This window comes from Ylistrum balloti, unplaced genomic scaffold, assembly GCF_031769215.1.
Source record: "Ylistrum balloti isolate Yb309-2 unplaced genomic scaffold, AGI_CSIRO_Ybal_v1 Utg370092, whole genome shotgun sequence".
Lineage (NCBI taxonomy): Eukaryota > Metazoa > Mollusca > Bivalvia > Pectinida > Pectinidae > Ylistrum > Ylistrum balloti.
The window spans coordinates 296,406-368,494 of NW_026782123.1; the positions used below are offsets into that span (position 1 = coordinate 296,406).

Here is a 72,089-nt window from a genome sequence, read left to right on the forward strand (position 1 = left end):
CTAACAATCAGCTCACAGGGACAGATGGACTACAGAAGTTGACAGAATAACAACAGGGACTACAGAAGTTGTAACAATCAGCTCACAGGGACAGATGGACTACAGAAGTTGTAACAATCAGCTCACAGGGACAGATGGACTACAGAAGTTGTAACAATCAACAGGGACAGATGGACTACAGAAGTTGTAACAATCAGCTAACAGGGACAGATGGACTACAGAAGTTGTAACAATCAGCTCACAGGGACAGATGGACTACAGAAGTTGTAACAATCAGCTAACAGGGACAGATGGACTACAGAAGTTGTAACAATCAGATCACAGGGACAGATGGACTACAGAAGTTGTAACAATCAGCTCACAGGGACAGATGGACTACAGAAGTTGTAACAATCAGATGACAGGGACAGATGGACTACAGAAGTTGTAACAATCAGCTCACAGGGACAGAGGGACTACAGAAGATCACAGGGACAGATGGACTACAGAAGTTGTAACAATCAGCTCACAGGGACAGATGGACTACAGAAGTTGTAACAATCAGCTCACAGGGACAGAGGGACTACAGAAGTTGTAACAATCAGCTCACAGGGACAGAGGGACTACAGAAGTTGTAACAATCAGCTCACAGGGACAGATGGACAGAAGTTGTAACAATACAGAAGTTGAAGTTGTAACAATCAGCTCACAGGGACAGATGGACTACAGAAGTTGTAACAATCAGCTCACAGGGACAGATGGACTACAGAAGTTGTAACAATCAGCTCACAGGGACAGATGGACTACAGAAGTTGTAACAATCAGCTCACAGGGACAGATGGACTACAGAAGTTGTAACAATCAGCTCACAGGGACAGAGGGACTACAGAAGTTGTAACAATCAGCTCACAGGGACAGATGGACTACAGAAGTTGTAACAATCAGCTCACAGGGACAGATGGATACAGAAGTTGTAACAATCAGCTCACAGGGACAGATGGACTACAGAAGTTGTAACAATCAGCTCACAGGGACAGATGGACTACAGAAGTTGTAACAATCAGCTCACAGGGACAGAGGGACTACAGAAGTTGTAACAATCAGCTCACAGGGACAGATGGACTACAGAAGTTGTAACAATCAGCTCACAGGGACAGAGGGACTACAGAAGTTGTAACAATCAGCTCACAGGGACAGATGGACTACAGAAGTTGTAACAATCAGCTCACAGGGACAGATGGACTACAGAAGTTGTAACAATCAGCTCACAGGGACAGATGGACTACAGAAGTTGTAACAATCAGCTAACAGGGACAGATGGACTACAGAAGTTGTAACAATCAGATGACAGGGACAGATGGACTACAGAAGTTGTAACAATCAGATGACAGGGACAGATGGATACAGAAGTTGTAACAATCAGCTCACAGGGACAGAGGGACTACAGAAGTTGTAACAATCAGCTCACAGGGACAGATGGACTACAGAAGTTGTAACAATCAGCTCACAGGGACAGATGGACTACAGAAGTTGTAACAATCAGCTCACAGGGACAGAGGGACAGAAGTTGGACAGATGGATACAGAAGTTGTAACAATCAGAAGTTCACAGGGACAGATGGACTACAGAAGTTGTAACAATCAGCTAACAGGGACAGATGGATACAGAAGTTGTAACAATCAGCTAACAGGGACAGATGGACTACAGAAGTTGTAACAATCAGATGACAGGGACAGATGGACTACAGAAGTTGTAACAATCAGCTCACAGGGACAGATGGACTACAGAAGTTGTAACAATCAGCTAACAGGGACAGATGGACTACAGAAGTTGTAACAATCAGCTCACAGGGACAGATGGACTACAGAAGTTGTAACAATCAGCTCACAGGGACAGATGGACTACAGAAGTTGTAACAATCAGCTCACAGGGACAGATGGACTACAGAAGTTGTAACAATCAGCTCACAGGGACAGATGGACTACAGAAGTTGTAACAATCAGCTCACAGGGACAGATGGACTACAGAAGTTGTAACAATCAGCTCACAGGGACAGATGGACTACAGAAGTTGTAACAATCAGCTCACAGGGACAGATGGATACAGAAGTTGTAACAATCAGCTCACAGGGACAGATGGACTACAGAAGTTGTAACAATCAGCTCACAGGGACAGATGGACTACAGAAGTTGTAACAATCAGCTCACAGGGACAGATGGACTACAGAAGTTGTAACAATCAGCTAACAGGGACAGATGGACTACAGAAGTTGTAACAATCATCTAACAGGGTCAGATGGACTACAGAAGTTGTAACAACAGAGGGACAGATGGATACAGAAGTTGTAACAATCAGCAGAAGTTGTAACAATCAGGGACAGATGGACTACAGAAGTTGTAACAATCAGCTAACAGGGACAGAGGGACTACAGAAGTTGTAACAATCAGCTAACAGGGACAGATGGACTACAGAAGTTGTAACAATCAGCTCACAGGGACAGAGGGACTACAGAAGTTGTAACAATCAGCTAACAGGGACAGATGGACTACAGAAGTTGTAACAATCAGCTCATAGTGACAGATGGACTACAGAAGTTGTAACAATCAGCTCATAGTGACAGATGGATACAGAAGTTGTAACAATCAGCTCACAGGGACAGATGGATACAGAAGTTGTAACAATCAGCTCACAGGGACAGATGGACTACAGAAGTTGTAACAATCAGCTCATAGTGACAGATGGACTACAGAAGTTGTAACAATCAGCTCACAGGGACAGATGGATACAGAAGTTGTAACAATCAGCTCACAGGGACAGATGGACTACAGAAGTTGTAACAATCAGCTAACTGGGACAGAGGGACTACAGAAGTTGTAACAATCAGCTAACTGGGACAGATGGATACAGAAGTTGTAACAATCAGCTCACAGGGACAGATGGATACAGAAGTTGTAACAATCAGCTCACAGGGACAGATGGATACAGAAGTTGTAACAATCAGCTCACAGGGACAGATGGACTACAGAAGTTGTAACAATCAGCTAACAGGGACAGATGGACTACAGAAGTTGTAACAATCAGCTAACTGGGACAGAGGGACTACAGAAGTTGTAACAATCAATCAGCTCACAGGGACAGAGGGACTACAGAAGTTGTAACAATCAGCTCACAGGGACAGAGGGACTACAGAAGTTGTAACAATCAGCTCACAGGGACAGATGGACTACAGAAGTTGTAACAATCAGCTCACAGGGACAGATGGACTACAGAAGTTGTAACAATCAGCTCACAGGGACAGATGGATACAGAAGTTGTAACAATCAGCTCACAGGGACAGAGGGATACAGAAGTTGTAACAATCAGCTCACAGGGACAGATGGATACAGAAGTTGTAACAATCAGCTAACAGGGACAGATGGATACAGAAGTTGTAACAATCAGCTAACTGGGACAGATGGACTACAGAAGTTGTAACAATCAGATGACAGGGACAGAGGGACTACAGAAGTTGTAACAATCAGCTCACAGGGACAGAGGGACTACAGAAGTTGTAACAATCAGATGACAGGGACAGATGGATACAGAAGTTGTAACAATCAGCTCACAGGGACAGAGGGACTACAGAAGTTGTAACAATCAGCTAACTGGGACAGATGGATACAGAAGTTGTAACAATCAGCTGACAGGGACAGATGGACTATGGAAGTTGCAATATTTAACACACAGATAATTCATGCTAAATATAGAAAATAAGAAAACACAAATCGGTACAACAGTTTCAAAACATGGACAATTTTACTTTGCTGAATTACATCTTGAGAAAATCTTGTAATCTACAATAATTAAATATACTGCCTCTAACAGTTCCATACATAAGATTATTACACATCCATTCATTACTTATCTATAGTTACTTGCCTATCTCTTCTCTTCTTGAAATAATGGCATTCATACATGCATAATGGCCATATACACTATGAGTCAATTTGTGCCATTAATTGTCAACAATAAAAGACAATGACTATCATTTTATTGTTTGAAAGCTATCAAAACAGATATTCTGATATTTTAAATAAACTACCTTTAATAATGAATATTCTGGCAGGAATTTTATACTTGATGTTAATCCTTCATTTTTATAGTTCTCTTACAGTTTTTTGTTGTATTACAATAGTTCCAGAATAAAGGTGGCACATTCAGGCACTTTAGAAGGTTCTGATTTTGTGAGATGAGGTTCAACAAGGTTCTTGATATCAAGAGATCGTGCAAGAGCTTGTGCTGTTTCGTCTGCCTTGATAAGAGTACCTAAGCACACGAGGAGCCTGAAAACTGCTTCAGAATCAATGTTATTTTCTAAGACACTGGCCATAGCCAATAAACACTGGGACTTTCCCTCTTCATCAAGTTTATCTTGAAGGAACACAGCATAATTCAGGAGTAGAGTGGACAAAGCAATCTGCACGTGTTTGTTGGGTGAAAGTCGACATTCTAAGGCTGCTGTTATGATTCTTTCCCTATTTTGCATTGCTAGCGTTTCACCGAAGTGCTGTCTAAACATGTTACATAGAGTCCTTAAAGTAAGCATCTGGTTGTTTGCCGTGTTGTTTTTTGATAAATACATTAGTCTACTGTCCACGAAATGAACATTTGTACAAAGTCTTTCGCTCATGAAAGGGTCTTTGATGGCAATTCTTAGAACATCCAACGCAGGAAACACAGCCTCTGTAAATGAGAAATGGTAGACATTAAAGAGACTTTTCATCCTGATTCTTATTGTTTGAACATGTGATAACTGGAAATTCAAGGCACTTTAGCGTCTGGTTAATACTGCAAATGCCCTACTTCTTTCTACTGATTAATCCCTAACATCAATAGATACAATATTTAGCAAACTTTTGGAAGCAAAACTAAACATTTACAATATCCATATTACAGTCACATTGTTCTGACAGCAAGTACAAAAGTGATGATGGTGTATAGTTATACCACAAAAATTACCTGAAGATTCAAAGCAGTAATATAAGGAACAAGAGAACAGATACAAAGTGAAAATGCCACTGAGAAAGCACAATTTCTCATCACTACAATAAAGAGTACAAAGTTTCAACAAAATCGGTTGAAAACTGTAAACAAACAAACAAGGGCAGTAACTCTTCTAAATATGATCACTCAAGCTGATGCTGAGGAAAACACAAAGTCATGTAATGGTGATTAAGTTTACCAGGTTTGACAGTATTAAAAGTTACCAACAGATTGATAGATATGTCACACATCCAGTAAATATTTTTGTTGTGCAATAAAGACTAAAGGAGATTTGCAAACAATACTTGGTCTACTACCATAGCAATAGCGGGCATAACCACAATATAAGTAAGCATATCAAATACTATGGGTAAAAATGATTGTCCACCTGATGTCATCTAATACTCACCGTGGGGCCAAGTTAGTATCTTCATCATGGTTGTGAGGTGGTCAGCATTGGCAGATTTCCCCTGTATTAAGTCAGCCAGTTCCTCTAGCTTCTCGTTTGGCAGCTGACAACTCTTTTCTACCTTTGAAGAGTTGAGCTCCTTTAACTTTCCTACCAACAGGTAACACAGATCAGAATTACTAATAAATATGGTATAAATCACAGGATATTAATTCAACGATAAACAAGAGGTCAAAGAGGCCTGTATTTCTCATCTGATCTGAAGCTTACCAAGAGACAACGTTATATGAAGAATTGATTCTGGTAACACTCATGTTAATCCCAAACATCATTACAGAGTAGGTATATATTGTAGGTGACATACTGAAACTGGGGGATGTGATAACTCATTTGGTAAAGTGTTGGCTAAGGTAACCACAGATGAAGATGTGAGAACAGAAGGAGATGGTGTTGCCCCTCTTTATGGCTCAGGAAAGTCAGAGCCTTGGTCTTTCAAAGACAAAAGTTTCCAGCTGGCCGTACAATTTGCCATTTTAAAAAATAAAACTAAGATGGCCACCTAACTGACATTTTGTTTTACCAAAACCTTTGACATGTGTAACGGGAGATCAAGAGTTATCAAGACAAACTGTTAAGTGTCTATATAACATGACTGAATTTCTATTACAATCAGTTTAACCAAAAAGGAAACGAAATAAGAAAGTGATCTGTCTCTGGAAGTGGTGATACATGTAATAAGAATCAAAATAGATGAAGGATGACTGACTACTGACTCAGGGGTATCGCAGCAGGTCATCTGATAATGGTGGGCTAAAAAATGAGAAATTAAGTGTCTGCCAAGTCTAATTTTCTCACCAATAATCTGGGCTGGATTGGAAGTATCGAATGTGACGTAGGATTTCTGAGGGAAGTAAGTGTTCGTGACTCCAGTTGTCTGAGTGGCAGGCTGGTAACTTCCAGAACCTAGAAACAGTAAAACTGATTCATTTACAACCACACCAGAGTAAGATTACCTATATAATATATACTTTTACGTTAAACATTATTCACAAGTTTTTCAAACTTGAATTAACCAGAAAAAAAAATACTGCTCAAAGCTTCCACCTCATAATAGATAATATGCAATTTGATTTATAACTCGATATTCTATTACAAAAGACAAAAAAAAAGAGAAAAAAGTATCTGTCAATGCCCCCGCTTCAATGCAAGTAAGCATCCTTGTGAAGTGAATTCACATAAGCTATGACCATTTGATCTTCATCAATGAATATCCAAATATAAGGTGTAGAACTTATGAGACTATACTACAGAACAAAAACTCAATCTGTTGAGAGTTCTAATCACGTGACACTGATTTGAAATGGGATGGAAGAGACAGAAATTAGTAATATTTCAAGTATACAAGTCTCTTCCCATACACATAGATGGACAGACTGCTGACAAAGGGCAGTTTATACAGTCTGCTACTGTCATTTAAACTGATACAGGCTCCTAGTCAGTGATGAACCTCCATACCATCCTTACCAGTAAACTGATACAGGCTCCTAGTCAGTGATGAACCTCCGTACCATCCTTACTCACCAGTAAACTGATACAGGCTCCTAGTCAGTGATGAACCTCCATACCATCCTTACTCACCAGTAAACTGATACAGGCTCCTAGTTAGTGATAAACCTCCATACCATCCTTACTCACCAGTAAACTGATACAGGCCCCTAGTCAGTGATGAACCTCCATACCATCCTTACTCACCAGTAAACTGATACAGGCTCCTAGTCAGTGATGAACCTCCATACCATCCTTACTCACCAGTAAACTGATACAGGCTCCTAGTTAGTGATGAACCTCCATACCATCCTTACTCACCAGTAAACTGATACAGGCTCCTAGTCAGTGATGAACCTCCATACCATCCTTACTCACCAGTAAACTGATACAGGCTCCTAGTCAGTGATAAACCTCCATACCATCCTTACTCACCAGTAAACTGATACAGGCTCCTAGTCAGTGATGAACCTCCATACCATCCTTACTCACCAGTAAACTGATACAGGCTCCTAGTTAGTGATGAACCTCCATACCATCCTTACTCACCAGTAAACTGATACATACAGGCTCCTAGTCAGTGATGAACCTCCATACCATCCTTACTCACCAGTAAACTGATACAGGCTCCTAGTCAGTGATAAACCTCCATACCATCCTTACTCACCAGTAAACTGATACAGGCCTCTAGTCAGTGATGAACCTCCATACCATCCTTACTCACCAGTAAACTGATACAGGCCCCTAGTCAGTGATAAACCTCCATACAATCCTTACTCACCAGTAAACTGATACAGGCCCCTAGTCAGTGATGAACCTCCATACCATCCTTACCAGTAAACTGATACAGGCTCCTAGTCAGTGATAAACCTCCATACCATCCTTACTCACCAGTAAACTGATACAGGCCCCTAGTCAGTGATAAACCTCCATACAATCCTTACTCACCAGTAAACTGATACAGGCCCCTAGTCAGTGATGAACCTCCATACCATCCTTACCAGTAAACTGATACAGGCCCCTAGTCAGTGATAAACCTCCACACCATCCTTACTCACCAGTAAAAGGATCTGCTCCATAGGATACTGGCTGTGGCTGGCTGTTCTGTTTACCTCCCACTGTTGGGGCTCCAGGTATATAACGTCCCCCTCCTTCAATGCAGCACAGTTATATATGATTATTGTATAATTAAAACATATTATGGTATGTTCATAATACAAACAAGGGAAATTGTCAGTGTAATTCAGTATCAAACTTGATAGACACCAGAGAATTAGTCATGGTGACAGTGTCAGGGTTGGCTGGTGAATTGACAGCATCTTTATAAAATCCAGTTTCTCAGCACTGCCTTAACCTGAATTGTAAATTCTTAAGGATATCTGATATGTGAATTACTAATGAGTTGTTCAATAAGTGATTTAAGTATTAATTAATAATAACAGTTTGGTTAAGGTTTCACTTATACTTTTAAGGAAACAGATCTTAATGAAAAATGTTCATGAAATTAAAGTAAAATGTTGATATGTCTTGTTATTGTAAAAATCACTGATTCTTCCGACCACATTTGTTAAAACTGTTGAGGGTTTGTTTTGGACCTGCACCTGTGAAAGGATCAGACACCTGGGGAGCAGTCTGATCAAATGTCACTCCTTCGGTGTTCTCAGTAATGAAGTTTGCCACCTGATCCAAGAACAACTGACTGAGGTTGTTTTTTTCTAGGAAGCGTTGGGCAGCAAACCAAGGGTCCTCTGTCTTGTTGTAAGGCAGTTTAAGGGGTGGCTTTCCTTCTTCTATGTCTACACTAAACACAAAGTCATACTCCTGTTCAAAACAGAAAAATAACAAAACACAGTAGGACACTGCCATGGAAACATCTCTGGGATAAGACCTATATCTCATTATTGCTGTAAAATGTTGAAAATTAGCCACAGTTTATAAACCTTTTTAGTAATAATGACATGGTTTCAAATTGCAAGGTTTACCAGTTTGAGAAATATTGAAATTCAACTTTAGAGCCAGGTGTCCTGCGTGGCTATAATATTGTTGAAAATTAATAGATCACATGTATACATTGAGCTTTCACCAATTAATTGTCCTTAGTTTAATACTAACCTTGTACAGAACTATTTATCAATGATCACCTTACCCTCAGCCTATTTATCACTGACCTTGCCCTCAGAACTATTTATCAATGACCTTGCCCTCAAAACTATTTATCAATGACCTTGCCCTCAGAACTATTTATCAATGACCTTGCCCATTGACTATTTATTATTGACATTGCCCTTGGAGAGTTTAATACTGACCTTGCCCTCAGAACTATTTATCAATGACCTTGCCCTTGGACTATTTATTATTGACATTGCCCTTGGAGAGTTTAATAGTGACCTTGCCCTCAGAACTATTTATCAATGACCTTGCCCTTTGACTATTTATTATTGTCATTGCCCTTGGACTATTTATTACTGACCTTGCCCTTGAAGAGTTAATACTGACCTTGCCCTTGGACTATTTATTACTGACCTTGCCCTTGGAGAGTTAAATACTGACCTTGCCCTTGGACTATTTATTACTGACATTGCTCTTGGACAGTTTATACTGACCTTGCCTTCATAAAGTGTTTTCCCTGATGATTTCTGAGTCCCACCGCTGGATCCCACTACATCTCCAATCTTGGTCCATTTGGTCGCAGCTGCCTCCCAGTGATAGATCTCAACTTTATCACCTTTTTTTACCATCTTTGTCTGACCATCTTTGTTTCCTAGATAACACAACACAAAAGGAATTAGCAGACAGCATTACTTGAAATGTTTGTTTTGTTTACATCCTTAAAAACTGTTTTTGCAAATTTGATCACTGTAATCTTGTATGTGTATCACTAAAAAAAGACTTTGTAGTATCATTTACTACTCTACACTGAGAGATTTTTAAGCAGAGGTTGTTTACAGGAGTGCTGATTGATAACAGGGATATGAACAGACAGACTGACAATGGACACCAAGGCAGAGGTTAATTTGGCCGTTTGGGCCATGTGACCTCAAAATTGTTCTGAAAGTAAGGTGTTGGTTTAGGGTTAAGCCTATACCTACCAGGATTAAGGAGAGCTTCTGGGCCTGGTAAGTCTCGTTTCTGAATTTCCCCGATCTGAGTGGGTACTTCAGCTGATGCCACTTCAGCCTCAAATGCTTTCTGCAGGTCAGTGGAGGCAGTCTTCTCAGGATGTGTTGTAAACACTCTGACGAACCCATCACTGAAAGCACGACAGGATATTAACTATCACTACATCTACAGAATCGGTATGAAGGTGGATCCTTACACTGAAAAAAGTACTAAACAACATGTACCATAGGCCTGTTGTTTGTTGAACAACACCCATACGCTGTACTAATATACTAAGGTACAAGCCTAACATAGAGTACAAATCTTCCTTAGAGTGACACAGACCCCATTATATGCATAAGGCATTATCCATGGGTATTATTCAACAAACAACAGGTCCATGGGCCTTAACAGTCATTTAACTACAAAGACTTTCAGCAGAGGGAAGGGTTATTTTTTTACTAGTTTAAAATATGTTTTTCGAGATTGTGGCCATAGTGGCTATCTTGGATTTCAAACATACCCGAAAAATAACAATGCTTTGTTAGGACCATCTCAGGATAATTTCATGCAAATTTAAGCTCAATCTCACTGGTGAAACTTGAGACGAAGTTTGAAATAGGTGTTGCACAGGAAAACCATGATTGCACAATCATGTTACAAAATGGCCTCCCTGGCTGCGGTATCGAAGTTTTAACAAGGTCGAATAATAACAACACTTTGTTGGCTACCTCTCCTAAAAATTCCTACCAATTTTAGCTCAATAGCACCAGTGGAAGTGGAGAAGAAGTTAAAATATGTTTTTCAAGATGGCAGCCATATTGGATTTCAGACACACCCGAAAAATAACAGCACTTTGTCAGGACCATCTCAGAATCATTTCATGCAAGCTCACTCCTACTGGTGGAACTTGAGAGGAAGTTTGAAATAGGTGTTGCACAGGAAAACCATGATTGCACAATCATGTTACAAAATGGCCTCCCTGGCTGCGGTATCGAAGTTTTAACAAGGTCGAATAATAACAACACTTTGTTGGCTACCTCTCCTAAAAATTCCTACCAATTTTAGCTCAATAGCACCAGTGGAAGTGGAGAAGAAGTTAAAATATGTTTTTCAAGATGGCAGCCATATTGGATTTCAGACACACCCGAAAAATAACAGCACTTTGTCAGGACCATCTCAGAATCATTTCATGCAAGCTCACTCCTACTGGTGGAACTTGAGAGGAAGTTTGAAATAGGTGTTACACAGGAAAACCATTATTGCGCAATCATGTTACAAAATGGCCTCCATGACTGCCATATTGTGTCTCACGTAATTTTTAAATGTCATCTAAAAACACCTACATATATGTCTCTCTTAAACTTTGGTATAACTGTTAAGAGAAAAGTTGGACACCTACCTTGAACCCGATACAATGTCTCCATTAGCAAGAACACAAACAGACCAGACAGACATAGAAGGATGAGCAATGGTCTGGACTACCTGACCTCCCTGCCACACCCGCACTGTGCGGTCTTCTCCACTGCTCACAAAGTCTTCACCATTTGGCAGTACACTTAAGCTGTACACAAAGTTCTCATGACCATAGTACACACCGATACAATCCCCGGTGATAGACCAATGACGTATTGTTGCATCATTAGAACAAGACAGGAATTCTGGCTTCTTCAGCACGGCTATATCCCTAACACAGTCTTCATGTCCTGGAAATCATTTAAAATATAGACCCTACAGGGCAGGGAAGAATGATTCCTCGAGATACATATGTTATTCAGAATTATGCCTTAAAATTCAATTTTCAATATCTTTTTATCATTTTAACATGATACGACACACCATTTAGTATAGTGATACATAAACAAAAAAACTACCTCCTGAATGTCATGTTGTCAATGATTCCTCATGTCCTCTCAATTGTAAGCAAATCTTATGTTTCAATCCAGGTCTGTTTTATAGTCAGAATTAAACATCACTAACATAAAATGTATCACAGTGGAAATAAGAGGCCCATGTAGAAATAGTGATGATAATCTTTAATTGCCAAATCTAAGATGGCCACCTGTCAGCCATTTAGTTTTTCTGATAAGTCCTAAATTTAATGGTACAACTAGGGACAAAGGAAACCCATACGTGAAATTTGAGAAAAACCTATGTTACAGTTCTACAGAAAAAGGGATATCAATCTTTCATAATCAAAATCCAAGATGGCCACCTTTCAGCTATTTTGTTTTTTTTACCTGTCAAGAGTTTTCACACCTAAATCTAGAAACTGATTAGATAATATACAGACCATACCTGTCAGTCTTTTCACCTTAATCTAGAAACTGTTTATATAATATACAGACCATACCTGTCAGAGTCTTCTCACACTTGCCAGCCTTCCATATTTTGATACTTTTATCAGCTGACCCAGTCAGCATATATCCCTGTTCTGGGAGGATGGCTACAGCCCATACTGCAGACTCATGACCTGAAATGGTTTCTACATAGTTCAACCATGATCAACAACACACAATATAAACAAATGATAATCATGCTTATTTACTTTCAATTTAATTTATGGTACGGGCTATTTCACTAAAACATTTCCTTGGCCCCAGGACTCCAAAATAAACCACTTATATCTGTTGTTCCATTTCTTGCCTATAATTACTGAGACAAAAGTATCAATGAAATTGATGAATGTTCTACGAAAACTATTTTATTAGACACAACATTTTCACAAAGGGCCATTATTCTGTAAATAAAGGGTTGCATGACCTGAATTTGATACACTGCACATTGTCTTAATATGACCAATGTATACATCAAGTTTCATGATCCTAGTTTTAATGCAAGCAAAGCTTTGCTCATGACACAAGATTTTAACAAAGGGCAATAACTCTGTAACTGAGGGGTCATGGACCCTAAATTTGCTACACTGCACCTTGTTTTTGTTTGACTGATGTATACATCATGCTTCAATAACCTAGTTTAAATGACGACAAAGAAATGCTTTGGTCACAAAATTTTACCAGCATGCATTAACTGTGTATTTAAGGGGTTTTAGGGCTTAACATTGGTATACAGCACATTGTCTTTGTTTTAGCAATGTATACACCAAGTTTCAGTACCTTGCTTAAATAAAAGCAACGTTAAGTTTTGCTCTAGACACAAAATCTAAATGAAGGGTAATTACTCTGTAATTAAGGGGTTGCTGGCCCTGAATTTGGTCAATTGAACATTATCTTAGTATGATCAATGTATCACCAAGTTTCATGATCCTTGCTCCCTGTGAGCAAAGCTACACTCTAAACACAAAAGGACAGACAGATGAAAGGACAAGGCAGTGACCATAAGCTCCCCCGCAAATTTTAGGGGAGCATAAAAATAATCAATTTAATTCTATGGGTTGGTACCTTCAACGAAAGCTGGGGTGGAACAATGTTTTACTGGAAAAGTCGTAAGAAATACTAGTACCAAATATTGATAATATGGACCTTTACTGGCAAAAAGGTTTGATTCAACCAATGTGTTAGGATTAAATCATTAATTTTGTAGGGAGTTGTTTTTGTTAATTTGTCAGCACTCTGAATCCCTAAATTTATATGTACATAAAATGATAAGCAGATAAAATTTGAAACAGATTACAGTACTAGTGGATTCCATGAACAAAATTTTACAGAGAAATCAAGTGCCAACAAATATGTACCTGGTATAACCTTGAAGTTTCAGCCATATGAAAATAGATGATTTTACAGTACAAAAATGTATCGTAATCAACTAATGACCTAGTACATTAAATCAATGTTTAAAAATGTGACCAGTTATTTTTATCTTAATCTTATTATCATTAGTCAAGCTGTTTTAATTTTACCTTCTAAGGTCATGACACATTTTTTATTCAGCCAAACTTTCGCAGTTTTATCCCAAGAGCCACTCAGCAAGGTTCCAAACTTTCCAGAAGCCAATGAACAAACTGTTTAAAAAAAGTTGCTCAATTTAGTAACAGATGATTACCACATAGCACCAACAGTTCTGTTTTTGACAATTTGGACGCATTTTTACAGTAATTTTACATTTTCTTTTACTTTCTAACATAAATGAAGAAATAATAAAAGCACAGTATACTGACTTCAATTTCAAAACATTCCCAAATGTTTTAATTTTTATTGAATTAAACAATCATTATAGCAACATTTTCCTTAATAACTCATACTAGATTACTTAAACAGAAGGGCCCACAGACCTGTAATTCTCACCTGACTTTATCAGACTCATGATCACAAAAATGTTTATATTCAGTTTGATATACCTTATTGGATACAAGGTTCTGTGTCTGATCCTCCTAAAATGCTTTAGGCTTATAATGACCTTAAGTTGGACAAAATCCTCTCCTCAATACAGCAGAAAGGGTCTTAAAACATTTTTGTCCAGTACCCCTAACTGGGCCCCAATCTTCAGGCTCTGCTTCACCAGATTCCAAAGTGATTTTTTGAATATAAATATTGGGGTTCTGGTTTCATAATCTCACTAAAATTTTGAAGATCAATTTATCTCTTCGTAATGGGACTAAAAATCATCTGATGATGCTTAAAAACTGAGTCCCGAACAACAATTACCTGTATTAGAGTGTCCAGTTAGTTTATAAACTGGTTCAGGAGAATCCAGAGTGAATGCGAGTATAGTTGAATCATTGCTTCCTGTTAATATCAGACCATGGGAGTAGGTGCCATCTGGTGGCAGGTAACAAACTGATGAAATAAAGTTGGTGTGTCCGCTCATCACATGGGCTTCTCGGAAACCTGGGTCAGACCTGGAATATAAAATTAAGAGTGAAGTAACCCATATCACACATCATTTTTACTACAATTAATCTTGGATATTACATGCAAGATCTTTCACTGATGTTTTCAGTACATTTGATAGAAAATTTATTCAGGGAAAAATCAATATGTTATTAGCTGGCTAAATGAAAATAAGAGGTCCTAAGGGCCTCTATCATTCACCTGCTCCGCAGCTGAAAGAGTTGAACTGGAAGAGTCTGGTTTTTGGCAAACTCATTTTATAGCCCTTTCACGTTTGGCCATACTGATTTGCATCTGTTGCAAAAAAGTCAAGAGGCCCCACACAGGGGGCTTCAGCTTTCATGTATGATTGATCACATGAACTTCTGTTATTGGAACTATTAAACTTGTACAAAATAGAATTTGTTTCTTTTAAACAACAAAATAAAAAAAATAAAAAAAAAAACATTATTCTTTATCTATCTGTTACATATTGATTATACAACACAAATATCAGAAAATAAAGTGCAATAAATAGGCAAAGTAATCCTCTGGATTTTGATGGGGTTTGGTAGATTTATTTCAAATCAAATAGAAACTAACAACACTTGTATTGCAGAGATTTTTTTTTTATTTTCCCGGAAAAAAGAAAGTTCAAACAAATGCAAAAAACATCTTACAAGGTTCAAAACTAGTGAAATGATTGAGTGCATTCAGTGTCTTGCACTTGTATTACACCAAATAATCAGAAGCATATATCATTCTACAAATGTGAGTGGCTCTGACTACATTCCTTATATTGTACCTGTAAAGGGGCCATGTGACCAAACTGGTAATGACCAGTTTGATGGTTACTCCAAAACTGGTCATAATGCAAGGACAATATTTTGTAAAAAAAAATCTTTTTAATGTAACACAATGGAAAAAAAAAATCTTTTTTTTCCCAGTTAAACAACTTTTAATACATTTGTCAACATCATTTTACACTTTCATCCTGATTCAATTATCATAATAGATGGAAATTGAAATTACAACTTAATCCCCTCTGATTGTCACATTTGTATGCACACAACATATCTAATTAGCTGAAAATATAGCCAAGGCATTAATAAGTAGCAAGGATTTTACAGGCATGTGAAAGCAAAGATTAAGATATTGTATAACTGTGTCCTCTGAGATCTGTCTTTAGTTATTGCATAAGGAACTATCTGAGATTTTTAGGACAAGAAATAAAAGCATGATAAATTAACATACTGACATGTATATCTATCTTTGTGGTGAACAATATGTTTTTCTTAAAATCTTCACTTTTTCGTTAGTGATTTAGCAAAGCATTTTTGCAGGTATACTGACAAAAATGAAATTATATAGAACTTATAAAAATGAAACTTATGATATGAAGTAATCGAATGCATTGTCTCTGGTAAAGAAATGTCTTCTCATTATCACTAACTTCATCTAAGGTTGTGCTTTTATTTTGTTCATTTCTAACCCCGAGAACCTTTGTATTCCTGTCCCAAATTTTCAACAGTCCACTTAAGAATATACCATCAACACAGGATACATTGTCGATTGCATGTGCTTTACCATGGAAAATATAGTTAGTATCACTAGCAGTTCACTTTTAACAAAATAATACCTCAACAATTTTATTGTTGATGATACATTTTAAACAGTTTTTAAAATAATAACTTTATTAAAATAAAACAGAGATGTATGAAGCAAGCAACAGTTAGAGTTTTAATCAACATCAGGTTTGACAAAGCACTGCGCATGTAAATTGTAATCCAAAAATTACTGCAGGATAAGCTAGAGAATGGTATGGCCATAAGCTTGACAGCTGATGGGGGCGGTAATGCTTGCCCTAAGGGGTTAGGCCTATCAGAAGTGGTTCACACCTCCTTTGTGTACACACGTGCCCCAGTGTCTGGATTGAGGGCGCTTGCCATGACCATAATTTGCAATACCAATCATTGGGAATGTAACTCAATAAAATAGTGTGACAATTTTTCACTATTGCATGTGTAAACTAAAGATTTTGTGAAAAAGAAGTTCTTGCTCAGGTCATTGTCTTCAGGCGGGTATAAATTTTCGAGTGTGACCTGCAAAAATCAGGTGACTTGACAGTTATGTCATATACATGCCGTCAAGTAAATGTCCCTGTTGATTTTTTTTTTCGTGATCATGATTTGTTTGTAAGCGTTATGATGTTTATGAGTGTCAGAAAACATCAAATTTCTATGATGAAACAAAACCTCAGTATGAAACATTTGTGAATTCATTTGATCAAAATTTGTTGATATCTAATGTTGTAATGGATGTTTTCTGCGTGTTTACATTTGCCAGAAGACCTTATGATTGGCTAAGGCATTTTAGAACCAGACCTGGACGACAATCTCCGAAGAGCAGCGGATTCCTGGCTGTTAACATTGGCGACCAATCGAGTTAAAACCAGTTTTAGTAGAATGTTATGGCCCGGTATTCATATTTCATACTGAACTATTACACTGGAATTTTCAAACGATCTATCGATTCCATTCTAGAAATCTTCGTTCAGTATAGGCAGTTAATGGCAATGGGGTCAGGTCTGGGAACGACTCCTATCTGGGACATTTTCATCCCATCCAAAATACCCTCGTCATATTCATGTCTAGTCATAACAGAGATAACAACAAATGTTTACAACACATTATATACCGATGACAACCTACTCGTTAGGCACCCAAATTTTCGCTGTTACATCTCGGGATCCGGAGAGTATAGATCCCTGTGGCAGAAGGGCTGGTGCAACCGCACGTATATCTTTTTGATGACCCGCCAGACTACATCTAAGTTTATAGTGCGCAGCCATTTTTGTTGTGTTGCTGCATGAAGATAGGACCGGAACTAGTTGTGATTAGTCAAAATTTAAATCGGGTATATTTATACACGATAATGACAACAATGAATGTAACGTACAAGTTTTATTGTAATGATTATTGATTAACGATTAAACACCTGGTTTGTTTTGCGGCTTGATTTTTTTAAAACTTATAGTGCCGGCGTCAATCTGTCATTTTCCCGCCAAAATTTGAACATGCTCATTTGGTAAATGATCCCCCATCTCCAGTAGGACTTCCCTCCTCTTGCGGAGACATGACTAGTTAGTGTTAAGTAACGTATTCATAGATCATATAATATCAATCCAAAGTAAATGTTGGCAGTAACTGACAATTTGAAGTGGGTAGGCTACATTGCTACGCATACACCATATAATGACAGTTCTATTTTAACATTTGTATCCCGTTTTATGGCGTAAACAGGTATTTGTACACAAATAAGTGTGCCATGGGAATTCCCACTTTCACCAGGGACGTATTATACGTCCCTGCTTTCATGAACTGAAATATTTCCCAGTCGGTTCCAAAAGAGACGTATATATCACATATATATACGTCTCTGGTTCCAAATATGCAAATATCAAGATTAAAACCCTTTGTTCATCCAAATATCACATATTTTAAACATCCGCAACTCTTACAAGTTTTGAGAATTTTCCATCTTCATCGTTCAGATTTATGATACAGAACTGGTAATAAAAGTCTTTGTGGTCAGTTTTAGTTACGGCGAGCATATTTTCGGCCACCAACCTTATCTCTATACCGTCGTACTGACATAGTCTAACGAAGGGCAATAACTCTGGGCGATCAGAACACTACGGACAGAACTCTTTCACGGTCCCATCAGCTGTCAACCTAGTCGCTATACCTGACAGAGTGAAAACGAAGGGCAGTAACTCTGGGAGCTCAGTACCGGACTGTGTCGGAAACAGCAGGGCGCAATCGAGAATTACGGCCTCTACCAGGCTGTAATTAGTAGAACCCCAAGCAGAAGCATTTCTCTGACCAGGATTTAACCAGACGACACCTTTTCAAGCTCATTCACGAACAAAGTTCTAACCTGAAATATCACGGTTCTGTTACAGGTAATCTAGGACTGTCACTAAGCTAGAAAGTACATATGAACAGGGCGAGTTTCTAGCCTAGTAGAAATCTCATTTTACTCGCTGTAGTCACACGCACCTGTATCCGGAACGTGAACAACTCGAACAAAAATCCAAGTTAAGTAAAGTTTAAGTCGGTACATCTATACATAACAATATACACAAACCTAAGGCTTTTGTTCGTTGTTACATATATATGTACCGACTTAAAATAAGATTTACTTTTAAATAGTCCCCTACTACAGTATACATCATGTGTCGATGACCACTCCAAAGTAAAAAGCTAGAGGAGAATAAGGCAGCCATACGGCGGTAATGTGTTCCTAGTCCGAATTATTCTGATGTTCTGTCGTTTTTAATACATTGGCTTGGAGTCGGAATAACTCTAAGTTTGTATCCGGAGCCGTGAAGGGTTCTATTCTCCCTGTTATATCATCTAACATTATTTACCTAAACCCCATTCACTTTTGTGCTGACAGGCCTGATAAGCCACTTCTTGACCTTCGATAGTGAATTTCATTTTCGTAACAAAAATAATACCAATAAATTTAAAATGAACTATCACAAAACTTGCATGAATCAATTATAAATTATTCAGCTTTTTAATGCCACCTATTTGAAGATTTTTTTTTCATAGTTTGGGCTGAAAGCGGTATACAATATAGAGTTCAGTTGTAAATGGCTGAACCTGCATTTTGTTTTTCAAAATATGGTAAACCTCTGGTGGATAGCTTGAGCAAGTGATTTTTTCAATAAAAACGATCATTTTCTGTCTAGTGATAATGTGAATCCTTTCTAGTCTTGTTTTACTTACAATCAGATTTTTTCAAACATATCGCAAGGCAGTGTGTGTAACTATTGATAAAGTCATTGATGTTGCATTAATCCCTCCATGTGGTCACAAATATTCACATGGACATTTAATACTGTGGGTAGTAGGCCGTAAATGACCATTGTAAGCAATTGATAGTGCTAAGTCATACACATACATGTCACTTAATTAGCATTGATTTTGTGCGATTTCTTTCACATCTTTCTGTAATACTGCTCTTGGCAGCTGACACAATATAAGGCCCCTATACGGACCACAGAATGCCAGCATCTGTATTGTTAAAGAACGTCATTTAAATTCACATTTTGTTCAGATAATCATATTAAGACTCCCAAGAATTGCATGAATCAAGCATTAACCTGTAGTCATATTAAGTCTCAATCCACACTTGGAATGCTGATATGTCAATGCTTACTTCCGACAATACACAAGCAAACATGTTTTTCATGGGCTACATTTAACATGTTGTGATTTCTCAACAGACGAGTAACATGTATTACAGTGCAGTTAGTGTTTCAGAAGACAAATAATTTTATAATCAACTTTTTTCCCCCAAAAAATGCCACTACTAACAGGCACTTTTTTTTTTGACATGCATAATTTTGTATCGATCGAACAGTTTCAAGGATATTTATTTAATTTTGTTTGAACTGACAGAAAGTTTACGTACGATATCAAAAGAAGACAAAAGTTACTTGTCTCAATAAATGGCACAGTCATTTGGAAAATCATCAAGCTTTATACTACTGCTTATTTTTGAAAAGATTAGTGATGGACTTTTTGAGAAAATTGGATTATGTGCACAACACGGCTAGATAACTTAATTTCTTCGCTATAGCCTCACAAAGATAAAGGCAGTTTGTCCATTTACCAGTCCACAAAAAAGCTAATCTTCTGAAAAGTTTCTCCCTATACAGTAAGGTAAACAAGCTATCAGTATAGCACTCTCCTTTGGTGAACAAGTCAGTGCACTATAAGGTTGAGTAAAATACAATTGTTTACACCCAATCATAGTATTGTATAGCATTAGAAATGCTAACGATAGCGAGTAACCTTTGTACCATAGCAGGTTGTAAATTCTGATAAAACAGCTGGTCCAGAACTCTCAGAAACATGTTTATAAACTAATATTCCCTCCAGTTTCAATAAAGAGACAGAGTTGAAAAAAAATCCTGTACTTGTCAGAGTACACATGATTGCTTCCTTTGTAATCTCTTCATCGTTTTTATCTTGGTTGTTCTTGTTGAGGATGATACAATTAAGAAGCGCCAAATTTTTATTTGTAGCCTGAGCTGGTAAAACTGATGGACACATCTGCTTTCTGGTTTGTGGTGGTAGCCACAATGTGGGGAGGAACCAATCCTCTTCTCAAGAGAGGCAGCAAGGGTGTAGAAAGGATCAGGGAGCATAACAGGATTCAACAATTCTTATCAGAACTCAAATTTCTATTTTTTAACTGGAAGGTTTGTGTTGTTATTCACACCCAGATTATAAGGCAAGGATTCAGATCCTTATGTTTATTCATTGATCATCTCTACTGAACAGAATCCTATCTAATCACCACCATTTTTGACATGATTTCTGTTTCAATGTTTTGGCTAGTACTTAAATGTCTTTTCTTTTGATATTGGCCAAGTACAAATCTTATGTATGAGATATTTCAAGCCCTATTTGCTGTGGTGGTAGTTTATATACTAAACACCTTGATAACATCAACTTCTAGACCCGGTTAGATTTTAGCAGTCACCAGTTAGAGTAAATGAGTGCAACATCACTTAATAGAAATTCTAATAAAAATCTATGAAAGTTTATGGTTATATACCTAGTATTAAATTTTTGTTACAGTATCTGGTTCCATTCTGCATCAATCAAGGGGGATCTGTGATATACTACCTAACACTGGCTACAGCAGGTACTGTCGTTCTGACACACTACCTACAGTTTATACTAATTTGTAAATTTGATTTTAATCAATCAGTATACAGACAGAAATAAATCTTTTTATACAAGAAACTAAGATTTTTGCATTACATGTACAGTTCTGTATGTCTTTCATTTTTTCCTGCTCATCATGTCAGATATTGGCAGGAAGTTTGTAAATGGGCATTAATACCACCTGTTAAATCAGAATTGTACCGTCCATCATCCAGAAAGCAAGAAGTATAACATGGAGGACATTTTAATACAAGAAATGTTTGTTGGGGATGCTGAATGTGTTCTTTTTATTCTTACTGAAAAATCTGTTTAGAAATTTATTTTATGATTAGTTTCTGAGAAACTGGTGCTGCATAAAACATACAAAAAATTGGCCTGGTTGATGCAATTTGGGCACAACAGAACGACAGGGCCATTGCTTAGTGTGTTGTTATATTTCCAAAGCAAGGCTACAGTGTAAATTTGTGTGTCTGCTAAACATTTCATCTGCTTGTTCTTTTCTAGTTTGAGAAAGTTATGAGACCACATTTTGAAGCAAGGCAGTGTGTACAGCAATACATTGTCCATAGTCACTGTCTTATTTCTCATTGAAAAAAAAACCTTAATTTGGTATGCATCTTTGGTAATTGATAACATAATTAGGTAAATAGCTCTCCTGAGGGAATAGATGTCTGGGCCAAATTGAAAACATCATGTTTGGTTAAATGCTTGTGTTTATGACCAAAATCTACCAAAACTTAAATGGTTGAAAGATTTGAAAACTGTATAGTCCACAATCATGATAATGTTTGTTGAAATGAATGCTAACAGCTGTTGTCCTCAGCTTTTACTTTCTAGATGGCGATCTTAATTTGGATACATTTTTTCCAGATCTATCTTTGGCTGTCCCCATCACCAATTCCTTGACCTTTATCTTTACATCCATATCAGGCACACTGATGGGGGAGAAACCTCCATCCAGGGGTAAGTATCATATACAGTAGCTTAAATATTATACATTGCCAGTTAGGATGTGAGTGGAGAATCTGTATCATAGATCTTGGAATGAGTATCAAGAAATTCAGTGTTGAAGAGTAGATGTTGTAGGGTAGGTGTTGTAAGGTAGGTGTTGTGGGATAGGTGTTGTGGGGTAGGTGTTGTGGGTTTAGGGGTAGGTGTTGTGGGAGAGGTGTTGTGGGATAGGTGTTGTGGTTTAGGTGTTGCGGGTTGAGGGGTAGGTGTTGTGGGGTTGGTGTTGTGGGTTGAGGGGTAGGTGTTGTGAGATAGGTGTTGTGGGGTAGGTGTTGAGGGGTAGGTGTAATGGGGTAGGTGTTGTGGGTTGAGGGGTAGGTGTTGTGGGGTAGGTGTTGTAGGATAGGTGTTGAAGGAAAGGTGTTATGGTGTAGGGGTTGTAGGGCAGGTGTTGGAGAGAAAGTGTTACGGGGTAAGTGTTGTGGTATAATAGTAGGTGTTGAAAGGAAGGTATTGTATTGGTAGGTGTTGAAAAGGAGGTATTGTAGGATAGGTGTTGAAGAGTAGGTGTTGTAAAGTATGTGGTGTCTGTAGAGTAGGATTTTTGTGTAAATGTTGTATGGTTGGTGTTGTGGAATAGATGTGTTAGTGTCGTGGAGAAGTCATATAGTAAGTGTAGTGGAGTAGGTTTTTAACAGTAAGTGTTGTGGAGTATTTATTGTAAATAAGGTGTTGTAGAGGGGGTTGTATTAGAAGTTGTGTTAGAGAGGAAGTGTTGTGTAGTAGCTGTTCTAGAGAGGATGGTGTAGAGGGGGTTGTTTTAGGAGGTGTGTTGGAGAGGAAGTGTTGTGTAGTAACTGTTCTAGAGAGGATGGTGTAGAGGGGGTTGTTTTAGGAGGTGTGTTGGAGAGGAAGTGTTGTGTAGTAACTGTTCTAGAGAGGATGGTGTAGAGGGGGTTGTTTTAGGAGGTGTGTTGGAGAGGAAGTGTTGTGTACTAACTGTTCTAGAGAGGATGGTGTAGAGGGGGTTGTTTTAGGAGGTGTGTTGGAGAGGAAGTGTTGTGTACTAACTGTTCTAGAGAGGATGGTGTAGAGGGGGTTGTTTTAGGAGGTGTGTTGGAGAGGAAGTGTTGTGTACTAACTGTTCTAGAGAGGATGGTGTAGAGGGGGTTGTTTTAGGAGGTGTGTTGGAGAGGAAGTGTCGTGTTATATAGGGGATGTTGTTGACAGGGTGTTGTAGAGGGGGTTGTTTTAGGAGGTGTGTTGGAGAGGAAGTATTGAGTAGTAACTGTTCTAGAGAGGATGGTGTAGAGGGGGTTGTTTTAGGAGATGTGTTGGAGAGGAAGTGTTGTGTACTAACTGTTCTAGAGAGGATGGTGTAGAGGGGGTTGTTTTAGGAGGTGTGTTGGAGAGGAAGTGTTGTGTACTAACTGTTCTAGAGAGGATGGTGTAGAGGGGGTTGTTTTAGGAGATGTGTTGGAGAGGAAGTGTTGTGTACTAACTGTTCTAGAGAGGATGGTGTAGAGGGGGTTGTTTTAGGAGATGTGTTGGAGAGGAAGTGTTGTGTACTAACTGTTCTAGAGAGGATGGTGTAGAGGGGGTTGTTTTAGGAGGTGTGTTGGAGAGGAAGTGTTGTGTAGTAACTGTTCTAGAGAGGATGGTGTAGAGGGGGTTGTTTTAGGAGGTGTGTTGGAGAGGAAGTGTTGTGTACTAACTGTTCTAGAGAGGATGGTGTAGAGGGGGTTGTTTTAGGAGGTGTGTTGTGTTGGAGAGGAAGTGTTGTGTACTATCTGTTCTAGAGAGGATGGTGTAGAGGGGGTTGTTTTAGGAGGTGTGTTGGAGAGGAAGTGTTGTGTACTAACTGTTCTAGAGAGGATGGTGTAGAGGGGGTTGTTTTAGGAGATGTGTTGGAGAGGAAGTGTTGTGTACTAACTGTTCTAGAGAGGATGGTGTAGAGGGGGTTGTTTTAGGAGGTGTGTTGGAGAGGAAGTGTTGTGTACTAACTGTTCTAGAGAGGATGGTGTAGAGGGGGTTGTTAATAACAGTACAAGAGAGGAATGTCTAGAGGAGGATGTTTTAGGAGGTGTGTTGGAGAGGAAGTGTTGTGTAGTAACTGTTCTAGAGAGGATGGTGTAGAGGGGGTTGTTTTAGGAGGTGTGTTGGAGAGGAAGTGTTGTGTAGTAACTGTTCTAGAGAGGATGGTGTAGAGGGGGTTGTTTTAGGAGGTGTGTTGGAGAGGAAGTATTGAGTAGTAACTGTTCTAGAGAGGATGGTGTAGAGGGGGTTGTTTTAGGAGATGTGTTGGAGAGGAAGTGTTGTGTACTAACTGTTCTAGAGAGGATGGTGTAGAGGGGTTTGTTTTAGGAGGTGTGTTGGAGAGGAAGTGTTGTGTACTAACTGTTCTAGAGAGGATGGTGTAGAGGGGGTTGTTTTAGGAGGTGTGTTGGAGAGGAAGTGTTGTGTAGTAACTGTTCTAGAGAGGATGGTGTAGAGGGGGTTGTTTTAGGAGGTGTGTTGGAGAGGAAGTGTTGTGTACTAACTGTTCTAGAGAGGATGGTGTAGAGGGGGTTGTTTTAGGAGGTGTGTTGGAGAGGAAGTGTTGTGTACTAACTGTTCTAGAGAGGATGGTGTAGAGGGGGTTGTTTTAGGAGGTGTGTTGGAGAGGAAGTGTTGTGTACTAACTGTTCTAGAGAGGATGGTGTAGAGGGGGTTGTATTAGGAGGTGTGTTGGAGAGGAAGTTTTGAGTAGTAACTGTTCTAGAGAGGATGGTGTAGAGGGGGTTGTTTTAGGAGGTGTGTTGGAGAGGAAGTGTTGTGTACTAACTGTTCTAGAGAGGATGGTGTAGAGGGGGTTGTTTTAGGAGGTGTGTTGGAGAGGAAGTGTTGTGTACTAACTGTTCTAGAGAGGATGGTGTAGAGGGGGTTGTTTTAGGAGGTGTGTTGAGAGGAGGAAAGGAAGTGTTGTGTAGTAACTGTTCTAGAGAGGATGGTGTAGAGGGGGTTGTTTTAGGAGGTGTGTTGGAGAGGGTGTTGTGTGTTTAGAGTGTGTTGGAGAGGAAGTGTTGTGTAACTGTTCTAGAGAGGATGGTGTAGAGGGGGTTGTTTTAGGAGGTGTGTTGGAGAGGAAGTGTTGTGTACTAACTGTTCTAGAGAGGATGGTGTAGAGGGGGTTGTTTTAGGAGGTGTGTTGGAGAGGAAGTGTTGTGTACTAACTGTTCTAGAGAGGATGGTGTAGAGGGGGTTGTTTTAGGAGGTGTGTTGGAGAGGAAGTGTTGTGTACTAACTGTTCTAGAGAGGATGGTGTAGAGGGGGTTGTTTTAGGAGGTGTGTTGGAGAGGAAGTGTTGTGTACTAACTGTTCTAGAGAGGATGGTGTAGAGGGGGTTGTTTTAGGAGGTGTGTTGGAGAGGAAGTGTCATGTTATATAGGGTATGTTGTTGATGGGGTGTTGTGTACTAACTGTTCTAGAGAGGATGGTGTAGAGGGGGTTGTTTTAGGAGGTGTGTTGGAGAGGAAGTGTTGTGTACTAACTGTTCTAGAGAGGATGGTGTAGAGGGGGTTGTTTTAGGAGGTGTGTTGGAGAGGAAGTGTTGTGTAGTAACTGTTCTAGAGAGGATGGTGTAGAGGGGGTTGTTTTAGGAGGTGTGTTGGAGAGGAAGTGTTGTGTACTAACTGTTCTAGAGAGGATGGTGTAGAGGGGGTTGTTTTAGGAGGTGTGTTGGAGAGGAAGTGTTGTGTAGTAACTGTTCTAGAGAGGATGGTGTAGAGGGGGTTGTTTTAGGAGGTGTGTTGGAGAGGAAGTGTCATGTTATATAGGGTATGTTGTTGAGAGGAAGTGTTGTGTACTAACTGTTCTAGAGAGGATGGTGTAGAGGGGGTTGTTTTAGGAGGTGTGTTGGAGAGGAAGTGTTGTGTACTAACTGTTCTAGAGAGGATGGTGTAGAGGGGGTTGTTTTAGGAGGTGTGTTGGAGAGGAAGTGTTGTGTACTAACTGTTCTAGAGAGGATGGTGTAGAGAGGGTTGTTTTAGGAGATGTGTTGGAGAGGAAGTGTTGTGTACTAACTGTTCTAGAGATGATGGTGTAGAGAGGGTTGTTTTAGGAGATGTGTTGGAGAGGAAGTGTTGTGTACTAACTGTTCTAGAGAGGATGGTGTAGAGGGGGTTGTTTTAGGAGGTGTGTTGGAGAGGAAGTGTTGTGTACTAACTGTTCTAGAGAGGATGGTGTAGAGGGGGTTGTTTTAGGAGGTGTGTTGGAGAGGAAGTGTTGTGTAGTAACTGTTCTAGAGAGGATGGTGTAGAGGGGGTTGTTTTAGGAGGTGTGTTGGAGAGGAAGTGTTGTGTAGTAACTGTTCTAGAGAGGATGGTGTAGAGGGGGTTGTTTTAGGAGGTGTGTTGGAGAGGAAGTGTTGTGTACTAACTGTTCTAGAGAGGATGGTGTAGAGGGGGTTGTTTTAGGAGGTGTGTTGGAGAGGAAGTGTTGTGTTTTAGGAGGTGTGTTAACTGTTCTAGAGAGGATGGTGTAGAGGGGGTTGTTTTAGGAGGTGTGTTGGAGAGGAAGTGTTGTGTAGTAACTGTTCTAGAGAGGATGGTGTAGAGGGGGTTGTTTTAGGAGGTGTGTTGGAGAGGAAGTGTTGTGTACTAACTGTTCTAGAGAGGATGGTGTAGAGGGGGTTGTTTTAGGAGGTGTGTTGGAGAGGAAGTGTTGTGTAGTAACTGTTCTAGAGGGAGTTGTTTTAGGAGGTGTGTTGGAAAGGAAGTGTCGTGTGTAGAGAGGATGGTGTAGAGGGGGTTGTTTTAGGAGGTGTGTTACTGTGTCTAGGAGAGAGGATGGTGTAGAGAGAGGGGTTGTTTTAGGAGGTGTGTTGGAGAGGAAGTGATGTGTACTAACTGTTCTAGAGAGGATGGTGTAGAGGGGGTTGTTTTAGGAGGTGTGTTGGAGAGGAAGTGTTGTGTACTAACTGTTCTAGAGAGGATGGTGGAGAGGGGGTTGTTTTAGGAGGTGTGTTGGAGAGGAAGTGTTGTGTAGTAACTGTTCTAGAGAGGATGGTGTAGAGGGGGTTGTTTTAGGAGGTGTGTTGGAGAGGAAGTGTTGTGTAGTAACTGTTCTAGAGGGAGTTGTTTTAGGAGGTGTGTTGGAAAGGAAGTGTCGTGTTATATAGGGGATGTTGTTGACAGGGTGTTGTAGAGGGGGTTGTTTTAGGAGGTGTGTTGGAGAGGAAGTGTCATGTTATATAGGGAATGTTGTTGAGGGGGTGTTGTAGAGGGGGTTGTTTGAGGAGGTGTGTTGGAGAGGAAGTGTTGTGTAGTAACTGTTGTAAATGGAATGATGTAGAGAGGGGATGTTTAGAGGAGGGCATTATAGTTGAGGTGTTGTAGAGAAGGTGTTTTACATAACGTGTTTTGTACAGCAGTTGTTGTGAAGATACCATTCACAGTGACTTATCTTTTTCTTAAATTGTATAGATACTTGCTCCATCTTATCCTGGATTTTCTTTTTGTTTGCGTATGTTAGATTTTGATTTGATATTAAGTTGAAGAGTCATTATTTTTTGGCTCTGACATGTAATAATAACCATGATTTCTGTTGCCTGCCTGTAGACACATGTTTTGGAATGATGTTGGTGGTGTGTGGGGTGGCACTCTGTGTGTTGGATAAAGTATGACTCGTCCATCAGGTAGGTTTCGTTAAACACATACATAATAATACCTTTTATATGATTGAAAAAGGCTTTCTTTGATATTGTCATAGAAGGATTTTAATTTTTATTAATTCTCACTTAGTAAGGTGGAGTGCATGTTAATCATATCATCTATCTGTGTGTTCATACAGAGTAACTTTAATAAATGCTAATTCAAAAACATTTATATTGACACTGTATAAACATCCTGGTTGTCTCCCTTCTTAAACCTTCTTTTTTATTGATTTTCAGGCTCCAGATATTGTGCAATGGTGACTAACTCTAATTCTGTCGGTCAGCAGAACTGTCCAATTTCATTTTAACAGACCATGTACACACCAGTGTCAAGACAAACAGACCATGTACACACCTGTGTTAGTGTAAACAGACCATGTACACACCTGTGTCAGTGTAAACAGGTCAAGTACACACCAGTGACAGTGTAAACAGACCATGTACACACCTGTGTCAGTGTAAACAGACCATGTACACATCTGTGTCAGTGTAATCAGACCATGTACACACCTGTGTCAGTGTTAACAGATCATGTACACACCTGTGTCAGTGTAAACAGACCATGTACACACCTGTGTCAGTGTTAACAGACCATGTATACACCTGTGTCAGTGTAAACAGACCACGTGATACACACCTGTGTCAGTGTAAACAGACCATGTACACACCTGTGTTGGTGTAAACGGACCATGTACACACCCGTGTCAGTGTTAACAGATCACGTACACACCTGTGTCAGTGTAAACAGACCATGTACACACTAGTGTCAGTGTAAACAGACAATGTACACACCTGTGTCAGTGTAAACAGACCATGTACACACCTGTATCAGTGTAAACAGACCATGTACACACCTGTGTCAGTGTAAACAGACCATGTACACACCTTTGTCAGTGTAAACAGACCATGTGATACACACCTGTGTCAGTGTTAACAGACCATGTACACACCTGTGTCAGTGTAAACAGACCATGTACACACCTGTGTCAGTGTAAACAGACCATGTGATACACACCTGTGTCGGTGTAAACAGACCACGTGATACACACTTGTGTCAGTGTTAACTTCATTAACATATCAGTATTTTTGGAATTTCTTGGGTTGCAAAAATATCTGTTCAAAATTTGAAAGCCTTAGAAACTGTATGCATATAGATTTTTTCCAGAATTAATCATTTGTCAGTAATATTTAGTCTGAAGTTTGTACAAGCATAATGTGATATAAATACATTTGTCGACAGTAGTGAAGTGAGGGGTGGAAACCCATAGGACCTTTTGGTTTTTTTGTTACAATAAAACTTTCTGTACTGATTGAGTTGTTTATTCATTGAAAGTCATGTAGCAGGGGGCTAAACAGTCAACAAGTTCAGGGATTTGTTAATGTTTTAACTACTGTAGTGATGTTGTGGTCTTGTGTCACTGACCACGTGACCATATGAAACAGTTCATCTTTCTTTTCAGTAAAGAGTTCTAATGTTCACATTCTCATTGTCTTGATTAAAATAAAACATCAGAAAATAGGCCGCTGGAAAAGTGCTGTACCAGGGGGAAAAGTGCAGATGTTTTTGAAGGGTGAAATAGGCCATTGGAAAAGTGCTGTACCAGGGGGAAAAGTACAGATGTTTTTGAAGGGTGAAATAGGCCATTGGAAAAGTGCTGTACCAGGGGGAAAAGTGCTGATGTTTTTGAAGGGTGAAATGGGCCATTTGAAAAGTGCTGTACCAGGGGGAAAAGTGCTGATGTTTTTGAAGGGTGAAATAGGCCATTGGAAAAGTGCTATACCAGGGGGAAAAGTGCTGATGTTTTTGAAGGGTGAAATAGGCCGCTGGAAAAGTGCTGTACCATGGGAAAAGTGCAGATGTTTTTGAAGGGTGAAATAGGCCATTGGAAAAGTACTGTACCAGGGGAAAAAGTGCAGATGTTTTTGAAGGGTGAAATAGGCCGTTGGAAAAGTGCTGTACCATGGGAAAAGTGCAGATGTTTTTGAAGGGTGAAATAGGCCATTGGAAAAGTGCTGTATCATGGGAAAAGTGCAGATGTTTTTGAAGGGTGAAATAGGCCATTGGAAAAGTGCAGATGTTTTTGAAGGGTGAAATAGGCCATTGGAAAAGTGCTATACCAGGGGGAAAAGTGCTGATGTTTTTGAAGGGTGAAATAGGCCATTGGAAAAGTGCTGTACCAGGGGGGAAAGTGCTGATGTTTTTGAAGGGTGAAATAGGCCATTGGAAAAGTACTGTACCAGGAGAAAAGTGCAGGCGTTTTGAAGGGCAAAATCGGCAAGTGGAAAATTACTGTACTAGGATAAAAACAACACTTCTGATTAATAAAAATCTTCTGTTTCATCTTGAACTGCAAAATAAAGGAAGGAGACAGAATAATGTGCCGACTAACTGCGACATGTAGTAATACCAGGGGACTTTATATGGATAAGTACTATTAGCGATGGACTGGCATGCAGTATTAACTTGGGTGTATAGATTGGATGGTGTAGCCTTGAATTCGGACTGCACACATCATCACCATCATCGTCATCTCTAGAGAATCCCGATAACCTCTCGTGTTTAAGATCAAGTCAATAACTGCTGGCACCATCATCCCTAATCACCAAAGAGGTACAGCATGAAGATTCATTGATCATCTGGTCTTCATTTCGTGTTGTTTTCGGGGACGAATGAGTTCTGGCCCAAGGATCTCGAAACTTCTTAAATTTGGATTCTCAACTCAAAATTCTCAGCTTGAGTACGTACTTAGTTGAGAATTTCTCAAAATGGCGTTTCTCAAGGCTTGTCTGGTCGTTTCTTCCTTGTACAGTACACGTACAATGTAAATCCCGCTGATTGTTATTAAAGAGACTGACTTCGGCAGCTAAGTCACAACTTAACGCCCCTTTGTTTCACCATTGTTTGCTGGGAGTGACAATCTGATGCAGTAATGGATCGGTATGGAGACGAGTTCACGATTTACTGACATTCTCTGGTGAGCCATTATGCTTTAACTCCAAGGTTGCCTAGGTTTATGTCTTGGGAGTAGCCTCTAGGTCAGACATAGTGTGTGAGGGTTGGGTTTACGGGAGAGGAAACTCTTACCTCACTTTTGTAACATTGTTTTGAATATCACAACGTGACGTAGGAGTTTTGTTGTGTAAATCTGTATGTAAATATTTGTGTTAGCCGATATCGATTTTCAGAACTTTTTATCCCTGGTATTGCTGATGATCGAGCCGCAGAATGACAACCGATAACCTGCCAATTCATATCAAACCCTTGCCCTATTTTCATGTGATGGACAAGTCTCTTCCCTATTTGTTTGTCAAAACAAGACATTTAGTTCAATAAGTTTGGTTTTCGTTTAGCGTTTGTTACCGATTACAGAATCAACAAGTCTAGTCTGTTGTTCCATCAACCTTCTTTCTTTATCATAGACCCCAGCTGTTGACTTCGTTCTTACTTCAGCATGTCAGATTACTTATTTGAGTTGGCATGTATTTACATATCTTATGTCGTCGATGAAGCAGAAGACGTTTATCCCTCCGGAATACCTGTCTTATTCACCTTGTATAAGACCATGTGTTTTAGGATACATTTTTCTTTTGTTCATATTTTGCCCTCGTCGATTTTGAGATTGAATTAAGGACTCGTTGGTATCCTGTTACTTGATGTTTCGGCAAAGATAAGCACTATTTGTAGGATTGCAACCTTAATGTGTCCAGTAAAATTCCAGATTTGCATTTAATGGAATGTATCAATCTTTGAAAATGATTTTGTCACACTGGTGTATATAGACTGACTTTGTCACACTGGTGTATATAGACTGACTTTGTCACACTGGTGTATATAGACTGACTTTGTCACACTGGTGTATATAGATAGACTTTGTTACACTGATGTATTTAGACTGAATTTGCCACACTGGTGTATATAGATAGACTTTGTCACACTGATGTATTTAGACTGACTTTGTCACACTGGTGTATATAGACTGACTTTGTCACACTGGTGTATATAGACTGACTTTGTCACACTGGTATATATAGACTGACTTTGTCACACTGGTGTATATAGATAGACTTTGTCACACTGGTTTATATAGATAGACTTTGTCACACTGGTGTATATTTGTCACACTGGTGTATATAGACTGACTTTGTCACACTGGTGTATATAGATAGACTTTGTCACACTGGTGTATATAGACTGACTTTGTCACACTGGTGTATATAGACTGACTTTGTCACACTGGTGTATATAGACTGACTTTGTCACACTGGTGTATATAGACTGACTTTGTCACACTGGTGTATATAGATAGACTTTGTCACACTGGTGTATATAGACTGACTTTGTCACACTGGTGTATATAGACTGACTTTGTCACACTGGTGTATATAGATAGACTTTGTCACACTGGTTTATATAGATAGACTTTGTCACACTGGTGTATATAGACTGACTTGTCACACTGGTGTATATAGATAGACTTTGTCACACAGGTGTATATAGACTGACTTTGTCACACTGGTGTATATAGACTGACTTTGTCACACTGGTGTATATAGACTGACTTTGTCACACTGGTGTATAAAGACCGACTTTGTCACACTGGTGTATATAGATAGACTTTGTCACACTGGTGTATATAGACTGACTTTGTCACACTGGTATATATAGACTGACTTTGTCACACTGGTGTATATAGATAGACTTTGTCACACTGGTTTATATAGATAGACTTTGTCACACTGGTGTATATAGACTGACTTGTCACACTGGTGTATATAGATAGACTTTGTCACACTGGTGTATATAGATAGACTTTGTCACACTGGTGTATATAGATAGACTTTGTCACACTGGTTTATATAGATAGACTTTGTCACAATGGTGTATATAGACTGACTTTGTCACACTGGTGTATATAGACTGACTTTGTCACACTGGTGTATATAGATAGACTTTGTCACACTGGTGTATATAGACTGACTTTACCACACTGGTGTATATAGACTGACTTTGTCACACTGGTGTATATAGATAGACTTTGTCACACTGGTGTATATAGACTGACTTTGTTACACAGGGTCTTTATCTTGTCCATTCTGATTTGTCTATATTGTAATGTTGTAGTATCAGGCTAGTTATCTCCCTTTGTACTATATTTGATTGATTATCGTGAATATTTTAGTGACACGGCGCTCGGCAGATTCTGTGGCCTGGTTATTGTTCTTGAATGTCACAAACGAGACTGTTAAGTATATTCCAGCTGTGATCTTACCACCGATTTCTATAAGAGAGTGTTTTATCACGCAAGGTTCGCCAAATAATTCCGAGAATGGTAACTCTCTGCTTGGAAATGAGCCTAAATGGCGACACTTGCTTTTACCTCGTTGAATTGAAGTTGTCTTTCTTTTGACCATTATCCTAAATTATCTAAGTCACTTCGGAAGTTTTCTTCTTTCTGCTGAAACTTGTGTCGTCCGCGAAGATCTTAAAGGCATTTTAAACAACTTCGGTAAATCATCGATGAATATTAGAAAGAGTATTGGTCCGAGTACGCTCTCTCTTGGGATTTCACTTGTGACTTTTGACAAATTATAGTATTTGCTATTAAGTGCGACTCTCTATTGACAAGGAAGTCCTTGGTCCATTTATTTTGTTTTTATCACCAAGGTGGGAACCTCGTGAAAAGCTTTTTCAAAATAAGCATTAACAAAGCCTACAATATTTTTTAGTTCAACGCTCCTGTCCTGTTTTCGATCACATCAATTAAATGCGTTACACATGAATGACCTTTCCTGATTCCGTGAGGATGTGACACAGATTCTGCAATTTTTTCAATTCTTTTAAACAAGTAATTGATGTAAGGTTTGTTTGGCAATAGCTGTTTCATGATATTTTGGTCCGTTTTAAGACTAAGCCTCATGGTGACCTATTGTAATGGCCTTTAGTCCCGTGTTGTGAATCGCGTGGTGTGGTATTACTTTTAATGCAGTTGCCTGAACATGGGATGGCGGTTAATGTTAAACATAATTTACATTTGGATTACATGTACAATGAAGTTTAAATGATCTTACTGTGTTAACAGGATTATATCTCTGATATAGAACAACAACAGTGTATCTGATGTTACTGTTCAGGCCTTTTGGGCCTCTTGTTGTGTACAGCGGTAACGCTAGGTACCTTCTCTCTACCAGGGATTTTGTGTCGATCAATCGATTTTCGGAAGCCTCGACTATTTTCCTTCAGTATGCTAGAACGGGTGTTGTCAAGACCTTTAACTTATATTAATTGTTGACGGGTCTTTCGTCTCTTGTTTGCTTGTTTTCTCTGGGAAATGGTTTGTGCCATTTTTTGTAAACATACCTGTAAAGAAAGTGTTTAGCTGTTTGGATTTGTTCTTGTAATGTTTCTGTGTTTAACTGTTTGTCTTTTTCTTTTTGTAAACATACATGTTTGGCTCTGTCTTTTTTGTGAGCAGACTTATATAGAAAAATCCAAAGCTCCGTCCACAGATCCCAAGCTCCGTCCAGAAATCCCAAGCTCCGTCCACGGATCCCAAGCACAAGTCCCAAGCTCCGTTCACAGATCCCAAGCTCCGTTCAGAAATCCCAAGCTCCGTCCACGGATCCCAAGCACAAGTCCCAAGCTCCGTTCACAGATCCCAAGCTCCGTTCAGAAATCCCAAGCTCCGTCCACGGATCCCAAGCACAAGTCCCAAGCTCCGTTCACAGATCCCAAGCTCCGTCCACAGATCCCAAGCTCCGACCACGGATCCCAAGCACAGGTCCCAAGCTCCGTTCACAGATCCCAAGCTCCGTTCACAGATCCCAAGCTCCGTTCACAGATCCCAAGCTCCGTCCACAGATCCCAAGCACAAGTCCCAAGCTCCGTTCACAGATCCCAAGCACAGGTCCCAAGCTCCGTTCACAGATCCCAAGCTCCGTCCACAGATCCCAAGCGCCGACCACGGATCCCAAGCACAGGTCCCAAGCTCCGTTCACAGATCCCAAGCTCCGTTCACAGATCCCAAGCTCCGTTCACAGATCCCAAGCTCCGTCCACAGATCCCAAGCACAAGTCCCAAGCTCCGTTCACAGATCCCATGCTCCGTCCACAGGACCCAAGCTCCGGCCACAGATCCCAAGCTCCGCTCACAGATCCCAAGCTCCGTTCACAGATCCCAAGCTCCGTCCACAGATCCCACGCTCCGTCCACAGGTCCCAAGCTCCGGCCACAGATCCCAAGCTCCGCTCACAGATCCCAAGCTCCGATCACAGATCCCAAGCTCCGTCCACAGGATCCCAAGCTCCGACCACAGATCCCAAGCTCCGTTCACAGATCCCTCACAGATCCCAAGCTCCGTCACACAAGCTCCGTCCACAGATCCCAGGCTCCGTCCACAGGACCCAAGCTCCGTCCACAGATCCCAAGCTCCGCTCACAGATCCCAAGCTCCGTCCACAGATCCCAGGCCCCGTCCACAGGACCCAAGCTCCGTCCACAGATCCCAAGCTCCGCTCACAGATCCCAAGCTCCGTCCACAGATCCCAGGCTCCGTCCACAGATCCCAAGCTCCGTCCACAGATGTCAAGCTCCGCTCACAGATCCCAAGCTCCGCTCACAGATCCCAAGCTCCGTTCACAGATCCCAAGCTCCGTCCACAGATCCCAGGCTCCGTCCACAGGACCCAAGCTCCGTCCACAGATCCCAAGCTCCGCTCACAGATCCCAAGCTCCGTCCACAGATCCCAGGCTCCGTCCACAGGACCCAAGCTCCGTCCACAGATCTCAGTCTCCGTCCACAGGTCCCAGGCTCCGTCCATAGATCCCAGGCTCCGTCCACAGCTCCCAGGCTTCGTCCACAGATCCCAGGCTCCTTCCACAGAACCCAAGATCCGTCCTCAGATGCCAAGCTCCGTCCACAGATTCCAAGCTCCGTCCACAGATCCCAGGCTCCTTCCACAGAACCCAAGATCCGTCCACAGATCTCAGGCTCCGTCCACAGGTCCCAGGCTCCGTCCATAGATCCCAGGCACCGTCCACAGATCCCAGGCTTCGTCCACAGATCACAGACTTAGTCCAGAGATCCCAAGCTCTGTCCACAGACCCCAAGTTCCGTCCACACATCCCAGACTCCTTCTGGTGCTCATCTGGTTTTTTTATAGGTAATTAGGTATGTCGGTGTCAGGTTGTTTCGGGACAAAGGCAGAAGTCGTTTAGTTATTTATTCCGATTGTTTAGGGACCTATCGTTGTGCTGTGTTGTAGAGCGAGATTTTGTTGGGGAATTATCATAGGAACGTGTGTCATCTTATTCATTCTCACTTTTTGTCTTCTCTACAGCAGATTTTCCATTCGGGGAATTAACATTAACTAAAAATTGAGTTACTTTCCCTTTGCACATGATTAGCATTGCCCATCACTATACCATAACACTTTGAAATGACTTGCATTCGTTCTGACAGATCTCTTGCAACGCTATGTTGAATGTGGCGTGATCTCTGTTACAGATTGGCACATTTTTATCATGTTGGTTTAGTTTGTGATGAGTAATTTGCTTATTCTCGGTGGAGTAGAGATGTGCCGGTTGAGAAACTAACATTCACTATTTCAAGGAATTTGAATTATGGATGATCCATGAGGGCCGGTTGTGGACTCCTTGATCTAATTGGTATGTTTTAGGTTGAAATCCCCAACATTCACTACATTTGTGGATAGATGTGATAGGTTTAGGCCAAAAACTTTGTTTTGTGAGTATTTGTCAGACATTCAGGATGTAGACTTTTTTATGTGAGTATTTGTCAGACGTTCAGGATATAGATTTTGTTTTGTGAGTATTTGTCGGACATTTAGGATGTAGACTTTTTTATGTGAGTATTTGTCAGACGTTCAGGATATAGATTTTGTTTTGTGAGTATTTGTCAGACGTTCAGGATATAGATTTTGTTTTGTGAGTATTTGTCAGACGTTCAGGATATAGATTTTGTTTTGTGAGTATTTGTCAGACATTCAGGATAAAGACTTTGTTTATGTGAGTATTTGTCAGACATTTAGGATATAGACTTTGTTTTGTGAGTATTTGTCAGACATTTAGGATATAGACTTTGTTTTGTGAGTATTTGTCAGACATTCAGGATAAAGACTTTATTTTGTGAGTATTTGTCAGACATTCAGGATATAGACTTTGTTTTGTGAGTATTTGTCAGACATTTAGGATATAGACTTTGTTTTGTGAGTATTCGTCAGACGTTCAGGATAAAGACTTTGTTTATGTGAGTATTTGTCAGACATTTAGGATATAGACTTTGTTTATGTGAGTATTCGTCAGACGTTCAGGATATAGACTTTGTTTTGTGAGTATTTGTCAGACATTTAGGATATAGACTTTGTTTATGTGAGTATTTGTCAGACATTTAGGATATAGACTTTGTTTATGTGAGTATTCGTCAGACGTTCAGGATATAGACTTTGTTTATGTGAGTATTTGTCAGACATTCAGGATAAAGACTTTGTTTTGCGAGTATTTGTCAGGCATTTAGGATGCAGACTTTGTTTTGCGAGTATTTGTCAGACGTTCAGGATATAGACTTTGTTTATGTGAGTATTTGTCAGACATTCAGGATAAAGACTTTATTTTGTGAGTATTTGTCAGACATTTAGGATGCAGACTTTGTTTTGTGAGTATTTGTCAGGCATTTAGGATGCAGACTTTGTTTTGTGAGTATTTGTCAGACGTTCAGGATATAGACTTTGTTTATGTGAGTATTTGTCAGACATTCAGGATAAAGACTTTATTTTGTGAGTATTTGTCAGACGTTCAGGATATAGACTTTGTTTATGTGAGTATTTGTCAGACATTCAGGATAAAGACTTTATTTTGTGAGTATTTGTCAGGCATTTAGGATGCAGACTTTGTTTTGTGAGTATTTGTCAGACATTCAGGATAAAGACTTTGTTTTGTGAGTATTTGTCAGACATTTAGGATGCAGACTTTATTTTGTGAGTATTTGTCAGGCATTTAGGATGCAGACTTTGTTTTGTGAGTATTTGTCAGACGTTCAGGATAAAGACTTTGTTTTGTGAGTATTCGTCAGACATTTAGGATGCAGACTTTGTTTTGTGAGTATTTGTCAGACATTTAGGATGCAGACTTTGTTTTGTGAGTATTTGTCAGACATTCAGGATAAAGACTTTATTTTGTGAGTATTTGTCAGACGTTCAGGATAAAGACTTTATTTTGTGAGTATTTGTCAGACATTCAGGATATAGACTTTGTTTTGTGAGTATTTGTCAGACATTTAGGATGCAGACTTTGTTTTGTGAGTATTTATCAGACATTCAGGATATAGACTTTGTTTTGTAGTTGTAACAAATTGGATATACACATTTGGGTAGTTTGAAAAATTAAAATTTTGATATATAACGATAATGTGTGTTAGACACCTTGTTGTTTATAGGTAGATATGTGAGTTAGAGTAGAGGGGGTACCTGTGTGTTTGTCAGTGTAAAGGAAGTTTACGATATACACATTGAACACCTTGACTATTTATATGGTACATTGTATATTAAACAGCTCGGTATATCCTATAACCCGAACAGGCCAAATAGCATACTTCTACAAGACAGCTAGATTGATTGTTTTAAATAAACATATTGATCAATTGTCGATAATGTCCCAAATTATATTTGAATTCATGACCCGTTTAATAGGTATTTACAGTGCCAAGCTCAATAAACACACCTAATCGGCGACTCGCAGCAAAGCCTTTTATGTAGGTTGTCGGGAGTTTTACAATAGGTGAATTCTCGTGTTTTACTAGGTCCCGGTGCTGTCACAAATACCTTAATGTTTTAGTGCTGTAGTACACAGACTGCCACGTGGAAGGTCTGACAGTTTCCTCATTCCATTTTACTTGTCATTTCGTTTGTCTCTATTAGTGACCCATCTATCTAGATTTTAACCTTTCTCTTGACCAATCATTTCCCTCGGACGCACTGTAGGGTTGGCCTTTCGTATCACTGACGATACAGAGGCAGGATGGTATTAAAGGTATTCGGTTCTCTCAACTTCAAACCTTGGATTATTACGATAACTTCAGTTTAAGGCTGGTACCTTTAATAGTTTTAGATATAAATGAGGACATTTTCAAATACTGTGAATGGGAATTATCATCCTTCGTCCAAGAAGTTCATCAACTGTTATAATTACAATAATTAGAGTTATTGAGCTACAGACATCCACGTTATGAAGTGTCCGCGCGAAATAGTTTTTTTAATGAAAAGCCAATGCATGTAACTGAATTCTTTGGATCATCAACTGTCAGTTTAGTTCCGATGTCTGGTTGTGTACTGGTGTATAAGTCACAAACATGTCCATACAAGTTTAATACTTATTGATCATATACTTACCCACAAACTAGCGGAACACTAAAATATTTGAAATTGTGAGAAACTGTCCCAATCAATATGACGGACACACGACTGACATTCTGATGGAGTGCCTTTACAAATGAAATTATTTTAGTTTTGTTTTTCCACTGATATTTTAACGAGTGTCATTCATGAACAGTTGATTTAATGAAGTAAATGTGGCTTTAATGTGCTAAAATAAACCAATGTAAGCTTACAATTTCTTATCCTCAGTAAGCACCTCTGTCCTTCAGCCCGTCCGTCCGTTTGTCATACAGCCCGTCCGCCCGCCCGTTTGTCATCCAGCCCGTCCGTGCATCTCACCACTATAATACCGGTGGTGATTACCACATACCGGTATATTAAGTTCTCTTTTTCCCAAATTCAACTCAAACTCAAAGTTCAAGGTCACTACAGCTATAAATAGAAACTTGGTCTCCGCAAAATACGTTGAATTGTTTGACCAAAGGCCGCCGGTATTAATCTTTCGTTCTTTTAAAGAAAGTGTCTTCTTGTGATTGCGATATCCACCGTCACCTGAATAAAAAAAATCACCCCATTGACAGTATTTTTTTCTTTTCTACATCTACGTCGGCATTTGATATTTACCATGAAAAGCAGCATTCCATCTTGTTATAGCGACGGTGTGAGTCTGAGCATGTCTTAAACAAACTACCACTCATTCCCAACAAACTACCACTCATTCTCAACAAACTACCACTCATTCCCAACAAACTACCACTCATTCCCAACAAACTACCACTCATTCCTAACAAACTGTCAGTAAATATCGTAACGCAGATGTTTTAAAAGATGATACCTTTTCACTTGGCTATATATAATTTTGGAGTGGACTTTTGTTAGTTTTTAGATTTGTAGGTAGACAGTGTGATTCTCTTTGGAGTACTCAAGGTTCTCGGAATAGTTATGTGATTATCTGGTGTCTGAAGTTCAGCATTGATTGACTTGGTGGTGCTGTTAGATTGACTGCATTTTTTGGTTGACTGGGTGGCACAATTTTTCTATCGATTGGGTGGTAGTTAGATTTTACCGGGGGTCAAACTGGTTTGACTGACGAGATAGTATTGCTTATTTGGTTGGCTAGGAGGTACCGCTTGTTTGATTGACTGGGAGGTACCGCTTGTTTGATTGACTGGGAGGTATAACTTGTTTGATTGGCTGGGAGGTACTGCATGTTTGATTGGCTAGGAGGTACCACTTGTTTGATTGACTGGGAGGCATAACTTGTTTGATTGACTGGGAGGTACTGCTTGTTTGATTGACTGGGAGGTACCGCTTGTTTGATTGACTGGGAGGTACCGCTTGTTTGATTGGCTAGGAGGTATAACTTGTTTGATTGGCTAGGAGGTACCGCCTGTTTGATTGACTGGAAGGTACCACTTGTTTGATTGACTGGGAGGTACCACTTGTTTGATTGACTGGGAGGTAACGCTTGTTTGATTGACTGGAAGGTACCACTTGTTTGATTGACTGGGAGGTACCGCTTGTTTGATTGACTGAAAGGTACTGCTTGCTTGATTGACTGGGAGGTACCACTTGTTTGATTGACTGGGAGGTACCGCTTGTTTGATTGACTGGGAGGTACCACTTGTTTGATTGGCTAGGAGGTACCACTTGTTTGATTGACTGGGCCGTATAACCTGTTTGTTTGTCTGTGAGGTTCTGCTTGTTTTATTGTCTTGGAGGTACCGCTTGTTTGATTGACTGGGAGGTATTGGCCTGCTTGTTTGATTTTGGAGGTACCACTTGTTTGATTGACTGGGAGGTACCACTTGTTTGATTGGCTAGGAGGTACCACTTGTTTGATTGACTGGGAGGTACCACTTGTTTGATTGACTGGGAGGCATAACTTGTTTGATTGACTGGGAGGCATAACTTGTTTGATTGACTGGGAGGTACTGCTTGTTTGATTGACTGGGAGGTACCGCTTGTTTGATTGACTGGGAGGTACCGCTTGTTTGATTGACTGGGAGGTACCACTTGTTTGATTGGCTAGGAGGTACCGCTTGTTTGATTGGCTAGGAGGTATAACTTGTTTGATTGGCTAGGAGGTACCGCCTGTTTGATTGACTGGAAGGTATTTGATTACTGGGAGGCTTGTTTGATTGACTGGAAGGTACCACTTGTTTGATTGACTGGGAGGTACCACTTGTTTGATTGACTGGGATGTTCCACTTGTTTGATTGACTGGAAGGTACCACTTGTTTGATTGACTGGGAGGTACCGCTTGTTTGATTGACTGGAAGGTACTGCTTGCTTGATTGGCTAGGAGGTACCACTTGTTTGATTGGCTAGGAGGTCCCACTTGTTTGATTGACTGGGAGGTACTGCTTGTTTGATTGACTGGGAGGTACCACTTGTTTGATTGACTTGGAGGTACCGCTGGTTTGATTGACTGGAAGGTACTGCTTGTTTGATTGGCTAGGAGTTATAACTTGTTTGATTGGCTGGGAGGTTCTGCTTGTTTGATTGACTGGGAGGTTCTGCTTGTTTGATTGACTGGGAGGTACTGCTTGTTGTTTGATTGGCTGGGAGGTACCACTTGTTTGATTGACTGGGAGGCTTGTTTGATTGACTGGGAACTTGTTTGATTGACTGGGAGGTACTGCTTGTTTGATTGACTGGGAGGTACCGCTTGTTTGATTGACTGGGAGGTACCGCTTGTTTGATTGACTGGGAGGTTCTGCTTGTTTGATTGGCTGGGAGGTTCTGCTTGTTTGTTGACTTGGAGGTACCACCTGTTTGATGAACTGGGAGGTACCACTTGTTTGATTGGCTGGGAGGTACTGCTTGTTTGATTGGCTAGGAGGTACCACTTGTTTGATTGACTGAGAGGTACCGCTTGTTTGATTGACTGAGAGGCACTGCTTGTTTGATTAGCTGGGAGGTACCGCTTGTTTGATTGACTGGGAGGTACTGCTTGTTTGATTGGCTGGGAGGTACTGCTTGTTTGATTGGACTTGGAGGTACCACCTGTTTGATGAACTGGGAGGTACCACTTGTTTGATTGGCTAGGAGGTACGACTTGTTTGATTGACTGGGAGGTACCGCTTGTTTGATTGACTGGGAGGTACCACTTGTTTGATTGACTGGGAGGTACCGCTTGTTTGATTGACTGGAAGGTACTGCTTGTTTGATTGGCTAGGAGTTATAACTTGTTTGATTGGCTGGGAGGTACCACTTGTTTGATTGGCTAGGAGGTCCCACTTGTTTGATTGACTGGGAGGTACTGCTTGTTTGATTGACTGGGAGGTACCACTTGTTTGATTGACTGGGAGGTACCGCTTGTTTGATTGACTGGAAGGTACTGCTTGTTTGATTGGCTAGGAGTTATAACTTGTTTGATTGGCTGGGAGGTTCTGCTTGTTTGATTGACTGGGAGGTTCTGCTTGTTTGATTGACTGAGAGGTACCGCTTGTTTGATTGACTGAGAGGCACTGCTTGTTTGATTGACTGGAAGGTTCTGCTTGTTTGATTGGCTGGGAGGTTCTGCTTGTTTGTTGACTTGGAGGTACCACCTGTTTGATGAACTGGGAGGTACCACTTGTTTGATTGGCTGGGAGGTACTGCTTGTTTGATTGGCTAGGAGGTACCACTTGTTTTATTGACTGGGAGGTACCGCTTGTTTGATTGACTGGGAGGTTCTGCTTGTTTGATTGACTGGGAGGTAACGCTTGTTTGATTGACTGGGAGATTCTGCTTGTTTGATTGGCTGGGAGGTTCTGCTTGTTTGTTGACTTGGAGGTACCACCTGTTTGATGAACTGGGAGGTACCACTTGTTTGATTGACTGGGAGGTACCGCTTGTTTGATTGACTGGGAGGTACCGCTTGTTTGATTGACTGGGAGGTACCACTTGTTTGATTGGCTAGGAGGTACCACTTGTTTGATTGACTGGGAGGTACCACTTGTTTGATTGGCTAGGATGTACCACTTGTTTGATTGACTGGGAGGTACCACTTGTTTGATTGACTGGGAGGTACCGCTTGTTTGATTGACTGGGAGGTACCACTTGTTTGATTGGCTAGGAGGTACCACTTGTTTGATTGGCTAGGAGATTCTGCTTGTTTGATTGACTGGGAGGTTCTGCTTGTTTGATTGACTGAGAGGTACCGCTTGTTTGATTGACTGGGAGGTACCACTTGTTTGATTGACTGGGAGGTATAACTTGTTTTATTAACTGGGAGGTATAACTTGTTGATTGACTGGGAGGTATAACTTGTTTGATTGACTGGGAGGTATAACTTGTTGATTGACTGGGAGGTATAACTTGTTTGATTGACTGGGAGGTATAACTTGTTTGATTGACTGGGAGGTATAACTTGTTGATTGACTGGGAGGTACCACTTGTTTGATTGACTGGAAGGTACCACTTATTTAATTGACAGGGTTGTCATATTACGGGAAAACAACACAACCAAGGAATAAAGTACCTTGTATACACCAAAACTGTGCAGGCGTAAACTTTGGTATGTTTTTCTGATCAAAGTAAATATATGTTACTCAGAATAATTGTACTGAGGGATAATGTTACATACATACAGTTATAAGATAGGGCTTACAGAAGGTATAAATTGACTTTAAGCCGATTAACACTACATATAATACTATGTAGTATTCTACAATTATTATATATGGTTATCATGTTAGGGATTTCTGGCCGGTTTATAAATATCTATATTTATCTTCTCTATAAGACAGGTGCGCTAAATCCAAATTATATCAGCGGTTGTCCTTAAGGTTAGAAAGCTTGGAAAACGTTAAAAATAGAAATAACTCGCTGGTGACTTCTCAGAGGGGTATAGGTACATTGTAAATATATTATGCCATTTTGTAGTAACTGGTTTGGTTGTGAAAGAAACAACATTATGTTAACGGGTTGATAATATTTACTATTAACAAAATCAACATTTTGACTGGCCAATTGTCAACAATCTCACTGATCACTTGACAACATTTTGACTGGCCAATTGTCAACAATCTCACTGATCACATGACAACATTTTGACTGACCAATGTCGGAGTCACTTGCTGTCTAATTACTTCCGGTCTGCAGTCGTCACCAAATATTTCGTGGTAACAGAACCCCGATAATGAGTTCTACAGTACCCACATCTTAATGGCCAAAGGAGCGGGACAAAGGAGTGAAGATGGCTGAAATGTCAAAATAGTTCTTCTTCTTTTACATTTAAAATGCTTTTCGTGGATGAAAAGGTCTAAGTCTCTTGGCTAACTAAATTTATGAAGTTCGTGACAACAGGATCTCACATTTTCATTATTTAATATTTAGGCACATTTCGTTGGTTTTCAGTTAGAAATAATTCAGACTGCTTTAAAATCATAAACAAGATATAGCCATTTAATGGTATGCATATTTTAATCCCCCGCGGGCCAGAGAGGCGGGGTCAAAAGGGTTCAAATTTGCTTACTTATTAAAGATCTTCTTTAAACCAAGATATGTTGTCAAAAACCATATATCAGTGCACATCTTATGTACAGGCGACATACTAAGGCAATAATTTCTACTTTTTTCTGTATACCGAAAGCTGTTTACCAGTTCCGACTTTTTAAAATAAAAGATGTGTATTTCAATTTCCACAGAAGTAAGGGAATAATATATGAAACAATAAATTCTATAAATGATAATAAACAATTAATAATTGTTGGATGTTTATCGTATATTTTTTGTAGTTTTGATAAAAAGAAATGTCTAAAAAACGCTATCTAGGGTTTCAGTTAATTTCTGTAAACTATTTAAATGTCTGGTTCGTGTATAGTAGTTTTTTATTTGTATATAGTCGTTAGTATCTATATCTGAGTGTAGAACGAAATCTCCACACATTATACTATAAATAGAATTATTATAGATTGTATTTCCAATACCATCCGCTGTGGTTACTCGGACCTATACACCCCCTCTAAGGTGATTAGTTTAGTAATGTACATTATACAAATGTACGATTTTTTTGTGTTTCACGAAATTTGTTTTAACTGAGTGCTATACAAAATTTATTTTCGATTGGAGTTCGATAGGTTCCTTTTATCGAGTGTTCCAATTATTCTACAAAATGTGTTTTACCTGTTAATCTATCAAATGTGTTTTTACCTGTTATTCTATCAAATGTGTTTTTACCTGTTATTTTACAAAATATGTTTTCAAATGTGTTTTACCTGTTACCTGTTATTTTACAAAATGTGTTTTACCTGTTATTTTACAAAATGTGTTTTACCTGTTATTTTACAAAATGTGTTTGACCTGTTATTTTACAAAATGTGTTTTACCTGTTAATCTATCAAATGTGTTTTTACCTGTTATTCTATCAAATGTGTTTTTACCTGTAATTCTATCAAATGTGTTTTACCTGTTATTTTACAAAATATGTGTTTTTTTTCTATCAAATGTGTTTTTACCTGTTATTCTACAAAATGTGTTTTTACCTGTTATTTTACAAAATGTGTTTTTACCTGTTATTTACAAATTTTATCAAATGTGTTTTTACCTGTTATTCTACAAAATGTGTTTTTACCTGTTATCAAATGTGTTTTTACCTGTTATTTTATCAAATGTGTTTTACCTGTTATTCTATCAAATGTGTTTTACCTGTTATTTTACAAAATGTGTTTTTACCTGTTATTCTACAAAATGTGTTTTTACCTGTTATTTTACAAAATATGTTTTTACCTGTTATTCTATCAAATGTGTTTTTACCTGTTATTTTATCAAATGTGTTTTACCTGTTATTTTACAAAATATCAAAATGTTTTTACCTGTTATTCTACAAAATGTGTTTTTACCTGTTATTTTACAAAATGTGTTTTACCTGTTATTTTACAAAATGTGTTTTACCTGTTATTTTACAAAATATGTTTTTACCTGTTATTCTATCAAATGTGTTTTTACCTGTTATTCTATCAAATGTGTTTTACCTGTTATTTTATCAAATGTGTTTTACCTGTTATTCTACAAAATGTGTTTTTACCTGTTATTCTACAAAATGTGTTTTTACCTGTTATTTTACAAAATGTGTTTTACCTGTTATTTTACAAAATGTGTTTGACCTGTTATTTTACAAAATGTGTTTTACCTGTTACCTGTTATTCTATCAAATGTGTTTTACCTGTTATTTTACAAAATGTGTTTTACCTGTTATTTTACAAAATGTGTTTTACCTGTTATTTTACAAAATGTGTTTTACCTGTTATTTTACAAAATGTGTTTTACCTGTTATTTTACAAAATGTGTTTTACCTGTTATTTTACAAAATGTGTTTTACCTGTTATTTTACAAAATGTGTTTTACCTGTTATTTTACAAAATGTGTTTTACCTGTTATTCTATCATATATGTTTTTACCTGTTATTTTACAAAATTTGCTTTTACCTGTTATTTTACAATATGTGAATCTTGGAGACAGACGATGTTTTAACCTTGAAAGTAATTTATATATGTAATACTGAATAGAAATAAAGAAAATTTAGACAATAAGAAATATCTTCTGAGGTTTTGTAAAGTGTTGACATCCTCACTCTCATTAACAAAGCACATCAACATATAAACAGTGACTTGCCCACATTACCACACGGGGCACAATCATATGAAATATATATATTTATTATTAATACAATCTCAAGGACTTGTTTTAGTTTGTTTTAATCATGTGAATTAACAATAAGTTTAGTGTGAACCTGTAAGTCATTAATACCAGACTCTGGTGCCGGTATAAGGTACACAAAGCCGTATTACACCTGTCGTAGACTGTGACGTCATAAGCTTTAGACAATCCCTGTATTTGGTAGCTTCCTTCTGGTGCTTGTTTTGAATTACATACATGAATTATTACCTGCCCTTACTGAACCAGTGGTAAATTGAGCATGATAAGTGCTTAATTGTGATTTGTTGAAAGTTAATTTATTTTGTCCTACGTTAAACCTACAAATCTAATTATCTAACGTACCGAGTAAGTCCGTGTCTGAGGCCGGAACGGTGTAGATCTTTAAATGGAACCCCTTAAGTCAATACATAAAACGATACATATAAGTTATATATTACTTTCCCAAACTGATGAAAAAGTAAAACACATAACAAAGGCACGGGGGCTTGGCACGATTTCCTGGTCCGCCGAACCGTATCAAATGTATCATACATCCACTGTACAGTCAGAAATTTCCGACTCGGGCCTGTTCACAAAGGAGGGTATGTTTTTTATATTTGATGAGAGACCTCCAGTACACCTGTCTGTGGGGTGTTTATATGACGTTCGCTGTCACCAACACTCTACATAAATACCACTTCTCAATGCTAAATACGTTTAACTGGTTTAAATTGAAAAGATGGCGTCAGCGTGCGAGTTGGTATAATTTATCCTAAACACGAAAAACACATGCTGTTTAAAACTTCCTGGAGGTAATCTGTGTCAATAAAACAATGAATACAAAAAGACTTTTAAATCTCTTATTTAAATCTCGTCTTCGCAATCTAAACATATATTTTTATTGACCTTTTAAATAATAATAGATATATATATGAGCGTGATAACAGGATTGTGTATTAAATGCACCTAGCGTGTCACAAAGACCTGTGTGTTTTGGGGTTTTCAATTAACGTAGATAGGACATTAAAAGTCGACCAAAACGCACCGTCCTTGGTCTCAAAATACAGGTAAAACGTTCATTGAATTAGTAGGACGGTATGTGGCCTGTTTAATAATAGCATAATAGACCAATTAATAGACTATTGTATTCTCATAAACCAACACACTTATATGAAAACAGACAAATCACAAGTAATCTTAAGTCATTTTTAAGATGAGAATTTTTTTATTTATAGAGTGAAAGAAGTCAACATTTTATCATTAACTTTTGCTTTGATAGGTTTAAGCAAAGAATAAGTTGAAAATAGTCTGGTGTCGAAAGATATGTACCAGGAACTGCTGTAATCAAAATGAAAATTGAAAATGGCAGACCGTACATGCATATTAAAACACTTCACTGCTTTTATTTGATATCTCTGTGCAATATGGATGCAGTGCACCTTTCCAGTTAGTATTCATGTCGGTAATGAATGCCAAATAAAGTAATTACATGTTTAAATATAAGTGTATCTACCGGTCAGTATCGGTGTACGTATCAAACACGTCCAAGAACTGAACCCTGGCGTCAACCGGTAGTTGTTGACCTCAATATTTCGTGTTGACGTAGCTAGTGTGAGATATTACCGAATGCTACAGCTCTTTAAATAATATGGAAGCTCTGTGTTTACCAACTTTATCAAACAGTACGCAAATTTCCGGGTGTCGAAGTTTGCGTATGTTGATACCATTACTCGGAGAGTGTTGGAATGCCCAGGTAAAAAATCAAAACGGATATTCTGAATTTACAACGAATTTGAAATTATTTTCTTGAAGATATTTTTGGAGGCACCTGTGTAAATGACATTTTCTATCGCTCTGTAGGTGTATAATTATTACATTATGTACAAAGTAAAGTTTAGTTTTGAATTATTTGTTTATTTTGTTTAACGTCAGACAGGACCATTTGAATTCATGTCACGCCTCTGTGATTTATGACGTCACTTACTAGAAAACATCTCTATAAGTATTTGTATCTATATTCTGTATGTAATCCAGTAATAGCTAAGTCATCGATCGTGTAAAGTCGATTGAGCCGATTTATCAACTTTCTTTATAAGATCTAGCTCCGAGCTAGAGGTGAAATGGCTACGTGTGTGTGTCTAACATCTCGTTATAATGCCTCACGTTTTACATACAACAAACTCTTGATATAGCTACGTTTGTGTGCCTAACACCTCGTTATAATGCCTCACATTTTACATACAACACACTCTTGATATAGCTACGTTTGTGTGCCTAACACCTCGTTATAATGCCTCACGTTTTACATACAACACACTCTTGATAACGTGCTTTCGCTGAAATACAGAAAAAACTGATATATATAGTTATGATGTACTTTCTATCGCTCTACTCCCGTCTTAACATTTCTTTTAAAAATTTCGCTATATATATAGACTTTATAGTGTCAATATAATGTCATTTTAATGTCACTACAATGTCAATAAAATATCAATATAATGTCATCAAAATGTCAAAAAATATCAATATAATATCAATTTAATGTAATTATAATGTCACTACAATGTTAATATAATGTCATCACTATGTCAATATAATGTCATTATAATATCAATATAATGCCATAACAATGTCAATTTAATGTCATTTCAATGTCGATATAATTATCAATATAATATCAATACAATGTCAATATAATGTCATTATTATGTCAATATAATGTCATTATAATATTAATATAATGCCATAACAATGTAAATTTAATGTCATTTAAATGTCAATTTAATATCAATATAATGTCATCACTATGTCAATACAATGTCAATTTAATATCAATATAATGTCATCACTATTTCAATATAGTGTCAATACAATGTCAATATAATGTCATCACTATGTCAATTTAATGTCAATATAATGCCAACATAATGAGACGTTACATCGAATGTTCAGTATAGATAAGAAGATGGTAAATGTTTGACTTAATGTTGTCTTCGCGGTTCACTGACTGTAAGTTAACAGGTTTACATGTCTATTGTTGTTAAGGGACGATTGTATGGGTAGGTTTGGGCTAGCAGGATTTGGAAATCGATATTGTGATCCTGCTGGCTACCTCTAAATTGATTAATATGCGGGTTTTCTTCAGATGTTTGCTAATATTCAACCATCGATTAAAATGACATTAGTTGCTTCGGAAATTTCTGAAAGTTTACGCATGTACTTGAAAAGAAAAAAAAACATTTGTCGTCTCTCTTTTCAGAGGACATGTACTTGAAAATGACAGATTAAAGATTGAAGAGACCATGTGTATTAGCATTGACTGGAAATATTCGTCCACCAAGATACCAGAAGTGCACGGGAAGTGATAGAAATATTGGGAGTTAGTTACAGACGAAATATGTGTTATAACAGCTACCGAAAACCTATGTAATTCTTGTTGCAGATATGAAAATACAAGTGTGTAAAATTGATACTAAAGTAAACACAATATTTTATTGTGCGAAAATGAATAAACAAGATAAATCTATAAATAAACAATAAACAAAATAAAGAACTTCTGACCTCGACTTCCTCCCTGAATCAAGGGGTTGTCCTCAGTTATCTTGACTGGTATTCGCCATTTTGTTCTGATAAACAACGTCTTTTCGCAGAAAAAAGAATTAAATGGTATCTTCATCATTGCTCTGTTGCGCCACAGAGAAATAAAATAGCTCCGTTTTATCGCCCTGTTGAGCGGAAAAATTGGATTTTTCTGTCCTTGCATAACACCCACATTTCTCGTGCTGTTATCATTTCACAGTAAAGTAACTGATATTATTGGCATTTGCCTCACGTGCGACAGAACGAAGATAATTGCGATTTCCCCACGAGACACCAGAACGGTGATTAGCAGACGAAAAAAAGGTAGTTAGTGGTTCGAAAATGACGGGTCATTTAATCAAAACTAGGCGTATTTTACGTCAGATGGTTTCGTGAGATCGTTCTGTCGCTACGTGTGTTAACGTGGAAACGAACGTAGTTCTCGTTAATCTACCGTTAAATAATGAAATGTAAAAAAAAACCCAAAAAAACACCGTACTCCAAATTACTGTGTAACGACTATAAAACAACAGCTGTTCTTCTCTGTCAAATCTTTCTCTGGTGTCACATAAATACTATTGTACAATCTATGAATATCACAACAGCTTTATTTAGCACCGTTTGTGTCCGTGATGACGTCATCACATGCTGAACAACTCTACTTCTGCCGGGAGATAAGATAATTCAATTATAATTTCGTTGGCGGGTGTATAAGCGCCGGAAACGAGGCTTTTATCAGACTAGTATAGAAAAAAAATCGATGACCTCCTGAATAACGCTTGAAGTTATTTTGATGCATTAAATGTAGTATCATTTCGATAAAGGGTAGCTGGAGAGTCGATCACAGGTGTGTATTCTGGTGATAAGGGTTCCTTGTCGTCCGATGTATATGTCATTAGCACCGCCACATGTGAATTTTGTAAACACTACGGCAAAACATTTGATAGAGACAGAATATCGATCACAGATAATCATTTGTATACAACACAACAACCAAGTAACATTGAATATCAATAATTATTGCTGTCGTTTAGTCAGGTCGGCAGGCACTTCCGGTGTAAAACGAGATAGGCCTGTCACGGTGATAGAATTGCAGTTCAAATGTGAGCTTTCACCGTTTGATTTTCGATCTGACTGCCATCCCACAGCGGTGAAATTGAAGGCGTTTCATATATAGGATAGGGGACATTTCCGTTTGCCATTAACCAACTATACAAACGTCTGTCCGTTGTCGACATCGTCCGCACGTCCGGTCGTTCACGGTTATTGCTTGTTGATTTTCTCGGGATGTCCTCGAACGACTTGTCCATACGACAAACCTGGTTTCCTGTTCCGCTACAGGACAAACTGGTGTGTCCTCTACTATCAATCAAGGACCAAAGGTCATCGTTCCCTAGGTTGGCTGGATTGATGTCGCTGGTATTTACCTCAATAATCCCAGCACAGAACTCATTTACCGTGTTATTTACGTCACGTTTAGCTGACGTCACTGGTTTTAGTTTCGGATTGGTACACTTTTTACTGTCCTTAGAATTCTTTGCCTTATTTTTCTTAACACTGGCTTTTGGTTTATCGTTAGATTTGACTGTGGCACTTTTGGCTCTTGGCTTTAAAACTTTTGCCTTGGGTTTTTCTAGCGCCGATTTACATTCCAGGGAAGGAGGGGCGCTTTTTATTCTCCGTTTCTTTACACTTATTTTCTTAATGGTATCAGTTTTGTTATTTACATGAGCACCAGTAATCTGAGCGACTTTACAAACAGCTTTTCTCGTAGTACCTATATCATAAGTACCTTTTGCGACCGAAGCTGAGGTGTTTTCCACACAAATATGTAATTTCTCTGAAATTTCTTCCTCCAAGTCCTCCGATTCCGAATCCGATGATGTTTCGTCCGACTCACAAGAATCCGCTGGAGTGTCGGAATCAGAGTAGAAATTCCGGGGAGGTATCTCCCTGATAAACACAAGATTGTCCGCAGCTGGGAAAGTCACCCGTTTCTTTAGGCGACTTGCCGAGCTTGATGCGGTGGACCGTCCTCCGTCACTCTCTTTATCGTCGTCCTCTTCGCCCTGGCCGTTTCGCCATTCGTCTGACGGAGAGTCCACTTTGACAGACCTTTCCGGGTCCGTCTGGTCGAAAATATCAAGAGAATCACAGGATTCGTCGTCGGATGAGAACATGGCACTTTTCTTTCCAATAAAAATATTAACAAACACTTTTCAGTAATCCTTGTGTACCTAATTTGTCAAAAACAATGTCAATTTTCAAAATGATTGATGGCGATGTTTATACAAAGCCTCACACATTCCCTCACACATTCCCATGTTCATTTCTCTAAATGAATCAAAACATGTTGTTTACGTCGCTTTTAAATATCATACTGTCCTCGTACTTGGTAAATAAACTTCGTGTTGCTATTTGAATCATCCGTTAATTGGCACCGTCTTCTACATTCTAGTATTGATAATTAATTAAGCGAAGATGTCTTTGTGGTCACTCACAATGGCGGTCGTTAGCGGAACACCTGTCTTGTTTACATCAGCTGAGAACTGATCTAACCCCACTTGCGTGGCCAGTACCTGTGGGAGCGATATTTAATGAAAATATTTTATACATGTACTTACGTATAATTTAAATACCTCTACAGTCCTGACCGACATTACATCTATGTAACGGATTACACTAATCTTTCACTCCTTGTGTGTTTCTAAAATTCCATTCACTTCGTTAAAGCTATAGTGCACAGTCTCGCAGATTATCAGCCTGTCAAGAAGTACCGCAGTAGCGGGATGTCCACATATTGTCCCACACAGGCCTATAGCAGGCAACTGGTCTCACATATTTATTTAACAGGTTAATATCAACCCTCAGCTGTTCGCTCTGCGCATGTACACAGGTAGATCTTTAATACCTACATGTACATACCCGATTACGACCGACTCTTTCGACACAAAAGATTATCTATAGAATTGGTCTCTATTGATAGTTTATTCTTCAATATATATTATCCGGGATTCTTTCATTTTACACGCGGAGTATTAGTTTGGTTCTGTCACAGAATATATATCACAGGTAATTCTCACCTGTATAACTTAAAGTTTAATAACCACGACAGTCTCCCATCAAAAGTAATTCTCACCTGTGCAAATCATAGTATGACCAGGAAAGTTTCCCAAATACAGGTAATTTTTGTCTGTAGAAATCATCATATTACCACGAAAGTATTCCATCACAGGTAAATCTCTCCTGTAGAAATCATCATATTACCACGAAAGTATTCCATCACAGACAATTCTCTCCTGTAGAAATCATCATATTACCACGAAAGTATTCCATCACAGGTAAATCTCTCCTGTAGAAATCATCATATTACCACGAAAGTATCCCATCACAGACAATTCTCTCCTGTAGAAATCATCATATTACCGCGAAAGTATTCCATCACAGGTATTTCTTGTCTGTAGAAATCATCATATTACCACGAAAGTATTCCATCACAGGAAATTCTCTCCTGTGGAAATCATCATATTACCACGAAAGGTTCCCATCACAGGTAATTCTCGCCTGTAGAAATCATCATATTACCACGAAAGGTTCCCATCACAGACAATTCTCTCCTGTAGAAATCATCATATTACCACGAAAGTATTCCATCACAGGTAATTCTTGTCTGTAGAAATCATCATATTACCACGAAAGTATTCCATCACAGGTAATTCTTGTCTGTAGAAATCATTATATTACCACGAAAGTATTCCATCACAGGCAATTCTTGTCTGTAGAAATCATCATATTACCACGAAAGTATTCCATCACAGGTAATTCTTGTCTGTAGAAATCATCATATTACCACGAAAGTATTCCATCACAGGTATTTTTTGGCTGTAAAATCATCATATTACCACGAAAGTATCCCATCACAGGTAAATCTCTCCTGTAGAAATCATCATATTACCACGAAAGGTTCCCATAACAGGTTAATCTCTCCTGTAGAAATCATCATATTACCACGAAAGGTTCCCATCACAGGTAATTCTCTAATGTAGAAATCATCATATTACCACGAAAGTATCCCATAACAGGTAATTCTCTACTGTAGAAATCATCATATTACCACGAAAGTATTCCATCACAGGTAATTCTTGTCTGTAGAAATCATCATATTACCACGATAGTATTCCACCGCCAACACAGTGGACGGCAAAGTTTGGAAGGAAACTCTGTCCCTAAAAGTGGAATTTGAAGTGGATTTCGGAATTACGACGATTCCGGTCAAGGTACCTTGAACAGCTCTGATTATGTAGACGACTTTCCCATACTATCCCAGCCCGTCAGTCCGATGTCTTACCAGCAGTTTATTGAAAAGCTTGATAACGAACTGTTCCACCTTTCTAAAGATGACTATATATCCAAAATGTTGGAAATAGCGTGACAAAATGAAAGTATAATGACCCGGTGTCGTTATTTATTGTTACAAAGGGCAGAATCAATTCTGTCACTACCAAAAGGGAAATTGGTCTTCAGAAAAAAACAACGAATGAAAGGTCAAGTTCTTTTAAATATGCAAAAGACTGTTTAATCATCCAATCCTTTATCTATGGTGACAACTCGGAGATCGATGAAGTATTTAGTAAAGGTCGTCATGAGGCGCCAGATGGGATACAGAGTCACAAGGAAATTATTTCAGTGACTTCACTTCAACAAATGTTTCCCATAATTATACGTGATAATCGCCCACCTAACTCCGATAATTTACAAGCGATTTCATATAATAATACAACAATTGTTCTGTTAACTTGTTCTGACACTCGGTAGTGGAACGTCTCTAGGAAGTAGAAAAGACAGAGAGAAACGTATGATAAATGAACACGAACACATGAAAGCGGACAGCACCCGTTTGTGTGGTATCATATCAGAGATACCACGAACATTCATGGAGGCAACGCAATCAGCCGATTATTGAATATACGCGAATGTAGCTGTTCCAACATTTTCACCTCGAATACCCCAGGACTCCCCCGTAAACATCACCAGGACCGTGAGTGATACTCTGCAGAGCGTCAATATCGATATACCTGCTGATCAGGGTGTGCCAAATCAAGCGGAACAACATCACGGATCACCTACTGAACACGGCGTACATGTAACAGTACTAAGGATAGGAACGGTGACAATATCTGTTCCCTAAATCGGGACACTTCGCCTAAAACATCGGAAACTCGTATCACCAACAGTAAATCCAAACAACACGGACACAAAGTTATAAATACTTATTCACGCAATGAAAAACAACCGAAAATAAACAGTCTCGGTTCTGGTTCTATTCTATATTGTTTCTATCCTCGATACCAGTGATAGACTTATAACAACACAGCTTCATGCCTATAATACTGAAAGGATCACCATATTAGGCGTTTGTAAGCCAAGTGACAAAGCCGTAAAAGCTGAACCATGCCCCGAATTAGTTGATAACGGGAACTCCCTCCGGAACCCCAACGGAACTCCCTCCGGAACCCCAACGATATCGGTGAAGCCTTCGCTAACAACCTCCAACAGTTTTACACTCAACCTGACGCTGACGAATCATCTCTTACACATGGTAACACAGTCTTGGGGGAAACTCCGATATCTAAAACACTTAACACTCGATGGATTAATAGCTCTAGGAGTAGACCATATTTGTAAAGAACATTTGCGTGATGGTGACGTCAGCTGTTCCTTAGTATTCTCTTTAACGCAATGTTAGACAAGTGACATATAACCATACACCAAAGACGTGGAAATGTGGCATTGTCATTCCAGTTTATAAAGGAGGGCACAAACCCAGAAATAATCCGGAAAATAACCGCCCGATTTCACAGCTGCATTTAACTTGAGAGAGACCATTTATTACAACTTGGAAAACGATAGTAAAGTATTCGTGGCGTTCTTAGACACGGCGTGGCATTGCGACCTTATGCAAAAGCTATTCAAGTTAGGTGTATCAGGGAAAATCCTAAATTTAATCGACAATTCATATATTGATTTCTACGAAAATAAAAATCTACAGCGCTTAAACGTTCTTCAGCATACATTGCAAAAAGAACCCAATACTTCCGGAAATTATCCAGATCCGATGTGTATGCAAGGTCTCCCTAGACTGCTGTCAGAAACTGACAAAAGGACGCTCAACTTCAGTTCTTCTCTCATTCACCTGGAGTCAGATAGCCTTTCTACACAGATTTATCTACGAAGCTTTTATCAGTACACCAATACATATACAATAACCAGCTCAGAATTATACCTGATATCTAGTCTGTTTTATGTAAATACAACTTACAGCAATTCTTGCAAGGGTACGTTCAAATGTCCACTTCTTGTCAAAAAAGTTATGGAAACGTAATGCCGTTTATTTTGTTAAAACAATGGAGGATGTTCTACTGAACGAAAGACATGCGAACGATCTGGACATTTTGCAATATAGAGACGTTCTTAGTATGTATACACATGTGTACATACTGTGGAAAACACCGAAAACTGCGAAAGACCCAAAATTATCAAGTTTGTGTGTAAAATGGTGACGTGTTCCCCTCAGTGGAGAGAATAAAATAAATATGCCGTACTGTACATCAATGCTATTCTACATTATGTGACTGTTTGTCGAGCTACAGCTGACCTTCGTGACGTATCCATGACACTAACTATAGATAAACATGACATACCCTTATATGGCTATGTGGACAGTCTCCAGAACAAAGACTGCATAAGGACTTTCCTCGGTAAAATTGTTCCAACAGGAAAACTTCAAAGTAAAGAGGAATACCTGGAATTCCAATTGGACAGTGCCAATTATATCCGGAGTGGTCCTCATGTGTTGTAATCAAATGTTAATCAATCATTACTTATTGATATGTACTCTATCTATACCGTAGTACCGTGTACTAAATATAGACAACACGTGAAATCGAGGAAGATCTCTATTTAAGTAGTGATATTCGCTCATCAAGTTCAAGCTAATTTGATGTAAAAACTCGTCCTTTTTTGTAAATCTCTTAACAGAGGAATAAAAGATTTGATTGAATGACTCACCTGTATAAATCACAGTATAACCAGGACAATTCTCACCTGTATAAATCACAGTATAACCAGGACAATTCTCACCTGTATAAATCACAGTATAACCAGGACAATTCTCACCTGTATAAATCACAGTATAACCAGGACAATTCTCACCTGTATAAATCACAGTATAACCAGGACAATTCTCACCTGTATAAATCACAGTATAACCAGGACAATTATCACCTGTATAAATCACAGTATAACCAGGACAATTCTCACCTGTATAAATCACAGTATAACCAGGACAATTCTCACCTGTATAAATCATAGTATAACCAGGACAATTCTCACCTGTATAAATCATAGTATAACCAGGACAATTATCACCTGTATAAATCATAGTATAACCAGGACAGTTCCCTGTATAAATCACAGGTAATTCTCACCTGTATAAATCACAGTATAACCAGGACAATTCTCACCTGTATAAATCACAGTATAACCAGGACAATTCTCACCTGTATAAATCACAGTATAACCAGGACAATTATCACCTGTATAAATCACAGTATAACCAGGACAATTATCACCTGTATAAATCATAGTATAACCAGGACAGTTCCCATCACAGGTAATTCTCACCTGTATAAATCACAGTATAACCAGGACAATTCTCACCTGTATAAATCACAGTATAACCAGGACAATTCTCACCTGTATAAATCACAGTATAACCAGGACAATTCTCACCTGTATAAATCACAGTATAACCAGGACAATTATCACCTGTATAAATCACAGTATAACCAGGACAATTCTCACCTGTATAAATCACAGTATAACCAGGACAATTATCACCTGTATAAATCATAGTATAACCAGGACAATTCTCACCTGTATAAATCATAGTATAACCAGGACAGTTCCCATCACAGGTAATTCTCACCTGTATAAATCACAGTATAACAAGGACAATTCTCACCTGTATAAATCATAGTATAACCAGGACAGTTCCCATCACAGGTAATTCTCACCTGTATAAATCATAGTATAACCAGGACAATTTTCACCTGTATAAATCACAGTATAACCAGGACAATTCTCACCTGTATAAATCATAGTATAACCAGGACAATTCTCACCTGTATAAATCATAGTATAACCAGGACAGTTCCCACCACAGGTAATCCTCATTTGTATAAGTTATAGTATAACCAGGACAGTTCCCATCACAGGTAATTCTCACCTGTATAAGTTATAGTATAACCAGGACAGTTCCCATCACAGGTAATCCTCACCTGTATAAGTTATAGTATAACCAGGACAGTTCCCATCACAGGTAATTCTCACCTGTATAAGTTATAGTATAACCAGGACAGTTCCCATCACAGGTAATTCTCACCTGTATAAATCACAGTATAACCAGGACAGTTCCCATCACAGGTAATTCTCACCTGTATAAGTTATATTATATTATGTGTTTGTTATTTAACCTATGAGTTGGATGGCTCACGGAAAAAATAAAATGAAATGAAAAATGAACCTGTTTAAATTATAGTATAACCAGAACAATTCCCATCACAGGTAATTCTGTATGTATTATCATATGACCACGATAGTCTCCAATCACAGGTAGTTCTCAACTGTATGAAATATTTCACTGAGCTCACAAATCTACATTTATTCAATATATGTTCCAAATCGATTTTTAAAATGAAATACGATAATATGTCAAGTGGTGATTTTCCGAATATTGGAGTAATAAAATATGTTGTATAAAATCTAGTTCACTTGATCAATGTCCTGGATTCCTGGCCAGGAGACCGGTGTCTACCTTGTATATATTTCATTTGTTTAAACATAAGGTATTGATATTTACTATGACCGAATTATAACAACAACCTTGGGGGATACAAACGTGGGTAAACTAAGCGGTTTGATTTCAGTGTCACGATAGACGTTTAACATGTTAATTGATATAGTATAAATACGATAGGAAGTCTTAGAACATTGTACAAACAGGTAGAGTCTAAAGTGGAAAATGTAAAGTTATATACAAATGTAAATATGTCTAAAGTGGAAAATGTAAAGTTATATACAAATGTAAATATGTCTAAAGTGGAAAATGTAAAGTTATATACAAATGTAAGTATGTCTAAAGTAGAAAATGTAAAGTTATATACAAATGTAAATATGTCTAAAGTGGAAAATGTAAAGTTATATAAATATCTCTGATGTAGGGAATGTAAAGTTATACAAATATCTCTGATGTAGGGAATGTAAAGTTATATAAATATCTCTGATGTAGGGAATGTAAAGTTATATAAATATAAATATCTCTGATGTAGGGAATGTAAAGTTATATAAATATCTCTGATGTAGGGAATGTAAAGTTATATAAATATCTCTGATGTAGGGAATGTAAAGTTATATAAATATAAATATCTCTGATGTAGGGAATGTAAAGTTATACAAATATCTCTGATGTAGGGAATGTAAAGTTATATAAATATCTCTGATGTAGGGAATGTAAAGTTATATAAATATAAATATCTCTGATGTAGGGAATGTAAAGTTATATAAATATCTCTGATGTAGGGAATGTAAAGTTATATAAATATCTCTGATGTAGGGAATGTAAAGTTATATAAATATCTCTGATGTAGGGAATGTAAAGTTATACAAATATCTCTGATGTAGGGAATGTAAAGTTATATAAATATAAATATCTCTGATGTAGGGAATGTAAAGTTATATAAATATCTCTGATGTAGGGAATGTAAAGTTATATAAATATCTCTGATGTAGGGAATGTAAAGTTATACAAATATAAATATCTCTGATGTGGGTAATATGTTTTATGTAGGAAATATAAAGGTACATGTAGGTGAATACCTGTAAACCTACATTGATATATGTAGTACAGATGGATTGGTGTGTATTTGAATAAGGGTACGCGTCCAATCAGATAATTGTAAGGAAGAATAGACTGACTTCTCACCTGTCTGGTTATAGCATACCTGTGTTATTAGCCATACAGGTGCATTTGACAGCTCCTCTAATTACCCCTGTCAGTTGGGATATTTTTGGACGGTTCGCTTTGTAAGTCAATTTATTTAAACACTATTACCACGAAATGGGTATCAAATATTCGGTAATAGATTTCAGATAGGCATATCAAAACCCCATATTGAATGAAAAATCTGTTAAATAATACACTTTGTAGTGGACAATATTTGTTCTGGATTGACTATCAGAGTAGGAAGGTATTATACTGTACGTGTAACTATAGACATAAGGGGGCATGGATATGTAAACTGTAGGATATATGTATATATATATTTCTAATATATAGTTATAATATATGATTACTGATATATATGTATATATATATATATATATATATAAGTCAACATGTTTGGTTACATATATGTATATATATGGGACTCAGACCCCTGTGTTATGTTACACCACTCTCAGACCCCTGTGTTATGTTATTTCACACTCAGACCCCTGTGTTATGTTACTCCACTCTCAGACCCCTGTCTTATGTTATTACACTTTCAAACCACCGTGTTATGTTACTCCACTCTCAGACCCCTGTGTTATCTTACTCCACTCTCAGACCCCTGTCTTATGTTATTACACTTTCAAACCACCGTGTTATGTTACTCCACTCTCAGACCCCTGTGTTAAGTTATTACACTCTCAGACCCCTGTGTTATGTTACTCCACTCTCAGACCCCTGTTCTATGTAATTACACTTTCAAACCACCGTGTTATGTTATTCCACTCTAAGTTCCCTGTTTTATGATATTCCACTCTGAGACCCCTGTGTTGTGTTATTCCCATTAAGACCCCTGCGTTATGTTACTCCACTCTCAGACCCCTGTGTTATGTTACTCCACTCTCAGACCCCTGTGTTATGTTATTCCACTCTCAGACCCCTGTGTTATGTTACTCCACTCTCAGAACCCTGTGTTATGTTATTCCACTCTCAGATCCCTGTGTTATGTTACTCCACTCTCAGACCCCTGTCTTATGTTATTCCACTCTCAGACCCCTGTGTTATGTTATTCCACACTCAGACCCCTGTGTTATGTTATTCCACACTCAGACTCCTATGTTATGTTATTCCACACTCAGACCCCTATGTTATGTTATTCTACTCTCAGACCCCTGTGTTATGTTATTACACTCTCAGACCCCTGTGTTATGTTATTCCACTCTCAGATCCCTGTGTTATGTTATTCCACTCTCAGATCCCTGTGTTATGTTATTCTATTCTCAGATCCCTGTGTTCTGTTATTCCACTCTCAGACCCCTGTGTTATGTTATTCCACACTCAGACCTCTGTGTTATGTTATTCTACTCTCAGACCCCTGTGTTATGTTATTCCACACTCAGACCTCTGTGTTGTGTTATTCCACTCTCAGACCCCTGTGTTATGTTATTCCACACTCAGACCTCTGTGTTGTGTTATTCCACTCTCAGACCCCTGTGTTATGTTATTCCACTCTCAGACCCCTGTGTTCTGTTATTCCACTCTCAGACCCCTGTGTTATGTTATTCCACACTCAGACCCCTGTGTTGTGTTATTCCACTCTCAGATCCCTGTGTTATGTTATTCTACTCTCAGACCCCTGTGTTATGTTATTCCACACTCAGATCCCTGTGTTCTGTTATTCCACACTCAGATCCCTGTGTTATGTTATTCTACTCTCAGACCCCTGTGTTATGTTATTCCACACTCAGACTTCTGTGTTGTGTTATTCCACTCTCAGACCCCTGTGTTATGTTATTCTACTCTCAGACCCCTGTGTTATGTTATTCCACTCTCAGATCCCTGTGTTATGTTATTCTACTCTCAGACCCCTGTGTTATGGTATTCCACACTCAGATCCCTGTGTTCTGTTATTCCACACTCAGATGTTATTCCACACTCAGACCTCTGTGTTGTGTTATTCCACTCTCAGACCCCTGTGTTATGTTATTCCACACTCAGACCTCTGTGTTGTGTTATTCCACACTCAGACCCCTGTGTTATGTTATTCCACACTCAGATCCCTGTGTTATGTTATTCCACTCTCAGACCCCTGTGTTATGTTATTCCACACTCAGATCCCTGTGTTATGTTATTCCACACTCAGACCTCTGTGTTGTATTATTCTACTCTCAGATCCCTGTGTTATGTTATTCTACTCTCAGACCCCTGTGTTATGTTATTCCACACTCAGACTTCTGTGTTGTGTTATTCCACTCTCAGACCCCTGTGTTATGTTATTCTACTCTCAGACCCCTGTGTTATTTTATTCCACTCTCAGATCCCTGTGTTATGTTATTCCACACTCAGACCTCTGTGTTGTGTTATTCTACTCTCAGACCCCTGTGTTATGTTATTCCACACTCAGATCCCTGTGTTATGTTATTCCACACTCAGATCCCTGTGTTATGGTATTCCACACTCAGACTTCTGTGTTGTGTTATTCCACACTCAGATCCCTGTGTTATGTTATTCCACACTCAGATCCCTGTGTTCTGTTATTCCACACTCAGACCTCTGTGTAAACAAATGAATGGGTTAAATTAATATAAGATATATACAACTTGTGACTTTATGTTTCTATATGGATTTCGATCAATTGATAGCTTTGAAGGTAACAATCCAACAGGCAGTTAGTATATTGTTTTGCGGCATTTCACTACAGGTCATATATTATACCAAATTCGATGTTTACAAAACACTAGTTGGTACAGAACATGTCGTTTCGTCCTTGGAATATACCTGTTTAATGTGGTAGAACAAGTCGAACGAAATCTTCGTTGTCATCTAAGATATTTCATTCACTCTCGTTAGCTATTTTCCAAACATAGGAAAAATGAGCGAAAAGTCGCTTTGTAGGTATAATTACAATGTTTTCTTTATCTTTATATAGACAATAAGGAGATATAGGTAATATTTATCTATATAGACAATGTGAGGTATAGGTAATAACTATCTATATAGACAATGTGAGGTGTAAGTAATATTTATCTATATAGACAATGTGAGGTATAGGTAATAACTATCTATATAGACAATGTGAGGTGTAAGTAATATTTATCTATATAGACAATGTGAGGTGTAGGTAATATTTATCTATAAAGACAATCTGGAGGCAAAGGTAATATTTATCTCTATAGATGATGTGATATATAGGTAATATTTATCTATATAGACAATGTGAGGTATAGGTAATATTTATCTATATAGACAATGTGAGGTATAGGTAATAACTATCTATATAGACAATGTGAGGTATAGGTTATATTTATCTATATAGACAATGTGAGGTATAGGTAATATTTATCTATATAGACAATGTGAGGTGTAGGTAATATTTATCTATATAGACAATGTAAGGTATAGGTAATATTGATCTATATAGACAATGTGAGGTATAGGTAATATTTATCTATATAGACAATATGGAGGTATAGGTAATATTAATCTATATAGACAATGTGAGGTATAGGTAATATTTATCTATATAGACAATGTGATGTATAGGTAATATTTATCTATATAGACAATTTGAGGTGTAGGTAATATTTATCTATAAAGACAATGTGAGGTATAGGTAATATTTATATGTAGATAATGTGGAAATATAGGTAATATTTATCTATATAGACAATAAGGAGATATAGGTAATATTTATCTATATAGACAATGTGAGGTATAGGTAATATTTATCTATATAGACAATGTGAGGTATCGGTAATGTTTATCTATATAGACAATTTGAGGTATAGGTAATATTTATATAAAGACAATGTGGAGGCAAAGGTAATATTTATCTATATAGATGATGTGATGTATAGGTAATATTTATCTATATAGACAATATGGAGGTGTAGGTAATATTTATCTATGTAGACAATGTGAGGTATAGGTAATAACTATCTATATAGACAATGTGAGGTATAGGTAATAACTATCTATATAGACAATGTGAGGTATAGGTTATATTTAAATATATAGACAATGTGAGGTATAGGTAATATTAATCTATATAGACAATGTGAGGTATAGGTAATATTTATCTATATAGACAATGTGAGGTGTAGGTAATATTTATATAGACAACAAGGAGATATAGGTAATATTTATCTATATAGACAATGTGAGGTATAGGTAATATTTATATAGACAATAAGGAGATATAGGTAATATTTATCTATATAGACAATGTGAGGTATAGGTAATATTTATCTATAAAGACAATATAGGTATAGGTAATATATATCTATATAGACAATGTGAGGTATAGGTAATATTTATATAGACAATGTTGAGGTATAGGTAATATTTATCTATAAAGACAATGTGAGGTATAGGTAATATTTATCTATATAGACAATGTGAGGTATAGGTAATATTTATATAAAGACAATGTGAGGTATAGGTTATATTTATCTATATAGACAATGTGAGGTATAGGTAATATTTATATAGACAATGTTGAGGTATAGGTAATATTTATCTATAAAGACAATTTGAGGTATAGGTTATATTTATCTATATAGACAATGTTAGGTGTAGGTAATATTTATATAGACAATAAGGAGATATAGGTAATATTTATCTATATAGACAATTTGAGATATAGGTAATATTTATCTATATAGACAATGTGAGGTATAGGTTATATTTATCTATATAGACAATGTGAGGTATAGGTAATAACTATCTATATAGACAATGTGAGGTGTAGGTAATATTTATCTATATAGACAATTTGAGATATAGGTAATATTTATCTATATAGACAATGTGAGGTGTAGGTAATATTTATCTATAAAGACAATGTGAGGTATAGGTTATATTTATCTATATAGACAATGTGAGGTATAGGTAATATTTATCTATAAAGACAATTTGAGGTATAGGTTATATTTATCTATATAGACAATGTGAGGTGTAGGTAATCTTTATATAGACAATAAGGAGATATAGGTAATATTTATCTATATAGACAATGTGAGGTATAGGTAATATTTATCTATATAGACAATGTGAGGTGTAGGTAATATTTATCTATATAGACAATGTGAGGTATAGGTAATAACTATTATATAGACAATGTGAGGTGTAAGTAATATTTATCTATATAGACAATGTGAGGTGTAGGTAATATTTATCTATAAAGACAATCTGGAGGCAAAGGTAATATTTATCTATATAGATGATGTGATATATAGGTAATATTTATCTATATAGACAATGTGGAGTATTAGGTAATATTTATCTATATAGACAATGTGAGGTATAGGTAATAACTATCTATATAGACAATGTGAGGTATAGGTTATATTTATCTATATAGACAATGTGAGGTATAGGTAATATTTATCTATATAGACAATGTGAGGTGTAGGTAATATTTATATAGACAACAAGGAGGTATAGGTAATATTTATCTATATAGACAATGTGGAGTATTAGGTAATATTACAAACGGACGGACAGAGAGACGACGGATCTGCATGTTTACTCGCTCATTTGTCGTATGCAAATCTTTAATGGGATACAACAAGGGCCTTTTCCCTATCTACGTGTTGCTTCATCACAGCCGGAATTACACGCTCTATGTTTTTACTTTTATAATAGCTGTTTTGTTGTACATTTGTATACACTTCTAACTTTTGTTTGCTTATAAGTTTTAGGATTCCACTGTAATTCCAGATCTGGTTTGTACTCCTTCGTATTCTAATTTTAACACAGAAAACTATACTAAAACATGCTGTGTAAATATTGACCTTCAGGCTGAAAGGAAGTCGACAAATTCTTTATAGAACTTAAATCGATGTTTCGTTTAGGTAAGCGGCAGGACAAAGGTATGTCTACGTGGTTCTTTGGAAACACAGACTGGCTCTGGGAGTGTTTTGACGTAGTACGGAATTCATATATTGAAACTGAATACAAAAATATGTTTCTCGGCATGTCTCCAACACTGCGTATTACACATAATATAGCATTGCTTCAATGATTAAACGGTAGCAACATGGCGGTAACACTGTCTGTTATCCCTGCATCCCCACCAAACATGGCGGTAACAATGTCTGTTATCCCTGCATCCCCACCAAACATGGCGGTAACAATGTCTGTTATCCCTGCATCCCCACCAAACATGGCGGTAACAATGTCTGTTATCCCTACATCCCCAACAAACATGGCGGTAACAATGTCTGTTTTCCCTGCATCCCCACCAAACATGGCGGTAACACTGTCCGTTATCCCTGCATCCCCACCAAACATGGCGGTAACAATGTCTGTTATCCCTGCATCCCCACCAAACATGGCGGTAACACTGTCTGTTATCCCTGCATCCCCACCAAACATGGCGGTAACACTGTCCGTTATCCCTGCATCCCCACCAAACATGGCGGTAACAATGTCTGTTATCCCTGCATCCCCAACAAACATGGCGGTAACACTGTCTGTTATTTCTGCATCCCCACCAAACATGGCGGTAACAATGTCTGTTATCCCTGCATCCCCACCAAACATGGCGGTAACAATGTCTGTTATCCCTGCATCCCCAACAAACATGGCGGTAACACTGTCTGTTATCCCTGCATCCCCAACAAACATGGCGGTAACAATGTCTGTTATCCCTGCATCCCCACCAAACATGGCGGTAACAATGTCTGTTATCCCTGCATCCCCAACAAACATGGCGGTAACAATGTCTGTTATCCCTGCATCCCCACCAAACATGGCGGTAACAATGTCTGTTATCCCTGCATCCCCACCAAACATGGCGGTAACAATGTCTGTTATCCCTGCATCCCCAACAAACATGGCGGTAACACTGTCTGTTATCCCTGCATCCCCAACAAACATGGCGGTAACAATGTCTGTTATCCCTGCATCCCCAACTTATGGTACTTAAATGTCAATGTTGATTCAAGAAGTCGTCAACTGACGGACAAACTCCTAACACAAGTTTGCAAAAGATGCAGGTTGGTGAAAATTTTGGGGAAGTTTACTGGTCGCCATAGTGATCTCATTAAGATATATTCTATGTCTTTGTGTGATACTAATTAAGCTGGACGTGTTTGATGCTCGTTATATTGCCTGTTGGTTCTGTTGTTGTATAACTTGTTCTCATTTGAGATCAAGGCATTACTTACTTGGATTGGCTAAAGTTTACATGGCGGATGTCGTCGATGAAGAAGACGCTTACTCTTTCGGAACAACTGGTCTTTATTCACCTTGTACTTTTTGCAGTCGTCTCTTTTGTTCCTATTTTGGTTAAGATTTTTCAGAAATTTGTGTTTGGATTGATAGATATTTGTCTGGTGATTACATTTAGAATGCGGCTTGATGTCATTTATTCTGTCATAAACCACGCTTCTTTCTGACTAGTTAACATGCTAGCATTGTCATGTAATTATATAGATATTGTGAAAACGAATCAGATGTAATGACGAACCAGAAGCAAAAGTTGACAGTAAATATATATAATGCAAAGGTTTTAACAGAGAGATTACAGACCTGTCGGTAATAATAACAAGTAACAATACTGTTTTATCAGAGACTTCCTGGTTACAGTTCGTCTGTTATATAAACAATGATAACAAATGATTGTTATTTCTTTATTACTGATCCTAAGGAATAAATACCATCTACGATAAGATATCAGATAGGATTACTGAGATGCAGTTTTAGTAGATTTTGATATAATACATTTGATCATGATATCATTTCGAGCTCTTTTTAAACCTTTTTCAGTTCTTTGTGTTTGAAAGTTAATTGGCGTGTTTCATTTTCTAAAACTGTTAGAACAAGCCGCTAATTGTTTACGTGTAAAATAAACAAAGGTCAGTTCCGGTCTACCTTTCCATTTTTGAGAGCGATCCGGCAATTTTCCGCCATTTAATTCACCTGATAATTAAGGAAAATGGCGGATATTCAGGTTTTTATTAGCTAAGACAGTTGTTAATGCTTCGATACCGGCGTTCGCTTTTACATACTTAATAAGGTAACATTACTACATTAATCTGTTCAAAGATCGAACGTTTACAATAGTGTGTCCCTAACTGATATCGGCTGATATCACTTTTATATCTGTAAATATAACCGATACATCATTACTTTGTACTGGGATATGTGACACTTAGATAAAATATATAAATACAGGTTATGTGACAGGTAACAAGTCAGGTAAATATAGGTTGTGTGACAGGTAACAAGTCAGGTAAATACAGGTTGTGTGACAGGTAACAAGTCAGGTAAATATAGGTTGTGTGACAGGTTACAAGTCAGGTAAATATAGGTTGTGTGACAGGTAACAAGTCAGGTAAATACAGGTTGTGTGACAATAATAAGTCAGGTAAATACAGGTTGTGTGACAGGTAACAAGTCAGGTAAATATAGGTTGTGTGACAATAATAAGTCAGGTAAATACAGGTTGTGTGACAGGTAACAAGTCAGGTAAATATAGGTTGTGTGACAATAATAAGTCAGGAAAATATAGGTTGTGTGACAGGTAACAAGTCTTGTAAATAAAGGTTGTGTGACAATAATAAGTCAGGTAAATACAGGTTGTGTGACAGGTAACAAGTCTTGTAAATAAAGGTTGTGTGACAGGTAACATGTCAGGTAAATATAGACTGTGTGACAGGTAACAAGTCAGGTAAATATAGGATGTGTGACAATAATAAATTAGGTAAATATAGGTTGTGTGACAGGTAATAAGTCAGGTAAATATAAGGTTGTGTGACAGGTAACAATTCAGGTAAATATAGGTTGTGTGACAGGTAACAAATCAGGTAAATTTAGGTTGTGTGACAAGTAACAAGTCAGGTAAATACAGGTTGTGTGACAATAATAAGTCAGGTAAATAAAGGTTGTGTGCCAGGTAACAAATCAGGTAAATATAGGTTGTGTGACAGGTAACAAGTCTGGTAAATACAGGCTGTGTGACAATAATAAGTCAGGTAAATACAGGTTGTGTGACAGGTAACAAGTCAGGTAAATACAGGCTGTGTGACAATAATAAGTCAGGTAAATACAGGTTGTGTGACAGGTAACAAGTCAGGTAAATATAGGTTGTGTGACAGGTAACAAGTCAGGTAAATATAGGTTGTGTGACAATAATAAGTCAGGTAAATATAGGTTGTGTGACAGGTAACAAGTCAGGTAAATAAAGGTTGTGTGATAGGTAACATGTCAGGTAAATATAGATTGTGTGACAGGTAACAAGTCAGGTAAATAAAGGTTGTGTGATAGGTAACATGTCAGGTAAATATAGATTGTGTGACAGGTAACAAGTCAGGTAAATACAGGTTGTGTGACAATAATATGTCAGGTAAATACAGGTTGTGTGACAGGTAACAAGTCAGGTAAATATAGGTTTTGTAACAGGTAACAAGTCAGGTAAATACAGGTTGTGTGACAGTTAGTGCGTCAGACAAACAACTTGTGTGACAAAAATAAATAGGTTACAATATTATCCTTTCTGTCAAGATGCAGTACAGGCAAGTAATTTGAAATGTCCATATTATGGTGAAAAATATAAGAAACCTCGTCTTTAAACGAAATCAGAAAGGTACTTAATTCTAATTAACATAATAAAAGTAACGTTTTCATTGTGTGGAAATGATTAAAGTTCATGTTATCATACTAGATATAGATAAATATAGTTATATGTACCTGTAATGATATGGCTCTAAGTTACACAACACCAGGTAAAAAACGTTGATTACAGGTGTACCGATAACAATAAACTACGGCCTCCATGTCACAGACCTGGGCGCACGTGTTATTGCTATCATAACAATGGAAATATTGGAAAACTTTCACCTGTCTGAGGACGCAATGGACTTCTATCAGCCTCTGTCACCCATGAACTCGCCCCTGGTAACAACGTTATACGTCACGCTGATCTTTAATCATAAAAAAACATTTAGAAATTCCTTATACATAAAATAATTATGTACTACAGGCGGAGGTATGAGTTGTGAAAGAGTATCTTTTCGTTTGGGATGTTGATTTGTGATTCATATTCACATTATTCAAGTCAGATATACCTACCCTGATATGTTTTATACTGTGGTGTACATTTGTAAATCACAGGAACATAAGAATTCAGTACAGTACTAGAAATATTTGGTATGAACTTTTCCCTCCTATTTCTACACGGATTTTAGCTGTATGGCCAATTTTTGATCGAGTTTCTTTTAAATATATCTGTACACTGTGACCAGTACAGGTGACGAGAAGAAGAGACGATCACACTCCTGCTATATCTGACGGCGGGACAGGCTAGTTGTGGGGAACCTCCCGAAGACTGGGGGTGCTTTCTCCTTCTAATGATACGGTCTGTTGTATTCCACTACATGATCGTTCGGGGCAATTCAATGTCGGCCTCAAGCAGAATCTGTGGCCTTCGTCCGTGTCTTCGCCGAGTATTACCTTTCTCTTATATCTTTCTGTTTTGTTTTCCACTCTTGAATGGTACTTCTAGACAGGCTTCTCCCTAGACACCTGTCCTCATATTACCCAGACTGTTGTTGTGTTGTCTCCCTAGACACCTGTCCTCACATGACCCAGACTGTTGTTGTCTCCCTAGACACCTGTCCTCATAAGACCCAGACTGTTGTTGTCTCCCTAGACACCTGTCCTCATATGACCCAGACTGTTGTTGTGTTGTCTCCCTAGACACCTGTCCTCATATGACCCAGACTGTTGTTGTGGTGTCTCCCTAGACACCTGTCCCCATATGACCCAGGTTGTTGTTGTCTCCCTAGACACCTGTCTTCATAAGACTCAGACTGTTGTTGTCTCCCTAGACACCTGTCCTCATAAGACCCAGGTTGTTGTTGTCTCACTAGACCCCTGGACGCCTGTCCTCCTATGACAGTGTTACATATATATGTGTGTTTTTGATCAACAAACGTGCCTTTACTGACACTCATATATAATGACTATTTGGAAATAAAATCAAACCCATTTTGTTTACATCTCTTCCGTAAAATGGATAAACCTGAAAATAGAATTAACAAACACTTACTTGGGTTGATTAATTAATTGTGGGCCTTGTATTGAAAAAAGTTAAGCAGGGATGTCCTTTTTCAGCTCTATTTTTCTCTCACTATTTAAGGCTGTGTACCTGAAGACTGGTATAATTTGGTCTGTTTTTTGAGGTAGCACTCTAAAGTAAACAAGGCAAGTGGCTTTTGCAAAATGGACA

General features: G+C 38.2%; 4 protein-coding genes across 4 annotated transcripts; 2 read left to right on the top strand and 2 right to left on the bottom strand.

The window, feature by feature from the left end:
- Positions 1-3,750: 3,750 nt before the first annotated feature.
- LOC132549953 (phospholipase A-2-activating protein-like) lies at positions 3,751-17,674 on the bottom strand. Its single transcript, XM_060213939.1, has 12 exons — positions 17,535-17,674; positions 14,659-14,852; positions 13,914-14,015; positions 12,408-12,527; positions 11,457-11,760; positions 10,045-10,205; positions 9,559-9,716; positions 8,557-8,776; positions 8,014-8,106; positions 6,266-6,373; positions 5,411-5,560; positions 3,751-4,701 (listed from the first exon to the last, which is right to left on the bottom strand). Exons 1-12 carry the CDS (start codon positions 17,672-17,674, stop codon positions 4,145-4,147), a joined length of 2,307 nt encoding a protein of 768 aa, XP_060069922.1. The 3' UTR covers positions 3,751-4,144.
- Positions 17,675-18,714: 1,040 nt separating this feature from the next.
- Positions 18,715-29,526, top strand: LOC132549956 (transmembrane protein 234-like). The gene is made up of 6 exons (XM_060213941.1): positions 18,715-18,787; positions 20,924-21,100; positions 21,483-21,549; positions 22,443-22,535; positions 28,121-28,197; positions 28,453-29,526. Exons 2-5 carry the CDS (start codon positions 20,942-20,944, stop codon positions 28,183-28,185), a joined length of 384 nt encoding a protein of 127 aa, XP_060069924.1. The 5' UTR covers positions 18,715-18,787; positions 20,924-20,941; the 3' UTR covers positions 28,186-28,197; positions 28,453-29,526.
- Positions 29,527-29,773: 247 nt separating this feature from the next.
- Positions 29,774-36,232, top strand: LOC132549934 (mucin-1-like). The gene is made up of 2 exons (XM_060213919.1): positions 29,774-30,026; positions 34,689-36,232. The coding sequence occupies exons 1-2, from the start codon at positions 29,774-29,776 to the stop codon at positions 36,230-36,232; spliced, it is 1,797 nt and encodes a 598-aa protein (XP_060069902.1).
- A 30,639-nt stretch (positions 36,233-66,871) lies between these two features.
- Positions 66,872-67,735, bottom strand: LOC132549935 (uncharacterized). The gene has a single exon (XM_060213920.1). It carries the CDS (start codon positions 67,733-67,735, stop codon positions 66,872-66,874), a length of 864 nt encoding a protein of 287 aa, XP_060069903.1.
- Positions 67,736-72,089: the final 4,354 nt, after the last annotated feature.

Excerpts from the sequence above, each read along its gene's own strand:
- LOC132549935 (XM_060213920.1), bottom strand. The coding sequence starts at position 67,735 with ATGTTTGTTGGGGATGCAGGGATAACAGACAGTGTTACCGCCATGTTT.
- LOC132549956 (XM_060213941.1), top strand. The coding sequence starts at position 20,942 with ATGGACACATCTGCTTTCTGGTTTGTGGTGGTAGCCACAATGTGGGGA. Across the intron at positions 21,101-21,482 it reads TTCTATTTTTTAACTGGAAG|TATCTGGTTCCATTCTGCAT; the intron begins GTTTGTGTTGTT and ends TTTTTGTTACAG. Across the intron at positions 21,550-22,442 it reads CCTAACACTGGCTACAGCAG|ATCTATCTTTGGCTGTCCCC; the intron begins GTACTGTCGTTC and ends CATTTTTTCCAG.
- LOC132549934 (XM_060213919.1), top strand. The coding sequence starts at position 29,774 with ATGTTTTTGAAGGGTGAAATAGGCCATTGGAAAAGTGCTGTACCAGGG. Across the intron at positions 30,027-34,688 it reads AGTGCTGATGTTTTTGAAGG|ACTTATATAGAAAAATCCAA; the intron begins GTGAAATAGGCC and ends TTTTGTGAGCAG.
- LOC132549953 (XM_060213939.1), bottom strand. The coding sequence starts at position 17,674 with ATGGCTGCGCACTATAAACTTAGATGTAGTCTGGCGGGTCATCAAAAA. Across the intron at positions 10,206-11,456 it reads GACATTGTATCGGGTTCAAG|TGATGGGTTCGTCAGAGTGT; the intron begins GTAGGTGTCCAA and ends TCGTGCTTTCAG. Across the intron at positions 4,702-5,410 it reads GATACTAACTTGGCCCCACG|AGGCTGTGTTTCCTGCGTTG; the intron begins GTGAGTATTAGA and ends TCTCATTTACAG.